This window comes from Cibotium barometz, chromosome 7, assembly GCF_041138505.1.
Source record: "Cibotium barometz isolate CiBa-2024 chromosome 7, ASM4113850v1, whole genome shotgun sequence".
Taxonomy (NCBI): domain Eukaryota; kingdom Viridiplantae; phylum Streptophyta; class Polypodiopsida; order Cyatheales; family Cibotiaceae; genus Cibotium; species Cibotium barometz.
This window is the reverse complement of record NC_141052.1, coordinates 28,662,191-28,734,279: the sequence shown is the minus strand read 5'-3', so window position 1 is coordinate 28,734,279 and position 72,089 is coordinate 28,662,191. Positions and strand designations below refer to the sequence as shown.

The 72,089-nt window shown below is 42.4% G+C and overlaps 1 protein-coding gene across 4 annotated transcripts; it reads right to left on the bottom strand.

Moving 5' to 3' along the window:
- Positions 1-28,974: 28,974 nt before the first annotated feature.
- Positions 28,975-61,723, bottom strand: LOC147636857 (uncharacterized). 4 transcript variants are annotated; one of them, XR_015266272.1, is made up of 16 exons: positions 61,506-61,723; positions 61,185-61,263; positions 54,625-54,746; positions 54,439-54,489; positions 54,067-54,180; positions 52,733-52,852; positions 50,559-50,700; positions 49,786-49,956; positions 47,725-47,877; positions 39,279-39,385; positions 36,937-37,027; positions 36,654-36,795; positions 33,434-33,590; positions 32,991-33,063; positions 30,714-30,840; positions 28,975-29,355 (listed from the first exon to the last, which is right to left on the bottom strand). XR_015266272.1 is itself a non-coding variant. In XM_086800418.1 (16 exons), the coding sequence occupies exons 1-16, from the start codon at positions 61,511-61,513 to the stop codon at positions 29,119-29,121; spliced, it is 1,938 nt and encodes a 645-aa protein (XP_086656544.1). In that variant the 5' UTR covers positions 61,514-61,723; the 3' UTR covers positions 28,975-29,118. The 4 variants fall into 4 exon arrangements, 3 of the variants coding, with proteins under 3 accessions (XP_086656544.1, XP_086656545.1, XP_086656546.1); XM_086800418.1 differs by having other exon boundaries at positions 32,947-33,063; XM_086800419.1 differs by lacking the exon at positions 33,434-33,590.
- Between the last annotated feature and the right edge of the window lie 10,366 nt (positions 61,724-72,089).

Genomic DNA, 72,089 nt, shown 5'->3' with positions numbered 1-72,089 from the left:
ACTTGGATTCTTATAAACCTACTTACAAAACATATGGCATAATGCATTCTACAAAGTTAACACACATACAACATACATGCCTTTCAAATCACAACAAACATTTCAAATAACCATGTCACTAAGCATCTGCATCCATGTGTCATCTATGTGCTCTACATGTTTCAACATATGTGAATCAAATGTGCCTGTGTGTGGGAAAACATATAAATATGTTTCAACATATGTGAGTCAAATGTGCCTATCTCTCTCTCTCTCTCTCTCTCTCTCTCTCTCTCTCTCTCTCTCTCAAACAAACACAAAATTAATGCATGCCAATAATGCCAAAGTATATTCAATCATTTATCACACTTTAAAGGAAACAAACATGCAAAGGGCACACACAAACACACACATATGGGTATATTTATCTCTCTCTCTCTCTCTCTCTCTCTCTCTCTCTCTCTCTCTCTCTCTCTCTCTCTCTCTTAAACAAACACACAAAGTTAATGCATGTACAGTATATTACCAATGGTAGCCACCACATCATTGTTATTATAGGTAAGATACCTATACCTACTATGCATCATTGTCTAATAGAGAAAAACAAAATCCACATGTCTACCATATAACTCAATAATCAACAAATCTTTATAATCATCCTTTCTCTAGTGAAAAGTATAGTTAAGCGACCACATGATCTTTCACCTTCAAAAAGAAGACTTTTGACACCCACTCAAGCAAAATGCTTTCATAATTACAAATTAGGTCGTAAAGACATAAATTGAATGGGTAATATGATTATTAGGTCATAAAGACGTAAATTGAATGGATAATATGAACATTAATTATTACAAAAATTAAAGTATCGATGTATTTATAGAAAATCACTTTCTGTATTATATGTGCCTAATCAATCTTACTAAGGTCAACATGTTAAAGAGTTAGATAAAATGTTCAATGTTATTGTGTGTGTGAATCGATTGCTCTACAATATTCTACACTTACATTTTATACATCATGTATTTTCACATTTGTGCATGCTAAATGAGTTTATTTAAATTTTAATCATTAATCTCAATAATATACAAAATAAATTTCATAGCATAAGGTATTCTCTCTCTCTCTCTCTCTCTCTCTCTCTCTCTCTCTCTCTCTCTCTCTCTCACACACACACACACACACACACACACACACACACACACACACACACACACACACACACACACACACACACATGGCTTTTTTGCGCACTATAATCATATATCCCTATCTTCTATTTAAAAAAAACCACACTATATATATAATATATGTGTAGACTACACCTTTGACTCCATTGAAGATCAATACTCAACTTTAGGTCCAAGGAGGGGAGGCCGATATGGGCAGTCACCAAACTAATGTGTTAGCATGCAAGGGGCCAAACTATAGCATTAGCATATAGGGGTGGTCGCCCAAGTCGTGCAGATTGCGTAGCAATAAAAGAGAAAGAAAGAACACCACGCAACCACCTTGCGTGGGAGGAAACAGAAGCAACCACCACCTTTCGCAAAAAGAAGATGGGAATCTGGCCACCATTGATTTCCAAGGTCTTTTTAATTGCTCTTAATCTTTTCTCGTTTTAATTAAAATGAAACACATTTGTCAAATTTATACGAATGTGCCTACCGAGTGCGGTTACTAAGAATCATGTGTGCTACTGTTGATAATGCTCATTACAATTGGCTTTTGTTTCTCTGTTAATTGTAATGCTTTGTTTCCTCAATGAAAGCAACATGTGTGAGACGAACTTACCTGAGAGAATGCGATACCATTAATTACAGAAAGCAAACAACCTACAAAAATAAAAAGAGAGAGTGAGTAAGAATGAGAGAGAGAGAGAGAGAGAGAGAGAGAGAGAGAGAGAGAGAGAGAGAGAGAGAGAGAGAGAGAGAGAGAGAGAGAGAGAGAGAGAGAGAGAGAGAGAGAGAGAAGATATGGGCGAGCAATCAGCACCAACATATAAGAGGGCCAATCAGAAGTAGACCGAGGAGGGGAGGCCAGGGCCACAGACCGAGGAGAGGAGGCGAGGGCAACCAAAAGCAGATCGAGGAGGGGAGGCCGTAAGGGAGCACATATGCAAACCTGCACAAAAAACAAACCAGACAAACCATCATGAGAATAGGAATGAAGAGAGATAATGAGAGAGAGAGAGAGAGAGATGGATGGCTCACCAACCGGACATGACACACATTTCTCAATATGAATAGAAATGAAGTGCAATAGGGAATAGGAATGAAGATGGAGAAGAAAAGGTCGCTCAAATAGGAAAGCTTGCTTGAATTCAAATTTAGTTGCCCACATCGAAGGAGGCGGCTTTGCATGGCCCTACACCCTGCGAGATGAAAGGAGGCGGCTTTGCATGGCCCTGCAACCTGCGAGATTGAAGGGAGCCGAGTCTACGTGGAGTGGTGGTAGACATGCAACCTACGAGAGATTGAAGGAGACGGCAGCTATGAGCTTTGCATGAAGGGGTGGCCTTCATTGTATTCCATAACTTAGACGAGCATCCAGTATATTCCCCACGTAAATTTGCTTCCACGTAAACTGTGTTTTCTTGATAGGGGAGAGACATCGTTGCACCAGCTCAAGGAGCTTTTTATTAAATTCGTAAGAGAAAAAGAGGTGGGGTATTGTCTCCTCTTCTTGTCTGCATCTGGGGCAAAGCCCATCTCCAATTCCAAATTTTTTAGCTCTAGAATTTGTCCAAAGTCCTTTATGCATTAGCCATAACAAGATTGACTTCTTAGGGGGAATTATAAAAGACCATATTTTGGAGAATCTGAATTCCCATTGCTTCCTGTCCCAAAGTAAGTTCCATTTGGCATTCAACCTAACATGCTCCAGAATTGCTTTGAATGGCAAGGGGGGGATGGGCAGAAGAGTACTAGAATGAGACGTGAAGGCACCCATAGTAAAAGCACTCCTACATTGAATGAGTGAGGATTTGTCAGAGTCTCACTTGGTTAAGCTGGACTGGAGGAAAAGTATATCTTCCCTATTCCTTTCTTTGACATTTTGTGAGCTCTCTTCAAATTGTATTCATCCACACAGTCACCTAGGCAAAGTGAGAACCATAAGAACCTGCTTCTGAAGTCAACTCTTTGTTTTCTATCTGCAATCTGCTCTTAAGAATCCCAAGATGTCCTATCCATACTCCCGAGTCCTTCCTGATGGTCTTGTGGTGACCTCCTTCTGATTGCCTTCTGACCTTCCTCCTACAGCCTCTGCTTTCGAATTCTGCTATACAGAACTGTTCTACCTTTGAAGTCAACAACAATGCTGACCCTTCTTAAAAATGTCCTCTGGCAGCTATAACCTTTAGATATTCCCCAAGATATCACGTGACAAGCTGTCTGTTGACTATTACTAACTCACAACTGCCTCCTAAATGGGCAGAACCTGCTATGGGAATATATTTTAAGCCCTTTTAAAAATATTATTCTACCCTCTTAGATAATTTGAGGACACTTGGATTATCTTTGCGTCAAGCCAAATCATATTAATATCATAGGTGATGCTATTATAAATATTAATACGTTTGGTGGATATTGACATATTTTTGGGGCCTCTAATGTTTGTTTTTCAGTTGGTTTGTATGGAAGGGTGATTCCTGAGTTACGCTTGGCAAACATGCATGTGGTTATGGTTTGTATACTTATGGAATATTTGTTTCACCAATTTATTTTTGGTTATTTTATAGGTGAAGAGGATTTCTAAGATTGAGGAGAATTCACACATATTTATTACTTGGCACATCATTTTTGTAAACAAGCTTTGTATATACATGTGTTAGCTTGTGCACATTTTGATTTATTTGGAAAGCCTTAGTTTATCAAGCATAGTTTATTTGGAAAGCCCTAGTTTATCAAGCATAGACTTGAACTTTAATATTTTGTAAAGTGTGATATGCTTTAAACCCTAGCCTCAATTTATGGGCACTCTATTTTTAGCATAAGAGAGTGTCGTGCAAGAAAAGCACCTTTTTGTATTTTTGGAGACTATGGCCTAATTTGGAATAAAGTATCTTGTAAATACTCATGTGAGGGGAGAGGCCACACACATGAGGGGGGATGATTTTACCCAATCTTGGAGTCATGCTTTGTGAGCTAACTATTATTTGTTTTTCACTCAAATATTGAATATGTTGAACATGTAGCATTTGATGAGTTATTTAGTTTAATCAAATTCTTGCAAGTTTCTTTTAATTCTATTTTCCTAGAAATTTAGATCCGTGACAGTGGTATCAAAGCAAGGATCTAGGAAGATGGAGGCAAGAATTGAAAGCTTAAAATCTTAATTCAAAGGTTTTTGAAGAGTTGCACTCTATTATCCAAGGGGAAAAGACCAAAGGATAAAGGGGGGTGGCAAACCACTATGTAGAAAACCATAAAACCATCTTCTTCTTCAAAAAGTGGTTTAACCCAATCCAAACACTCTCAGTGATCCAACCGTATGGATTGAATGAGATTCTCAAGGAGGTTTGAGTTCCACAATTCAATTGCTAAACCACTGATGGAGAGAAATTTCTATAATGGAGGGTGTTTGTGTCTTTACAAATCCATTTATGAGGATACGCTTGCAAGCTGAAATCTTTAGAAATTGAAGCTTAATTAAACTTCTATTTTCCTCTCTCCATAATGCTTCTTTCCACGTGGACAGCACAAGAGAGTCCATAAATTTTCTCTCTCTCTCTCTCTCTTCCTTCTCCACTGTGTGCTACACAGCGAATTCCAGAGAGAAGGCGTTATTTATTTATTTATACTTCAAAGCTTATAAGATTTATTAAAATATTAATAGTATAAACTTTGAGATAAAAGCTTTATAAGCTTTACACAAGCTTAATAATAAAGCTTAAAAATTTACTCTCTCTCCTCCCCAATCGGCGAGACGGCACTGGGGGGTTTTAGGGGCTTTGTAAGCTTTGCTCACAAGCTTAATATTATAAGTTTTAAAGAGAGTAAAGCTTAATAAAATAAGCTTGAAACAAAATCTTATAGAAACCATAAGCTTACAAAGTTTGCTCTCAAAGTTTTCAAAGAAGAAAAACAGCTCAAATCTTAGAAAAAAATCAAATTTTCAAGATTGTAGGAAAATTTACAGAAAAATTTCAAAAAATATTCCCTCTTTTTCAAAAGTAAAATAAAATTGAGAGCCTCTTGCAATAGAATTTTTGGATGTCCAAGAGCTTCAAATAAATATCGGCATTCAGCAATTCTTGGAGGACGGTGGTGACTAGGCCAACCATTCAACGACGAATTCAACAATTCAAGAGCTAAGTCTTCCGTCTTCATTTATTTATTTGCATTATTAAATTGCATTGCTTTTATCCATTTAATTGCAATGGCCACTCTACCTACACAACCCACTGTGCAAGAGGAAATCTTAGTACTACAAGAGCAAATTGCGAGTGAGCAAGAACTCCGACGCAAATTAGAGCATTAAAGTGAAGCATTCCAAACACAAACGTGACTCTTTTGACTCTAATGAGGAGGAAAGTGATCATGTTAAATGCACTGTTAAAGCTACCTTGCATGCTCAGAGTTCTCAAAAAGACTCACGAATCAGTCCGTGACTCTTTTGACTCTAATGAGGAGGAAAGTGATCATGTTAAACGCACTGCTAAAGCTACCTTGCATGCTCAGAGTTCTCAAAAAGACTCACGAATCAGCCGCGAAAGGAGTTCACTTTCCAAAATTATGATGGCAAGAAGGATGCATGAGTTCTTATTGCATGAATTAGCCAACTTGATGACTATTTCTATGGCGAGAAGGTCTTAGAAAAGGATAAAATTAAATGTGCTTGTAATCACTTGATCGAAAGTGCTGCTTTATGGTGGAATGTTATCAAGCTGGGTAAACAACGACCTTCAAGACAGAAAAGTTCCAAAAACTCTTAAAGAAGTATTTTCTATCATCTCAATACAAGGCTAAAGCATGTCAACGATGGGACACTCTACGCCAGATAGAGGCAGAAAATGTGCAAGCCTACATCGATAAATTTTGGGACATTCTTTTATAGGTTCAAGTAATTGAAAAAGTCAAGGAAAAAGAGCAATGAAGGAAATTCATTGATGGACTTAAATCTACCATTAGGATTGACGTTAATATGTTTCATCCTTATGATCTTAGTTCTGCTATGGATCTCACTTTAAACCCTAAATGGAAAACATCTAGTTCTAGAGATTTTAGGATGCAGGATGTCTTTTACAAAGTCTAATAAACCTTCTTTCCCTTCTAATACTTTTGATAAATCTAGTATGCACTAGGGTAAAGATGTGATTAAAGGAGCTACTCAGAAGGACAACAACAACAAACCCTCGAATGGTCAACTAAAGAATCGAGTCTTCAAATGTTACAAATGTTACAAGGAAGGACACCTCTCGCGCAAGACTGTCCTGAGAAGAAGAAGAATTCCACATCGATGGCTCAACTCAACATTATTGAAGATGACGATGATTCTTTCAAGCAAGAGGGTAACTGTGATCCTAATTATTCGGATGAAGGTAAGTTTTCAATTCATGCTTTATTTAAAATTCAAGGAAAAATAAAAGAAAAATCAAATTCTATATTGCATGATAATGGTAGCTCACATGATTTCATTTCTGAAACAGCATTGAAAGCACTTAACTTAGATGTATCATGCTCTGGTTATCTCAGGGAAAATACAATAGCTACCATCACTAACTCTACTTCAATTTAAGCTCTTTCTCCATCTGTCTTGGTCTTGCTAACAAAATATATTAGCCTTATGTAGGAATTCTTTTTGCCTTATTGTAAGTACTGCTCCAATGGCATCTTCTCCCACACTAGGATTTACAAAGAATTCTTTGCTCCAGTCTGGGGATATGACAACTAGAAATGTGCTCAAAATCTCCGTTACCCACAGAAAAGCTTCTTCTTCCTTGACTTGCCACATAAATGGATCCCTTTGGGTAGCTTGCTGCAATGGGTACAAGGCTTGAGATAATAAATGAATAAATCTTGCGAGATACCTGACTTTGTGTGTAAATGTCATCAGTTATTTCATAGTCTGCCAATAAGAGCAAAGCCTCCACCTTAACAACATTTCCAAGTAGAGTGATTTTGTCCTGAGCCTCATATGGCACTTGTCAAGGTTCAGTTGACCTTTCAAATCATCCAATCTCTTTAGAGCTATCCTGAGCTTCTCACAACAGTGGAACAATATGCTACTGTAAATACAGAAATCATCTATGAATACCCTAATAAAAGATCCCAAATAAGGCTAAAAAACAAGGCTCATAAATCTTTGGAAGGTAGCAAAGGACATTAGTGAGCCCAAAGGGCATCACTCTATAGGGAAAACATCCCCATAGTGTGATAAAGCTAATCTTCTTTTAATCCTCTGGGGCTATTGAAATCTGGAAATAACTAGAGTACCCACCATCGTAAACACTATACCTTTCGTGCCCAGCCACACTATCTAAGATTTCATCCTAAAATGGTGATGGATAGTGGTCCCTTTTAGTGACAACATTTAAAGTTTTAAATCCACACACACTCTCCACTTTCCATTCTTTTTAGGTGTTATCACTACTGGGGAGGATTATCCACTGGAAAAATGAAACATTCAATAGCTTGCTCACTTCTTCTCTTAATACCTATTGCTGCACTACCCCTAATCACCTCAATCTCTATACTGTTGGTTTAGCTTCAGGCTTTAACTGTATCTCATAGTGCACAGCTAACACCCCCCTCACTTGAGTATAGGAAGAAATGAATAAATCTAGGATTTGCTGCAACATAGACATATATTCTTTCCTTTCAGTCACTACTAGGTCCTTAGCACACATTTTTTGCAACATCTCTTCTTTGTCTAACTATTTTGCGCAGCTACCCTCTATCTTTATGCGTACCCCTACTTTACCCAATATTTTCATGCAGTGAGCTAATTATAGCTTATTACAGCTTGCGTAGATATCCAGGCTCCTAACCATATCTTATTGATTTATTTTCCTCATGGGGTTGTGGTGAGCATCTTTATGAGCTTATTCTTTTAGCCCCAAAAAATTCCTATCATCGTCTACAAAGAGAAGAGCTACAGATACAATTGACCTTTGTTATTCGGTAGGTCAATGCCTTTAAGCCCCCTTTCTGTAGGGCATCCTAAACCAGCCAACCAAGTGCATCGACAGCTGTGGAAAACAGTAAAGGAGCAAGTGGGCATCCCTATCTGATAGATCTATTAAGTTCAAAGGGTTCTGAGAGTCTCTCGTTGATCACCACTCTGGCCCTGACATTCCCAAATAGAGTAGCTACTTTTCTGATAAATAAAGGTCCTAGCCCCATATCCTTGAGATATCGGAGAATGAAATCCTATTCTAACTTGTCATATGCTTTGTCAAAATCAATCTTGAAGAACACAAAATCTTGATTAGTTTCTTGACATAAAAAACACGATGTACTATGGAGAGCTCTCCGGTAACTCAAGTTTGTACGCTACACTACCAATCTTCTTAAGGATTTTAAACGGACTGCAATATCTAGAAGAAAGCTTTTGACACTTTCCCATCTTGAGAGTCTTCGACTTCGTTTTAAGACTCTCAAGAAAGTAAAGTCACTATTTTCAAAGGTAGCTTCTCTGTGGCTCTTGTCACAGCATATGTTTTTGCACAACCTTGTGCACTAAGAATGCTATCTCTTACTGCTTTTAGCATATCTTGTATGTCCTCAAGGAAATCCTTAACAAACTGAATTTTCTCCTTCTCTAGCCCTACGGCGGCTACAAGAGATCTCACCTGGAAACCATTCATCAACATGAATGGGCTTAATCCAGTCACCGAATGTTTTTAACTATTATAGGAAAATTACAAAAGTGGCACGTACTTCTCCCAATTTGATTGCTTTTTACTGACATATGCTCGAAGCATGTCTTTTAGCACTTGGTTGACTCGTTCTATCTAACCATTAGATTGCGGATGGTCAGCCATACTCATACTCATAATAGTATCCAACTTTTTGAAGACTTCTCTCCAAAAGTGGCTATCAAAATTTCTATCTTTATTAAAAACTAGCTGTGTGCAAGCCATATAGCTTGTAGAGCTCTTCAAGAGTGTTTACCTCCTTTATAGTAGGAATAAACTTGGCCATTTTAGTCAACCTATCTACCACCACCACCCAAACCAAATTATATCCTCAACTCATTTTAGGTGACTTGATGATAAAATCCATGGAAATACTCTCCCATTTTCCTTTGGGAATATTCAATGGATGGATCAAGCCTCCTACTTTAAGATGCTCATGCTTATTGACCTGGCACTTCTTGCATTTCAGCACGAATTCTTAGACTTCATAAAATAAACAAGCCAATATAATTGTCTTTTAACTAGTGCATAGGTCTTTTGTACCCCAGGGTGACTAGCACTTGAACTATCGTGACTTTCAATAAGAACTTGACACTAAAAGTCACCAATAGATGGTACACAAATGCTACCTTTGTAAAGCGAGTACCCATCATCGATAAAGAAGTTTCTAAACCTTTACCCTCAACAAACTTTACTACCCCCATTCGAAGCAATGTCGAATGGTTTTGTGAAGGGTTCACCTCTGAGCTCTTCATCTCCATATATACCCCAAGAGACTTGTCTAGTCTCTCCGAACTACAACTCTCTGGTCTTCTTGCAAAAACCTCAACTAATCGCTCCGGATCGACACTCCTTTTTAACAAGGAAGGCAATGGCTGTTGTTGGCAAGTGCGCACAACAAGCCAAACCTCTGAATAAGATGGATCATACTGACATAAACCACGCAGTGAATCCAAGAACTTGTTCTTGAATATGGTGAAGCTCAGCTCATTCACCATTGGCCTATAACTCAGTGCATCTGCTACTACAGTAAATTTACCTCTTTGGTAAAGAAGTTGAGGGTTAAACTCTTGTAGGCTTTTCGCCCACCTAGCTTTCCTACCTTTTAACTCATTTTGACATCATGAAATCCATTTCAAGCTTTCATGGTCTATATGGACCTTAAAAATAGCACCATATAAGTAATGTCACCACTTTTTAAGAGCATGAACAATTGTAAGTAACTCTTGCTCATAGGTCGAGTAGTTACGATGGGCACGGTCAAGCTTCTTGCTTTTAAATTCAATTGGGTGTCCCCCTTGCATTAAAACCACCCCAATGGCTTTCCTCTACTAGCATATGTTTCTACGATGAATGGCTCATTAAGGTCCACTATACTCAAGGTAGGTGCAGTTCTACGATTGTAACCTTGAGTTTCTCAAAACTACTTCATTGTGGATCCTCCCAAATGGATAGTTTTGCCTTTAGTTCTCAGTTGATCTATGAATGGGACTGCGATCTTCATGTAGTTTCTCAAAACTATTTCGTTTTGTGGATCCTCCCAAACGGATATTTTTGCCTTTAGTTCTCAGTTGATCTATAAATGGGACTGCGATCTTCATGTAGTCCTTTACATACTATCGGTAAAACCTCAATAAACCTATTAAAAATTATAATTCTTCTATATTTTTTAGCTCAGGCCATTTGAGAATAGCATCCACTTTCTCAAGATCCATTTGTGTTTCCTCAATGCAGGCGACGCGGATATAATATGGTCTAGATAATAAATTTCCTTAGCAAAGAATTCTCATTTGCTTTCCTTCATAAATAACCTATTCTTTTTAAGTAATTTGAACATTAAGCATAAATGCTCTACGTATTCCTTTCTCGACTTATTGTAAACAAGTATGTCATCTAGGAAAACTACTACGAATTTTCCTAAGTATGAACTTAAAATGTTGTCCACCATCAACATCATAAATGTCGCTGCACGTTTGTTAAACCAAATGGGACGACCAAAAACTCATAATGCTCAAATCTAGTTGTTCTAAACGTGGCCTTGGGAACATCCTGTTCCCTGATTCTAACCTAGTGGTAGCTCAACCTAAGGTCAATTTTAGAAAAATAACGTGCACCATTGAGTTGGTCAAACAACTCATTGATGCAGGGCATTGGATAATCATTGTCGGTGTCGAGACCCAACACTTAAGTAGTTCCAATCCACCTAGTCAACTCTGATGGAGGCACGACTAATGCACTGTGCCTAACACGATAAGCCAATGCTAGCGTATTATACCATCGATTTACCTAAGCTAAGGGAGTTGGTCACTACAGCACAGAGGTTAGTTCTTGCATCTAATAAGATTCCTAATGTGGCTTCTAACTATGTTTCCAGATGTGTCACGTCCGAACAGGAATGACACTAGACCCAAGTTCTTGCTAAAAGACATATCCAGGCAGAAAGCACTAACATAAACTAGGAATCAAACATACTTGCACAGTACAGAGAATGGAGAATCACACCAACAATCATTGTACTTGTGGGTAGTAAACTCTTGACTTCTTGTGTATTATCATGTGCTGCTCCGTCAGTTTCCTGATTACCTCATTGATGAAGTGAGTCCCTTGATCACTGATTATCTCTATAGGGCATCCGAATCTTATCATTATGGTTTCATAAAGAAACTTTGCTACACGGATGACGCCTTGCAGTCTCTAAGGGCTTTCGCCTCTACCCATTTTGTGCAATAATCAGTGGGCCACCAAGATGTATTTGTTTCCCATCCTTTGAGCAGCTGGTTTAAATGGGCCGACAAAGTCTAGACCCCACTTCTGAAATCGCTCGAGTGGCAGGACTAGATTATGGGGTATTTTGTCTGCATTGCTTGGTTGCCCCATCCTCTGGCACATGTCACACTCTTTTGAGAACTTCTCTGCATCTTTTAATGTAGTTGGCCACCACAGACCTACCTGGAACACCTTCTATCCTGTGACTTCTCCAAAAACATGCTCTAACACAGCCTATTGCTAGTGCGGGGACACATCTCCTAAGAATATGGTCGATGCCCATCTTGTAGAGATGCCTAACCACTACCATGAATGACTTGCTCTGGAGAGTCAGCTTCTTTCTCTGATCTCTGGACATGTACTGTAGAAAAGATAAGTTAGACAGGAATTGCATCATTTCGTCGTACCAATTGGGTCTTTCTCCTTCTGGGAGAAAAAGTTGCGCATTTGGGAAATTGTCCTCCACCCCTTTTGGTTCTTCTCATGTTTCCAGTCTTGAGACATGAAGTATGCCCACTGTACGCTTGTTCTCGGGGGTGTGCATTATGTTGAACTCAAATTCCTGCAAAATAAGAGTATCCATCTTGCCAACTTCCCCACTAGATCTAGTTTGTTTATTAAGTACAAGAGAGCTTTATGATCTACATGAAACTCAAACATCTTACCCATCAAGTAGTGCCTGAACTTCTTGATGGAGTAGACCATTCCTAGTGACTCCTTCTTTGTGGTGTAGTTCTTTTTCGGTCTGGACAGCCTCTTGCTTTCATAGTACACTGGTCTGTACCATCCCTCCTATGCTTTCTACATCAGAGCACTGCCAATGGCTACATCAGAGGTGTCGACGAACACATGGAACACCAGATCATAGTTGGGGCTGCTGGAGGATGAGAGCTGCCTACTAACAGTATCTTTTTAAGATTTTAGAATGTTTCCAGACCAGACATATTATGCATCCTTCACCGTCAGGCTGTACAAGGGCACTGCCACATTAGCTAGGAACCTCATGAATCTACTATGCCACTTGATTTAGCCCCATGAATCTTGCAAGCTCTTTGGCATTATTAGGGGGCTCTAGCTTCATAATGATTGCAACCTTGGCCGGATCCACCAAAAGCCCTTCTACAGTGGATCCTCATGAATCTACTGTGCCATTAGCCCCAAGAATCTTGCAAGCTCTTTGGAATTCTTGGGGGGCATCAGCTTCACAATGATTGCAACCTTGGCCGGATCCATCGCAAGCCCTTCTGCAGACACTATATGTCCCAAGAGAGATCCACTCGTTATTACAACGAAGGCACACTTGGTTGGATTTAGGCTCAGTTTGGTCCTCCTGCACTTTTCCAGACACATTTCTTCCCGAACACACTAAAGTCATCCACAAACACCCTCATGAATGTGGTCAGATATTCATAGAATATTTCTTGAACCATTCTCTAGAATGTAGTAGGAGCATTTTTCAGCTTGAATGTCATTACATTGGAGGGCAAATGCTCCCCATTCTGTCACAAGATCAATCTTTTCTTTATCTTCCTGAGCCATTCACACTGGATTGTATCCACTAAATCCATCCAGATAAGAATACGTTTCATGCCCTACTTCTGCATCGAGCAAGGAATCGATGAAAGGCAATGTGAACGGGTCGGATATAGTGGAAGCATTCATCTTGTGGTAGTCGATGCACACCCTAAGCTTCCCATTCTTTTTTGGAACAATGACTATCGGTGAGATAGCCATTCCGCCCAATCCACGGGATAGATGAACCCTACCTTCAATAATTTGTCAATCTCTTTCTTCGCTTGTTTGGCATAGTTTGGGTTCATCCTGTATTTGCTCTACCTAATTGGGGTTGCATCTTCTTTTAGGTTAATTTTAAGCTAGTAGAAATTGGGATCAATCCCCTTCATGTCGGAATAGTTCCAAGAAAAAACATCCTTGTAGGAATTAAGCAATTCTAGGAGCCTCCCTCTGAATTCCTTATCTAGTTTAGCACTAATCTTGGCCATCTTGATCCCCTAGGTTCACCTCCTCAAGCTCGTCTTCTTGAACTCTGATATTCCTTTTCCTGAGCTCGGCTTCCTCTTATTTTAGAGCCACCAAGGTGTTTTCCTGTTGTGCCTGTAGCTCTTCCACATTATCCTCCTGAGTGTCCTCTTCCTCTTTACAAGTGCTTTCCTCATTCACTACACTTCAGGATGAGCCATCAGGACCTCTAGATCATACCTCTGCACAATTCTCTCTATGTAAACAAGGATAGTAGATCTGGATTCTCCTTCAAGATCTGCTCTTCATCATCATCTTCTACCCCTTCAGGCCTTCTGCATGCATTGGTCGGCTTACTTGTTTTAGCCTGTCCTTTTGTTATATGTACATTATGTGTGCTATGTTATATGCACATTATGTGTGCATATACTAGGAGGCTAACCCACATTAGGCTTGTGAGCATGGGAGCATGGGAAAAACAAGCTCTAGTGAAGCTTGGGTTAGGACTAACCTTAAGGGTTAAGGTTAGGGTCAGGCATCCAAGGGTCACACATGGGAAATGGAGAGTCAAGAGTCACTTGAGGGCCCTCCTATATAATAGGGGCATGGGGCACACTCAAGGGGGGCTTAGAGGCTTGGAGGCTTAGGCTATGGTCTCTTGTGTAGAGGTTGACCTAGGCATCAAAATCCAAGTGCCATTCCGTTTAATAGCATCCAGCTCTGCCTGCATAGCACGACGCTAAGGCTCATGTGAAAGACCCTCATCCATAGAAGTGAGATCAGAAGGACCATGAATAATGGAGGACATAAGAGCATAGTTAACAAACATGTTGCCCTCATGGATTTGTTTCCATGAAACTCTAAAAGATTGTATGGGAGAATGAGGCAGAGGAGCAAAAGGAAGCTCATGTAACCCAGAATAACGAATTGTCTGAAAATATCATCCAAGAGCAAATCTGATCGAACTCGTTGGAGGAGGAGCAGAGTCATCATCATCTGACTGAGAATCCACAGCTGGAGGTGTAATAAAAGCAGAGGGAGGAGGAGGAGGAGGTGGAGGAAGAAGAAGCTCACCACCCCCCTCTGAAGATGTAGGAGTCTCATCGAACACCACATCACAGCTCTTAACAACTTTGTCGGCTTGCTAATCATATAGACGATATGCCTTGGACACAGAACTGTATCCGAGAAAAGTCATGTGCTGAGACTTCGAGCGATGCTCCTTAGGCACATGTACATATGCCGAACAACCAAATACCCGCAAATGAACAATAGAGGGCTTCTCACCATGGAAAGCCTCATATGGAGTTTTATCTGGAAGAGCAGCAGTAGGAGACTTGTCCTGAATATAGACATCAGTAGAAGCCTCAGCCCAGAAACGTCAAGGTAATGAAGAATGCTCAAGCATAGCACGGGCCATCTCCATGATGGTCCTATTCTTCCTCTCTGCAACTCCATTCTGTGAAGGTGTATATGTTGTAGTAAGTTGTCTCTGAATGCCATGATCCTTGGAATATTGCTGAAACTCTTGGGATGTAAACTCACCCCCTCTGTCGGTCCTAAGAGAGAATTGACCGAAGAACCGGTCGTTTTTCCACCTCAACCCTCCAATCATAAAAGTGTTGAAAAGCCTCATCCTTGGACTTCAAAAAGAAGATCCAAGTATATCTAGAGAAGTCATCCACCATCATGAGCATGTAGAATGCATTACTCAAAGACATTGTACTCAATAGGACCACATAAGTCTACATGAACAAGAGCAAGTGATGTCGAAGATCTGTGTGTTGCCTCCTTCGGAAAGGCGGCTCAGTGTTGCTTCCCTTGTAAACAAGAAGAAAAAACAGAAGAGGGAGCCTTGATGGTCGGTAAACCCTCAACCAACCCATCCTTCGAAGCTCGCTGTAGAAGCTGATAGCTCAAATGAACAAACCGAGCATGCCAAAGAGTTGAAGAAGAACCAGAAGAAAGCAAAGTCTACTTGTACAAACCACTATCTTGGACTCCCTGAGCCAAGATGCTACTAGTCTCCTTATCACACGAATGGTAATCTCATAACAAGAGAAGATCACCTCCGCACGTGAGCTGTAAGAGCACTCGCTGACAAAAGGCTAAATGCCAAATCTGGAATGTACAGAATGTCAGAGAAGTACCTCTTGTTCTCGAAGGAGCAGAAGATGGGGATGGTGCCATGTCCATGCATTGGCACTAAAGAAGAATCACCCAAAGTGACCTCACCTGTCTTGGTAGTGAAGTCCTCGAACCAATCTCGATGGGGTGTCATGTGAGCAGTAGCACTGCTATCCACAATCCACGACCGCGAGACTGAGAAGTCACAAGAGCAAGTACACGAAGAGTACCTCTGCTAAAAGAAGAATACCAACATTCTTCTTGGTCTGAGACACCACTGTAGAGGAAGAGTTCTTTGCTTCTTGATCCCGCTTCTTCTTGTGACATTGGGGCGAACCTTTCTTGCCACAATAATGACACTCAATGTCCTTGTTTTTAGAAGATCTATTTTTGTCTTTGTCTTTATCCTTGTCTTTATTCCTTGGAGTTCTTGTCAGAACCCCCTTTCCCTTTCTTCTATTGATTCTTCCTTTTATCTCGTGTAGCCAAAGCTCTATAAAAACCACCAAAGGTGCAAGTTTTCTCCTCAAAGCGAGACTCAATCTGCATAATGGAGGGGAGAACTTTCTCCCAAAGTAACTAGAACAAGACTCTGGAAGCTTGGAGAGAAGCCGAATAGCCATATCCTCTGTAGAGATATCCTTGCCACAAATAGCAAGCTCATCCTGGAGATCTTTCATCTTCGAGATGAAAGATGATAAAGATGGAAAGGCAGAAACTGACAAGTTCATAAGTTGCTTTTCCAAAGACAAAATCCGTCCCGGAGACTTAATCTCGTAAAGATCTACAAATGCCTTCCAAACTTCATGTGCAGCATCTGCTATACGCACATGAGAGAGAACGGAAGCTTGACATTCAACATCAGAAAAGAGAAAACACGATGATTATTTGCCTGCCAAATATCAATCTGTGCGTGAGTCACACCACCGGAAGCAAGGGTGGGAGGGGTGGCATTGGCAGGTGAAACAAGCTAATCCCAGAGATCCACGCCACGCAAGGCTGATTTCACCTTCACCTTCCACAAAGTGTAGTTGGAGCCATCTAACTTTGTAGACTTAGAGAGAACATATGAAGTGTATTTGCGGTAGCCATCACAAGAGCTTGGGCTCAATGTTAGAAGGAAAAATGCACAATCTCAGAACGAGTGTCCACCACACAGGTACCAGAAGCCACCAATCCTCAACTCATAACACCAACAACTGCAAGAACCACCTGTAGGGAAGAAAACGCAGCAAAACACATGCTACATCCTTGAAAAGGAGTAGCCGACAGGTGAGAAGGGGGTTCTCATAGATCAAACTAGTGAAGGAAGACCTAAATCTGTAATGGAGAGGCATCGGAAGAAGCTAGCCGACCAACAGTAGATCTGAGAAGAAAACGCAGATGTGAAGGTGCTGAAAACTGAGGCAAATCTAGGGCATAAAAGTTAACGTTGACTGGGGCAGTAGATTAATGCTAAACTGGGAGTGATGATACCATGAAAGAGTGCACAGAGCGGAAGCATACAAGCACTATAGTGTGTTGAGAGAAAGTGCAAGAGAGAGAGAGAAATATGAAGCAACTATGCTGAATATACTGAAGTGATACAGTCCCAAGCAAGAGACATGAATAGTCTCATAAGTGAGGGAAGCAAAAGGAAGACTAGACTATGGGAAAAGAGGGAGGCAAGCCCACCTATTTATAGGTAAGTAGGGTTGGCCGATTGGACACCTGAAACTGGTCGATTAGACATGAGGAAGTTGGCCAACTGGGCATGAAGTACCCGACCTAAGAAAAATGCCAGAAAAATATATAAATATAGGGTGGCCAGGCCACAAGCAAGGGCCATGAAAAGGGACCAAAAGGAAATCCAAATATGAGCAAGAACTAGGGATGAATGTGCTAACAAAATTGGCCATACTTGATAAGTTAGGGCTTATCTTTGGCATTTTATTGATTTTCCCTAATTGCTTTAATTTGGGCCGTTTTCTTGCAAACCCTAGCATTCTTGAGGAAAAAACGATGCTTAGAGGCTTTATTGATACTTTTACGTAAGCATTTATGAGCATTTTTAGCCTCTCTAAGCAAGTGTTGGTGATCATTATCTCTTCCAAATCTCCATATAAGGTCGCAGAAATTTCCCTACAAGCCTAGAGTGGTTTTTTGTATATTGCTCACAATGACAATGGCCAAAGGAGTGCACTTAATACTTAGAAATGGTGGGAATGATTCTCCAAAATCTTCAATCAAGTGATCTTCCTCCACTTCCAAAGCTTGGGACACATTGTTGAGTCTCTTGGTCGCCTATGGGCTGAAATTATAAGTATTTCCATTGATTTACATCAAGAAACCAAGAAAATGGCATTGTCTTTGGTTAGAACCTTGATTTTACATGATAAGGACAAGCTTGGCCACATTTTTGAACCCTATTGATCAAGAAATCACTCCATTGAAGCTTCATCCATAGCTTCTTAATCCTTGAGGGTTTCTTGCAACTTTTCATATAGCCATGGAAGCTATATGTTTACATATGTGCTATTAATTGATTGTCGTTGAATCAATATGCATAGAATGGTTAATTGATGCATAACGGATGCACAGTGGTTACTTTAGAATAGCACATGATGTGTATGGTTTGGTTTCTTGTCATTTTGGCCTATGAATAAGAGGCTTTGAATTGGAATTGCTTGTTGGAAACAAAGTGTTATGCCTAATGAGATGGGAATGATGAAATAAGCATGAGTACATGCTATCTTTGTCAGTGAAATCTCTCACTTTCTTAGATTACAAGCTTTAATTACATTTAAATTTTAATTCCAAAATACTTGTAGAATCTAGTATGGTGAGAGGGTACCCTTGGCACTAGGTGGAGTGACCAAAGGGGAGTGCGTCTTAAACATTTTGTATCGTGAGTGCCTTGGTAATGTGGTACAAAAGGGGATTACGTACATGGTATGAAGACATGGCCTCAACCCTTGTCATCTCACTCTAAACTTTGGTAGGCGGGTGAGAAGACTTAGCCAAGAGATCAACAAGCAAGAGCACTATTCGACATATCACAAGTGATAAATGGGCAAATGCATTAGATGGAAGATTGGTGCATGTATTGATAATTGATATTGGATGCACCTTTTCATTTGAGATTGATGCCAAAACAAAGGAGGTTATGCCAAAATTTTTACAAAATACACATGCATGACACCTAGAATTGATCTTGGATATTCATAAGGATACCCATTGGTGTTACACATGCTTTTGGATGGCTCCAATACATCGCCAATGCACTTGGGAGGGTTGGATAGCAGTTCGGGTACTTTTGACTATTTTTGGTGAAGCACAAAACCTTAATTCAATCTAGGACGGTTGGGGATAATTTCAAGGTGTTTGCATGGTCTTATAATACTCTCCAAGGGCTACATTTGTGGCCCTCAAGGTTTGATTCTAATACCGTTTGCTTCTCCAACTGCCAAGGTTCACTGCAAGGACAAAAGTGGGCCCAGTATGCTTTCCAACAAACCCAAGATCACTTGATCTGTGGTGGTGGGCACCATTGACTTGGTCAAAGGGAATAGTTGACTTTTTATAAAAGTCAAAACAGAGTGTAGCTAAACTTTGACTTTAGTGAAATCTTTTTGCTTCCCAACAACAAGCCAAACAAACCAAGATTTGGACTAATATTTGAGATTTTAAGGCCAAAATTTGATTTTCAGCAGTCACATAAACCCTAAAATAGAGAATATTAGGACATCTCATAATTTTATTGTTTTTATATACACATGGCAGTCCCAGGAAAGACCGTACGTTAGGGCGATCGGTCTTTGCTCCGTGTGCAGTCATTTTACATGGGCTCCCTGGTATGTGTATAGTCTTGGGTAATGTCTTTTGGTGCATGCCTCCCAAGGAGGCGTTGATGACACGGAAGCGGTATAGTTGTATATGCCTTTATAGAGTGTCACACTTCCACACACTGATACAAACACACCTAGAACACCAAACCCAAGATTATGAACAAAACTTTATTTCAATACAAGTCTTCGTCTTTACAAAGTTGGACATCCATTACATCCTCAGAACCATCTTCATCTAGCACCCATTCACAAGCAGCCCACTCCCCTTCATCGATGTGAACTATGACTGACCAATACCCTGCATCACTCTCAGAATAAACAACCTCAAACATAGAACCATCTTCAAAGTACAGCTCTTCAATATCTGGACCAAACTCCAGGACAAGATACATATCTGAGGTGGGCTATCCTCAAAAATTTTCTTTAGGACTGTATTTTCAGGATAGCAACTATTACAAGCATGCATACAAGAGCTCAGTTCCAACTTAGACCCTTTATACAAATCTTCCCAGAACACCCATCCAATATGCTTTCACATAGGAGATTATATTCATGTATACAATTCAGCTCCAAAACAGCCCAACAGTGAGCTACAAATCAGCCTTCAATCCTCTTCAAACCTCAGTCTTCAAATTTTCAAAACGGGCCACAACTGATGCCCCTAAATCCCCCACTAATGCCAGGTTTTCTTCCCAAGAGAGGTCTGCACAGGGTCGGCCTCCTTCAAGCTTTGAAAACAATACCCTGTTCACTTGAAAGTTGCTTGCACACTACCACACAACTGCCACCAGCTCTCGGCTTTGCAAGGTAATGAATCTCAACAGCCCCAATTACCACCCAAGCAACACCACAGTACACCAACAACAAACTAAAACTCAACAACAGAGTACTGTCACCGTACACTCACATCAATGGCCAAGAGGCCTTTGCTTTCTCTCTCAGTGGTCTGCAGGTTGATTTCTGAAGCGCCCAGGCTGCAGCTCCCCGTAACAGTCCCCATATACCTCACCTTAAAGTTGTTGGCTCTGCCAACTAAACCCACACCACAAACTTCTATCGATGAGCCAAGCTCACCTTCCATAGCCTTCCTGTTCATCGAGCACCCGCATCTGCCATGGCCTCTTCTTGTTCGCGTATTTTTCCCGCTTCCCTCCAGAACCATGCAGTCTCGTGATCCTCATAGTCTTCATCAACTGCTCTCAGAAACTCCCACACCTGTCACTTCCAGTCCACCCCAGCTCGTGGTCGCTTCTCCTATGAATCTCCCAACTTGCAGTAGCGACCGAGAGCTCTCCAAAAGCAACAGTCAATCTTCTCTCTCTCTCCTGGCCTATAGTCGACGTCACCTTCTATCCTCCTCTAGTTCTCTACAGTGGACGCCACCGTTTCTCCTTCACTGTTTTTTTGCAGTCGACGCTCTCTCCCCTCCTCTACTGTCGATGCGCTCTCCCTTGGCGACTCTCTTTCGGCTCCTCTCAGGGATTCCCTACTCCCCATACAGCAAGCTCACCTCCTCTTGCCATGTGGCCCTTTCCATCCTTTTGCGCACGCGGTGAAGGTCAATCTGCTTTTTCCAAGATTCCGTTTTGGTGGCAGTCGCCATCCTCACTTTCTGGAAGCTTGAAGCTTCTATTTTTCTTATTAGTTTTTTATTGTTTAAGGCTGTTCATACTGTGTAGCCCCTTAAACCACATCCCCATACCCCTTAAGCCTTCCCATCCTTTGCTCACATGCCATTAGCACCACCCTTTTTTGTCTCCTCATTGGCCTTAGGTCACATGCCACCTACATCCATGCTATATATTTACAAAGGGCATGCCCAAATGCAAATGGCCAGCACTCATGCAGGCACTGACACACACACACACACACACACCTGAAGGCTCGCCAACAAAAGCAACAAGATCACCACATCATGAGGATGTAAGGCCTGATGGTTATGCCTCTACTCCTCCTGTTCAGCAGATTTAATCTCAACCAAAACTCAAAACTGACCCAAACTGATCACATATTTCCTGAAACTCTTAGTACCCTGCACAGTATGTACACATCATCAGTCTCTGTTTTTGTCCACACATATTTAGCAACCCCCTATTTCTGCTGAGACATTCATGTCCAGCACAGCTGTACAAACAGAGACTATTTATCCTCCTGGATCAAACAAAAATCTCGGTGCATACACCTTCCAATTCTTCAAGAATTTTCCTCTATCAAATAACCATTGATACATCCTGTCATGATCTTCCATTTTCAGCAACCCCCTGGGTTCTTTATATATGGCATCATCAATATACACTATTGCATTTCCTCCTCCATACCAGCTCACATAGTCTTGTGATGGAAACAACCATTCCTCACCTCTACTCCTCTCTAACACATCTGAATCCCACTCATAATCATATACTGAATTAACAAACATCTGATCATCAACTTCCATCTCATGGTCATCCAATTTGCAACCTACATCATTGGTTTCCAACTCTTCCTCTGGACAAACTGCCAAACTAAGACTATAGCCAAACCACTCATCCATATGTTGAGCATCAACATGAGGTGTATCTACCATAAACTCATTTCCCTTCAGCCCATTAACATCAAACATAGAAACTTCATGCACTGTAAACTCATCATTCCCACTTCCCTGTAGTTTCTCCAGCTTCAGGTGATCCTTCAAGATTCTCCACATCTTGCATAGGCATCTCTACCAAGTCTAAGCTTCCTAAATTGCCAGGCAAAGCATCTTGGTCCCCTTGACCAACAACAATAACCTCACATGCATTCTCACTACTGACACAACTGACTCATTCTCTTGGGCATGACAAGAAACACACACCTTATGATCAGCAACCGCACATGCAAAATCTATCATGTCATCATCCAAAATAGCATCTAACTCATCATCAGTCACACCATCACTCCCTTCCTGCACAACTGGTATGCAAGCATTTGTTATCTTCTCCAAGGAAGCCAATTCCAACAGATCATCCAATGCATTATCAAGAATACAGTTCAGCTCATCATCCAAATTCTCACAAGCTACAATATCCAACTCATCACCCGGATCATCAATGTGTACTTCATCCATAGTATCTTCATTAGTAACATTTTGGCCATCACATTCTACCTTGACTGGCTGAAGTCTTCCTCCAGCATTAACATCACTTTCACAATCTACAGCATCATCAATAATCTTAAACAACATATCAGGATTTCTCTGCCAAGAGTCAGAAGTACAATCAACAAGCTCATAATCAGTTTTAGCCTGTTTAATAGTATGATGTTCACATGGTAGATAGCACACTGGAGTCTTCATCACTTCCCTAATCATAGGCTGAATCATTAACTGGCTGCACATCATCAATACTTCCATCCTCCCCCTCCTCATATTCTGAAAACTCTTCAGGGCTGATTCCAAAAACCTTACCCTTCTCCATTTCCAACAGGTTAATCTATCCCATATCCTGCTCTGCAAATGTGACCTTACAGACTTCATGAACATTGGGCTGAATTGCATCCTTCATCCGCATACTAGGGTCAATCACCGTATCATTCATTCCTATAGATAGTTGATACATACCACCATTAGCTTTGGCTGGTTTCTCACATTGCGGACTGATATGACCCCACTCACCACAATTCCAGCATTGCATATCACTCGAATACCCTCTCCCTCTTCCAATATCTGCTGAATTTCCTTCAGAACCAGATGATGCATCAGTCTTCCTTCCCATAACACCTATGCCTCTTCCTCTTCCTGCAGACTCTATCCAATTCAAGCTTAAAGACTTGATGAGCTTCACTGCTTCATGAACATCTCTCTTCAAAGTATCCCCCCTGTTCAAGAACAACAACAGCTTCTCTTTCAGGATGTATACTCTCAATCTTTAGCATCTTCACAAACTTCTTCGGCTCTTCCTGTATTCCCAACTGCCTCAGACGCTTCACCTTCCACTCCTTCTCTCGAGCAACTCTGACAGCCTCCTCAAAGCTATCCAGATTCTTCAGCTCCACCTTCAAACGGAGGGTTGGCTCCAGACCACCGGTCTCCCTTAATCATCTGCGGGGGTACTTCAGGAATCAAAGCCTCACACCATAGACTCCACAGTCTACCAAACTCTATCAGATACTGATCCACATCTTGTTCATCCTTCTGTTGAATTTTACACAACTCTTTCCACACTTCATTCGGACTCCTCACATGGACAAACTATGTCAAAAATGCAGCTCTGGCTACACGGTACTCAGGGTCTTGTTGATGAGCCTTCCTGTGTGTAGTCACAAACATCTGTAGCCATGCTTTTGCATCACCCTGCAAGCAATAAAATCAAAATCTGAGAGAGGATTTCTGGGGTTGCCCTGTCTTTCATCAAAGCTGTAAATTTCATCTTTTCCAGAAACCTGATTGCACTCTCCTGTGGCAATCCCCAATCCCCAATACTCTGGAAAATCTTGAGCCATCTCTTCAATCTTTCTTCACACAAACCCTTGTCTTCTTTCACAAACCGAAGGAAATTTCTTCCTCTGTGGAGGCACCAAAAGGTGATAACACGGACACGGTATAGCTGTATATTCCTTTATAGAGTGACACACTTCCACACACTGATACAAACACACCCAGAACACCAGACCTAAGATTATGAACAAAACTTTATTTCAATACAAGTCTTCGTCTTTACAAAGTTGGACATCCATTACATCCTCAAAACCATCTTCATCTAGCACCCATTCACAACAATCACAGTCCACCCCAGCTCCTGGTCGCTTCTCCTATGAATCTCCCAACTTGCAGTAGCGACCAAGAGCTCTCCACCAAAAGCAACAGTCAACCTTCTCTCTCTCTCCTGGCCTGCAATCGACGTCACCTTCTATCCTCCTCTGCTTCTCTGCAGTGGACGCCACCGTTTCTCCTTCATTGTTTTTCTGCAGTCGACGCTCTCTCCCCTCCTCTACTATCGACGTGCTCTCCCTTGGGGATTCCCTACTCCCCATACAGCAAGCTCACCTCCTCTTGCCATGTGGCCCTTTCCATCCTTTTGCGCACGCGGTGAAGGTCAATCTGCCAAGATTCCGTTGTTGGCAGCCGCCATCCTCACTTTCTGGAAGCTTGAAGCTTCTATTTTTCTTATTAGTTTTTTATTGTTTAAGGCTGTTCATACTGCGCAGCCCCTTAAACCACATCCCCATACCCCTTAAGCCTTCCCATCCTTTGCTCACATGCCATTAGCACCACCCTTTTTTGCCTCCTCATTGGCCTTAGGTCACACGCCACCTACATCCCGTCCATAGGATGGTCCCGTATAGCGATCTACCCTCTCACTTTGCACCCAACTCACCCGTCATTTTTGTTTTCTAATTAATCCTACCACACTGTGTGACATATATAGACAAGTTCATTAATTAGGGGTCTTACATGATGTTCATTAGAACAGCCACTTAACTTGAAACAATGATACAACAATAAAACAAGGGACTTAATTAAAAATAATTACAAAGGTTCAAATCCACAGATCCAAGCTCTCTTATTGCACGTTTTATTCCGTCGATGATATAGAATTAGGCCTTCCAATCTCCATAGACTAGGCAATCCCTATGGGGCCATACACCTCGTTGTTGGTAGTCGGCGAGGACTCAAGCCGGCATGTCGCCCTCTCAGACTCCATCGCTTGATCCTCCCATTCCGCGGAGGGATGTCTATATGCTAAGGTGGGCTTATTCACCGCACTAGCCTGGGCCTACAAAACTAGGCAACATCCATAACTCTCGCTAAATCGACGAGTTCCAATTTTCCAATAGTAGAAGGGATGACTTGGGCTGACTCCAAGCCTTGCTAACGTCTCCACCTGGCTACACAAGCACAAGAACAAGGTTAGCATCCAGGCAGGGAGAAGATGTACCTGTACTTTAATTTAAGCAAGATAACAACATAATAGTTCAACCCAATCTCATAAGATACGAGAAACCACATTATCTTTTCTTAAATCAAAGGAACGAGAATACAACAATTCTATAAGAAATTAGATTTTTACGTTTAGATAAATATGGAAGCATATATTCTCAAAACAAGGAAAAGTAACATCTTTTATTTTTCTTAACTAATGCTAAGATGAAAGATTTACCTAACTCCTAATCCAAAAAAACTTTTTTTTTCTTGAATCACAGGAATGAGAATACAACAATTCTATAAGAAATTAGATTCTTACATTTAGATAAATATGAAAGCATATATACTCAAAACAAGAAAAAGCAATATCTTTTATCTTTCTTAATTAATGCTAAGATTAAAGATTTACCTAACTCCTAATCCAAAAAACCTCTTTTTAGATGATTTTCAAGCTAACGTGACCATTGCCTCCCAAGGGAAGAACTAGGGCCGCATTTGGAGCATCCCCTCATGTTATTATTGAGCATGCTTCTCAAGATAATATTTTGGCATCTTCAAGGTGGGGCCATACTATCTACTCTCACGTAGCTTGCACAATCACGACTCAACGATCCAGACGGTTCGCAATTTGGAGTCCGTTTACTCACTTTATGAGCACAAGACTCACTTGTGGAAACCACCTCTTAGGGCTAGAGTATGCTTGTTTAAGTCTCTTTCTACGAAAGGGGGGGAAAAAGTAGAGTATCCTTAAGTGAAGAACAAGGTTGGTTGGAAACATGACCAGAGGATTGACCACAATTCAGGAGGAGGAGGAGGGTTCTCCCCTTAAGTCTAGTCACACCGAAGGGGGGAGGCTGTGGGAGCTCGACTGGAGAAGGTTGATGGGAGGTTGGCTATAGAGGGCTGCTGGGAGCTTGTCTGCAGAGGGCTGTCAGGGAGAGCTTCCAGCCAGAGAGGGGATGTCGGCCATAGAGGGGGGTCCTGGGGTTGGGGGGTTTATATAGGTTGTGGTACGGGTATGGGTAAGGAGAGAGCAAAGAGGTGGAAAGGCCAGTGTACGTGCAAGTCCGTAGGTCTGTGGTTGCATGAACGTGTGGAGAGGGTGGTGCCGGCAAGCAATTCGCATGGGCCTTCCAAGGTAGTGGTCGCATGGGTGTCCACGTGGCGGGGCCAAGGAAGACCTTATGTTGGGGCGACCGCCTTTGTTCGTGTGCGGTCGTTTTGTATAGAGTCGTCTTTGGTCCGTGTCCGGTCGTTTTGTATGAGCACCCTTGTATGTGTACGGTCCAAAGTAAAATCTTTTGATGCACGCTTTCCAAGGAGGAATCTTTTGAGATGATCCCTTTTTGGGATGTGGACCTTGATATGTGTGCCAACTCGTCCGACAACTACCGAAATATTTTTTTCAATGAAATTGTTCGGGGTGTTTTCCTGGTCACAAGAGTATAATCCGTTCGTCAATCGGACACCCAAACAAGTATTTATTAAGGCTGGAAGATTACTGTAATTTAGCTAAAATTTTACAACGTAGAAGTTTATTCCGGTGTCCGTTTTGAGCGCTATAAAGTTCTATATTAAGGTAAAATCGCACACAAATTTCAAATTTAGATTTGGAATTTTAAGATTCTAAGTAGAAATAGCTCAATTATTAAAATGATGATTATTACACTATTAAAAAAACCATAATTTCATCTTATTAAATGGACATATATTATTATTGAAGATGGGCATGTTACAGTATCATAAAAGTTATGACACATTCCTATCCAAAGAAACAAACTCCAAATAAGTGGTAGTGTATTAAGCTATCTATTATGGACCATTATTGGCTACCTTAGAGACAAATAATCTTTGAAACTCTCAACCAAGTGGGTGTACCTTTCAAACAACTAGATAACAAGATGAATGAATTGAGTTATATTCACAAGCTATAAATGCACATGGGAGAGGAGAGATCATGAGAAGAAGGAGAATTGAGTTCACGGGAATCTTGCATGCCTAAATTTGAGCATAAGAAAATAATGGAGCTTGTAATTTACTGAATTGTTTCGGATTAATGATCCTAGCAATAACGAGGGAAAACCCCTATATTGCATATGAGACTTTTCATGTCATAAAATAGCCTCTACCACATTCGATCAATATGAGGGCCTTAAAGTGTAGGAAATGGAGTTGAACCCGTTAGCATTCCACACACAACACACCGAGAGAGAGAGAGAGAGAGAGAGAGAGAGAGAGAGAGAGAGAGATTGCAAAAGACCAAAATGGTATGTAAGATCAAAAGTAGTACATATCACGCATGGAAGAAGAAAAGCTTAACTAAAGAACATGCTCTTAAGGTGGACAAAATATGTACAAAAGAATTCAAAAACATCCTGATGGTGATCATGTGTCTTCATAATATACATAATAATACTACCAATGTGCACATCGTGTGTACTCATGTAATGCTAAAGGATGTTCATGATCATGATTTAAAGATGTCAAGAGATTGTCCGTGTGGACATGGACACGTGGCTCGTTGAAATTGCTATGTTGTCTATTGTGACCCCTCGACTGCACTATTCTTGATGCTTACGATACTGAGATCTGTGTGTTGATCTTGATCCTCGAGATCCCTGTGACACCATCATGAATGGATCTCTCTCTCTCTCACACACACACATTGGACAACCTTAGAGCCCTCTTTCTGGTTGGCGAAAATCCCTTTGACACCATCATGAATGGATCTCTCTCTCTCTCTCTCTCTCTCTCTCTCTCACACACACACAAACACACACACACATTGGTCAACCTGAGAGCCCTCTTTCTGGTTGTAAACACACCTGAGTTCAAAACCTACTAAAGATCTGATACACTCAATAACAGTTGGGATGTTTAAAGAGCTCGTCAACGAACACCGTTTTACCACCCACCGTGGGGCAAATTGATTAGCTCGAGAGTCCTCTTTCTGATTGTGTACCCACTTGAGTTCAAAACTTGTTGAACCTTTGGTATCATGCCCATTTTTGGGCATTAATACATCCACTTATTTTAAGTGACCGTCACAAAATAAGGTAAAATGTGAAAAAACACTACTAACCCGTCATTTTGAAGGGTGACCCAGCCCGTCAAAAATCATCCTTGGTCGGTATTACCCCAAACATTAAAACAATCTACTCAAGTGGCTCAGTAGCAATTGGGATTATTCCTCAAACGTTAAAAGAGGGCTCAATGCTCATCAAACAACCTTTATGCAACCCAATGTGAGACAAATTGGTAAGCCCGAGATTCCTCTTTCAAGTTGGACACCTGCCTGAGTTGCAAGTTGACACTCTGTGTGGGCTTTAACAAGAGCGATATGCTGTGGCCAAGATGGCACTTGCTGCCACTGGCAACAAGTAGACAGTCTCGTACACTCAATAGCAATTGGGATTATTATTCCCTAGACATTAAAAGAAAGTGTGTGTGTGTGTGTGTGTGTGTGTGTGAGAGAGAGAGAGAGAGAGAGAGAGAGAGAGTGTGTTTTTATAGGCATGAACTATCACTCGTTGGGTATTAACAATTAGACATCATTTCTTTATTGTCATTAAACAAATCAATTAAACTTCATTTCTTCATCAAATAGGTACAGCCAATAATTTAAGGCCAATTCCACTAAGAAATTTTCCAATATAATTATTTTACTAAATAAAAAAGTAAGCAGGTAATCCTGTAACTTAGAAAGCAGGTTCTTCCAAGCGCAAGTAATCATACATAACTCCTGCAAAATAGTTTGGTGTCTTTCTTTGTGTGAGGTAAAGGATATTCTCCCCCTCTTGCAACCACTTGGGGGAAACATCAATGTCAAATGAGTAATACAATCCATGAATGCCATGCCTTGCAATTGCATTATCTTTTCCAAGTTGCATGGTGTCAAAGTGTGGCACATGAATGTTCGGATCATTGAACCTGACCTGCAGAATAACATGGACAAACGAACTCACAAATATTTCAATGTATAAACAATTAGTACATTTGAGGATGAAGGTGTCTGCTTTAGCTCATGAATGGAGGTTAGGGTATACTTGTGATGGGGGGTTAACAATGGGGGGGGGGGGGGGGGGGGGGGGGGGGGGGGGGGTAGATGGAATTTTGACTTCATGAGAGTGCTCTCAAGGAAGAAAAGGAACCAAAACAAGGAGGAAGGACGAGTATACCGCCAACTCCATACTCACTTTGACCCATAGTGACAGGGGGACGGAGGGATGCCCACGTGGGACGTGGGAACGCCGTCCCGAGCAGAGAGACCTGCACACCGGGCTGGGGACGGCCAGGGGGACGGGACGGAGGGGACGTGACCAGGGGACGGGCGTTCCCCCCTGTGGGAACGGGGGGATGTTGTCTGCAGGGGACGGGGACGGCTGCAACAGCTAAATCTTCAGGCATTTTTTTTCAAATAAACGGCTACTAGCCGTTAACACTGGCCATTTGAGAGAGAGAGAGAGAGAGCAAGACAACTATATAATGGGCTTGGAGCCACTCCTCTTCTACTCAAGCCTTCCAAGACTTGAGTTCCTCTCCACGATCTCCCTCTCCTACTCAAGCTTTCCTCTCCACTATCTCCCTCTCCTACTCCACAGTCCATCACCTTCCTCTCCACCCTCTCCTACTCACTACACCGTCCCCACCCCCCCGTCCCCGTTCCCTACCTTTAGCCGTCCCCGTCCCCGTCCCCGTTCCTGTCCCCCGTCTCCGTCCCCGTCCCTTGGTAACTATGCTTTGACCTCATCACCCCCTAGCAATTTATGGGTCTCTTAGGCATTTCTTGTCCTAAGACTTCCCTCCATGGATATGGAATACCTCATGTCTCTTTGCAAGTGCCACCCAATCCTCACTACTCTACCAAGCTCCATGGTTAATCCAAGAAAATGTTACTCTTTCCTTTGCAAACAAAGTGTTAGTGGCATATCAGTTCAAAGATGTGGTACACTGGGCCATAGTTGTTTCTATATGGATGCACCTCTTTAGGTGCGTAGAGGTGTGGTTCGTACGCGATATGTGCAATCCGTTATTGATGGATTCTTTATATTGCGTTATCTTTCCATGGCAAACTAATTTTTGAAAGTTTTGCAATTAAAATTAATTTACTTTAGATCAGGTAGACCCTCTGCCCTTCCAACCGCATATTGTTGATTCTAGCATCATACCCAGGCAGTCTGTGTATAATTTGGTACAACCTTGTCTGGGAGTAGGATGCAGCGCAGATCAGTTTTTTTTTTAATGTGCCCACATTCCAATAGACAAACTTTTCATGACATGGGAAAAGAGATACCTGGATAGCAGCAAAATTAGCTGCTGCAAAAGCTAATCGCAGCTTGTAGGGTCCAGATTGGACTACAGTTTCAAGCTGGAAGTGAACTTGCCATGTTGTAGGCTCCACAGACCCATCCTCTTTGATTCTGTTCAATGTAAGAAAAGCTTGGTCAAGCCAATATCAATGATGCAACTTCTTTACATCTAAAAAATTTTACTTCAAATTTCACAGCATTCTTAATTCAACCAGTTTTCTGTCTGTATTGGGCTGTCCTAGAAGTTCCTTGAATCCTACTTCACATAGATGGAAGGGTATGCATGAAGTCGGATGGAGCATCATTCAGGGCCCAGTTCAATAATACCAGACATGCATTTATTGTAGGAAAGCTGACTTCCAAGACAAAGCACTAGCCTCTGACCAGATAGCAGATACAGTCTTGAGTGTGGAAAGGCCTCTGTACAGCGCAATTTCAAGGCCTGCCATGCAGTCAAGCTTCCAATAATCTCCCAATTAGTGTCTACTGCAGAGTGAAATGTCCTTAAGGGTGCCTGCAGATCCAACAAGCCCAAAGGGATGACCTGCACTGTACCTCTGACTGCATAGATGGCATGACCAGTCAGTGTCCCCTCGTAAAAGAGACCTCAGGCCTAACCTCCATGAGCCCAGCAAGTAGGCCCCAGCATCCATTCATCCTCACTCTCCTAGGTCCCACAATAGATATCTGAGATCCACCAAACAGCCATAGTCTCCAATGCAAAACAGGGATTGGGATCTACAAACATATGCTTCCCACTGAGAGCAAGCTCAACCTCCAGATCTTCAACATGCATAGATCCACTCTCTCCAAGCTGATGTTCACACATATCCCAAAAAATTTCATTCCACAAGATAGGCTGTCTATTTATCTTGACGTTCACACTCATCCCTAAGAGTTTTATTCCACATAATAGCTCCAATCTCGTCCTCAGTGCTTGGAAGAGATTGTCTAAGACCACATATCATTGTGGTCCATTCCTTTAAAATTGAGGCTAGATAGTCAGATGTATCTACATCTGTAAAATCCAGAGTCTTCCAAGGCTGGTTCCCTTGAAGAAGACCCCACACTATTGATCTGGTCAATATAGAGATCTACTCTGCATATCAGGATCAATGATTCCCAGGCAGGTTTTGGAAGAATAATGGTCTCCCAAGCCACCCTAGCTCTGGAGTCATAAGAGCCATCATAACCAGACCATAAATCATTCTGAAACAGTTTCTTCGATCCCTCAACACAAGATCATGAAAAATACCACCAAGATGTAATTCACCAAGGAGGACGACAACTACTTAAGAAGCTAACTGTAACTTGCAATACAGAAATTTCGTTCTAATACTTCTTAGTGTGATAATGGTTTTGAGCTCGCATGGAGTATACTGGTAAATGTTCAGACCTGTATCTAGTCTCCTTTTTTGCAAATTTGAATAACGATTGAAACAATCACTCCAAATAGGAGCATCCTTTAGATTTAGATTCCTTCCACCAGCAGGAAGGCTCACTGTTTTGGTGGTGATAATCTTTTCAGAAAAATCACCATATACTAGCTAACCAACCTCTGTGGAATCCAATATGGTCGTGGCATGAGTAGAAGCTATTTGACAGAACTGCTATAGATGTCATCATGAACGTGTATTCAATTTGAGTGAAAATGGTCTCCCTTGAACTTCAAATGGAAGAAAGACTGGAGAAATCTGATGTGGTAAATTTGGTATATCCCGTTGTTGTTCCCCACCTCATTCTGCTCCTCCATGGGAGAGTTCTAATGGTCTAATATGAAAAAAACGGTTATGGATCAGCAAAAGACCTTGTTGGTGCTTTGCTCAGTCATGTGACGGCAACTCCATAGACTAACTCACAAATGGTATTGGTCTGGATAAGACAGCACATTCGAGGACACAGTGCTGCTTGGGAGATTTTTTTTACTTCTAAAAGCATCAAAGTGGGCATATTGATCTGGATATGCAAAGCAGAATGCTACTAGAAAAATTCAGCAGTCTTGGTCTTCTTTTTTTAAGACACGCCTTATTTATGAGCAAACAAAAAGAATAAAAAATAGAGTAAAGTATATGAAATGACATGATAATAAGCTAAACAATAGAGTCAGAAGGTTCAAACAAAGGCCTGGGTGAGTTTACAACCCAGAAGAGATTGCACCTGGGCTGGAAAGCAATTGAAAAAGTTCTTCTAAGGGGTTCATGGGAAAAGAACCAGCACCTTCCTACGTGAGCAAAAAACCAGTCTTTGGTCCAGTCACTCACTCCAACGTTGTAAACCAGGTCTTTATCAGGAAAAATTTCTGAATATCGCAGCCAAAGCCCATATTGCCGATACCTGAGGTCATACAGAACCATGTTTATTGTGCCATGTGTTAGCAATCATAATTTCGAGACCAAGCTTAAAGCTGCTACTTTAAGGGCGGGGGGGGGGGGGGGGGGGGGGGGGGCGCGTGCGCGTGCGCACGCATGCACGCACACAGTTAAGCTATCTACAACCTCATAAGCTGAGTCATAAATCAAAATCCATTCAACTTAGCCTTATCAAAACTCTCAACAATACAAGCTAGTATGAAAAAGTACTTATTTGAGTATACATTTTTTGAATAAGAGTTTTAAAAAATGCATTTCAGTGCCATTTACTGTTTATAAAAACTTTTCTTGTTATACAGGAATATAAATCTCCATCAATATCAAACAGTGTTCACCTTTCAGGATGATTAAGAAAGAGCCTGTTCACGTATTTTGGGTCAGGATCTGGGATGAAGAACTCAGCTGCACTTCGATCAGGTATCCCTATCTCCCACACTGTTTTCCCATCTCTTGGTGCCTCAAAAAGTAGGTCACCAAGATCAACAGATGAACCTAATAGCATGCACCATTCACAGAAGCCAGCAAAGGTTGAAAGGTTTGAGGAGACCAGACAATAATGAACATGCATGATCATCATATTGACATACAAGCAGCTTTTAAATTGATGAAAATGTGGCAGAAGTGTGGAACTGAAAAAATTCATGGTAACATCAAATCGTATTACATGCTGCACTACTCGAGCAGTTATTAAAAGTAAACAAACTACTTATACAGTCAAGCTATGAGGAATCAAAAACCATCTCTAAATGCAGTTTCATAGCCTAAGTAAGAGTGATTATAAGAAGACTGACTCCAAATCACTGTTCAATCATTCCACCAGTTGCTCCTCAATGATCCTCAAAACAAGTGGAGCAAAGTGAAACAATGCATATAAATAGAGTGCAATGAGATGACAGATTTTCCTCGAAACCTGAAGTTGCCCAAGTGCACTGCACATGCCACTTCTACATTTTTTACAACAGAGACAATGATATGTTGTTCATCCAGCATGTTTTTTAACTCACTGGAAATTAGGTTTTGAATGATGACACTGACGGCTAGAATTTTAAAAATGCATGGGGTGTGGTCAAATGGTGCAGCCTTACGGTTCCAACCCTATTGTGGGTTTAAGGAAGGTCAAAGTCCCTCACTGGTTTGCATATGATGTGGAATTTTTCAGTTCAAACGATGGCAAGGGGAAACAGGATGGGTGCAGAGCAATAATCAAACTTTCCCTGTACACTCATCACCAGTTAACATGCCCAGCACAATGTCAAAGATGGAGGAGCATATTGTCTCTCTAAAATCCATCTTAGTTGAAATCCCCACTCCCAACACTTGCCTGCATCCGTTGCACAAGCTGATAAGTGAGAGGATGATCTCTTCAAAGAAGATCATGCACAATGAGTTTTGATGACCATGCCCTGGTCTGAATATCTTAATCAATAATCCCCACAATCTCTTGATGTTTTGAGAGTGCAATAACATGAGTCCTAAACTTAGAGGTACCATCAGGCCATTAACAAAGGTAGTTCTCAATCCATAATTGGGGTTTCCTTGCACATGATTGAACTGAGCACCAACAATAACACAAAAGCAGGGTGCAACACATGGGCCAAAGATGAAGAAAATCAATATACCATAAATAGCATGAATAAACCACATGCAGCTGAAACCACCAAGATAAGCCAAAAAAAAGAATCAACTGGTGGCAATCCTGTTACGTACTTGGATTGTCACATGGGTATCAATATTTCCTCTGATAAGCAGTTTGAGCTTTGCGAGGTTGGGTTTAGCCTCCAGGGTGGCAGGTGTTGCTGGCCATACCACCTAGTTTGCATCTTGCTAGTGTTATTCTCATGGATGCATAGGACAACCCAGGAGATTAGTTAGGAATTCCCCATGGTCCAGGATTGATGGCACTGTAGATACTAGGGCTAGTGTTGCTTGGGAAATATGATGAGGGGGGCCTCAACAAAGGCCATGTACAGAACTCAGATCCTAACTTCTGTATTCTCAGGATTTATGTCGATGAGTGGATCCTTGATAGCCACAATAAAAGTGAGAGTCACATAGCAGTTTTCTCCTGATGAGGCTGGCTTGTGCTATATATCAGCAATTTTGCCTTCCTTGGACTGCAGCGCATGTAGAAAAGGCCATCTCGACATCCTTGCAGATATTGGTTGAGCATGTCACCCTGTGGCAGAGGCAGAAAAACAGGAAGTCATGCAACAGAGACTTGCCACACTTGGATAAGCAATACATGGGAAACCCTCGGTGAGAGACTTATCCTTGCTAGAGAGGAGCATGAGCAGCTGTTTGGAGTGCAAGTGCCAAGGATACCATACTAGAGCATCTTTCCACGCTCAAAATGCAGGGTGGATGAAAAGGCAGTTCTTATCAATTTTGGGTCAGTGCTAGGACAGAGAGGGTGTGAGACCACAAAGAATGCACATAGTACTTCATTGTGATCCAACCACTGTGAGACAGCTTGCATGTAGCCTATTCACGGTGGAAACCCATTCAGATGCTTTTTGGTCTTGAAGCAAGACAGAAGATGCCCAGGGAAAACACACACACACACCAATGGATATTTCCCAAACAAAAGCCAAAGTGTGATCTTGACTTCATCGAAAATCTACTCACAAAGGTTCAAATCATCAACTCCATTATGCATAGCATAGACTACATGCTATGACATCCCCACTCACATCATCATCGCATGAGTGTACATGCAGGTTCATGCATAAAGATATGTCACCACAGTAGACAAATCTTTATCAAACTGAGTCTCTATCACTTCTCCGGAGGTCAAGGGAAGACTCAACCATGTAATCCTTCGGATTAAAAGAATCAATATAAATTAGCTGGCCACAACTTGGACGAAGACTTCAAAAGCATGCCCGCTTTTACGGCAGAAATATATACCGATGGAAAGTTCAAGTTGTTTCCCAAACCCAACAAAAACCAAAGTGTGATCTTCACTTCATGAGTGTCTACTGACAAAGCTTCAAATCATCAAATCCATCATGCACAGCATAGACTATGTGCTATGGCATCCCTACTCAATGCCCAAGAGTAGGTGCACATTCATGCAAAAAGATGTTACCATAGCTGAGTTTCCATCACTTCTCTGCAGGTGAAGGGCAGACTCAGCCATTATGAAGGCTAGCACTCAAAAGAATACACACATAAAAAGGATAGCTGGTTGGCCCAACGTAAATCCAAAATGGTGACGATTCCTGTGTGGCCTGCAAGAAGGATGAAATTTCATGGGGCTCCTGCTCACACCCAATAGGAAGAAGCTACACCAGCACTCTCGAGAAGTAACACATAGTTTCACCACAACTAGAATGATTTTGCAATAAGTATAATTGATTGTGGGCTGACCTTGTTAAGTGGTGACTTGCTTTTACAGGTTTTGTCTTTTCTTTTTTCAGAGCGTTTTTAGTATTTACAACCATTCTCTTTTTACACCATGTTTTATGCTTCCACTGCAACCAAATGCTTGGGGCGACCCCTGGCAAAAAGGAGGGGTTTCAGGGGGGATACATAGGGGGATGGCTAAGAACATACCAGCTTGAATTGTCACAACTCCTTCCTTTTTGTAGTCACCGAGTACGCCAGGTACCCAACCATAGAGTTCATAATCCCCAGATCGGATGTTAGGAATCCTGAACAACCCATCTTCATCTGCTTGTGTCCAAAACTGATAACCCTATAGAAAACCACCCTTGAAAACTATCAGAAAATTTTTTCAATGCCTATTTGTACAAAAATAGTTACCTCTCCTTTCTTAGTTACAATAGTCTGAACCCTCATAAAAACAAGTACAGAGTACAGTTTATGAACGAACTACCTTGCTTTCTGTTTGCCAAGATCCCTTTTGCCCAGGCAAAGCCAGCCCTAGAAAAGCTGATCGAGCAGGGGTGATGGGCGGAAATGCAAACCTGAAATTATGCATTACAACTATGATGCACATTATAATTTATAAACATGCTAAAGAAAAAATGAAACCATTATGGTGTAACCAGTACTGGAGCAGGCAAATATAAAATATTTGTACTTAAAAGGAGCACAAATATTTTAAATATAAAGAAAAACCATATAAATCGATTAGGGAAGTATCTTTTAGATAGTTGAAAAGTAAAGGAGAAAAAGAAGACATATCTGAGGTGGTGGGAGGGAAAGCCACAATTGGGGGTAGTAACACCATCTGGGCTAAGTGGGGGCTCCCATCAAGAAGAGGCCTAGGCTCTGAACGCAAATAAAAACTGCCCTGTGCTCCTATACAACAAAGGATTTATACTAAAAATGCTCCCATTTGCTACACAGAGTGTGGATGAGATCTTTCCACACGGCACTGAAGATCTAATAGCACTCCCTTTTCTGGTCTAGGCATGCCAGATATACTAAGCAGTGAAGCTACTGATCATCTCCCACCTATGAGAAGCAATGAAGCTACCGCTCATCTCCCACTTGTATTCTTCCAGGTGATGATGAGATGAGGGTCCAGGAGTAACACCAAACCCCTGCTATCTTCATCATATCAAAGAGCAGACTTGTCTCCATCACCCAGGCAATCAGGTGATCAAGCTGGTGGCAAGACGACCCTAAGCAATCTGTGTGCCTCACCTGTTCCGTGACGGCCCAAAGTAACGAATTAGAAAATCTTACATTGCACCTGTTGTCAAGAAGGCTTCAAGGTGATGACCAGACAACCTTACCCAAGCAACTCTGCAATCCTGTGTCAAAAGCCTCATTTGTGTGCTGTTCAAAATTCCTAGAGGCAGAGCCCGCAGTGCTCCCCTGCTATCCTGGGGCTAAGAAATGTCTCCCAAGTCTCCCCTCCTGGTAGCTAGCACATAACAAATTCTACAAACGTGTTTGAAAGAAAAAGCCCAAAAATCATGATCTACAATGCCAAGGCCCTCTGAGTGAGAGAGGAATGAGGGTGTTCAACAAGAGTTTGGTCTGCTGCCGCTCTTCCCAGACCAGAGATAAGTACGCCATGGTAGTGTGGCACATCTTTGACCACAAAACACTACATGATTTCCTCCAAATAATCTACAAAACTATGTGCTGACAGGTTAGAGCTGAAACACCACAGAATCTCAGCCACAAATAGGTAAATGATAAGGTGAAAAAAGGACAGCCCTATTGGATGGCCTGAGAGTAAGCAAAACACTCGCCCCAGATCCAAGATGGAAAGCAGCCCATTCTCAGCATGGTGGTCTCCAAGAAGACCGGATCCAGCCTGATGGGATCACCTAGTGGGAACCCAAGTGGAAGCGCTAACATGCCTCCATCAACCACTCTCCATCTACCAACGGCACCTGCATTCTCCATCTTCTCTCCATGGAGTAAAGTGACGTATATTTATCACCAATTTAATGGCCTGCCCAGTGTGGGGTAGACTAGTGTGCAAATTACTCCCTGCCAAAAGGCAGGATAGTCTACTCCTGCCCCTCTAAAGGTCAAAAGGGAAGAAAGGGGGGTGTTCAATTCTCCCATGCAGCCTTTCTGTCAACCTATCCCTCCCTATCTATGGGAGGCCTTTAAAGGCTCTATGCACCAATGTCGTCTCATCCATTATGTCACCCTTTGCCCACATTTACATGAAGTCATTTTCTCATCTTTCCAAAAGTATTGCTATCAAACACTAAAACTCGTGTCATCTTTTGCCCACGTTACGCCATGCCGCTTCTCACCGTTCCAAAGTAAAAGGGCATTTTTATTATACACAAGCCTTTCACCAAGGCAATATTATTCAATGATGCCTTGATAAGCCAACAAGAGTAGCAATCTTGCTAGGAATAGATTATAAAAACCTAGCCACCTGCATCACTACAAAGTGTGGCCACTACATTGAAATCTAGTCAACGTCACAATGAAATGTGCCCAATGAACTATGAAAAGTGATTCACAACACTAAATCACGATTCGTTTACACACAAGAATGCCTTCTTGTTCAATGGGGCAGTTGAATGGCCCAAAGGCCAAAATGACCTATGAGACAAAAACGTTACATCATGTCCATGGAATACATCATCACAGTACTGAAAGTAAAACTAAAAGAAAATATCCATAAAAAAACAGAGAGAGAGAGAGAGAGAGAGAGAGAGAGAGAATGAAACTGCAAGGTAAGAGACTATTTTAAAAAGTAAATATGAGATGAAATAGGTTATTATTACAACTGACCAATCTTGCACAAATAACCTTCCACTGACTTCTCCTCTTTTATCCGCTTTCAAGTAATCTTGAGAACTTGGCCAGTCATAAGGCCATGATTGCACTTCATAGAACATCTACAAAGACACAAGCCAAGCTTAGGATTATTCCATTCTAAACAGTAGAAGTAGTAAATGTATTGGAAATAAATCACAATCTGAACCATATCACAATGCACATGAAGAGCAGATTTTTTACACATGCCCTCTGCTCTGTGCAATTGAACCCTATGTAATACTGAAAAGCCAGTAATTAGGCCTGATTGCATCTGCACAACCCATCGTACGTATGATGGTGCATTCCACCTAAAGATGGGCACCAGTTTGATGTCCACAGATTTACTAAAAGGCCACCTTGCTAAATCAAACATAGAAAGAGTGGCAATTCCATTACCTTATCCACCGGATCAGACCTTCAGCCAGAGGCAGACCTCCATACGACAACTTTAGATCCAGGAAATTCTACAGCCACAGAGAGATGCCCCCCCACCACGCGGCGGGCAGCCGATATAGGAATCTTCTTTGAGGTCCTACATTCACCCATTTTGAACATTCTTGATGGATGATGACGATGTCTCCCTATTGTTATCTTCTTTGTACCCACATGATCCCATAATGCTCTCTCATTGTACCAACATGAGCCATGATATCTATAATCTGTATCTTGTATTCATATGTTATCAATTCAAAGATAGTTTTCTTTTCAATTTTCCATGATTCAGTATTCTCATGGATTGCTTTTGGTCTCATAGACCCATTGGGTCTTTTGAAGATGTTAATATTGCTACTCTATCACCTTGTGGCACCATGCCCAAAATGGTTGGTATGATGATGAATGCCTATTTCCCCAGAAACGAGAGTTCTACACTCGGAAAGAGAATGAATAATCGACTCTTCCTAGAACCTAATTGCAAGGACGCTTGGAGAAAACTCCGTGAGCACCGCCCCCCCACACCCATCACATGCTCAGACACTTGGTACTCATATACACACTCTCTCCACCACATCCCCGACTAGCCACCTCTACCCCCCCACCCCGCCCCGCCACCTCCGCTTTCTTCACACCGGGCATGGTACTCACAGGCATCGTAAGCTACATAATGGGCAAGCACCAGATCATGAGGGACTCACCACCAAGTACATGTCCCATGCCGATGGCAAACTGGCACCCTTACTAGCCCACATTCAATAGAGCCATGTGTGACACATTCCCACCTTCCTGGTCCACTAACACCATCACCCCCATCCATCACCCCCATCCTCAAAGCCGTAGATCCAGTTGACCCCAATAACTACATGGCGATCATAATTGGCCACACATTGGCCGAGCTATATGGATCGGTGCTAGAGACAGAGCTCAGTTCTTTTGCAGAGATACAGGGATGTAGGGCAAGCTTCTAGAGGAGCTACTCTACCCTTGACCACATCTTCACCCTTCGAGCCACCATGGAGGAGGGCACAGAACGCCATCAGAGGATCTATTGTTAACTTTCACAAACCTTTTGGTACTGTTCCCTGGGCCCAACTACTTGTTCCCTAGGCCCAACTAGGGCAGTGCCTACAGGACATCGGGGCTCTATCCAACATGATTTGGAGCATTATCACTCTTTATGAGTCAGTCACATGATGGGTGAGAGCCCCAGAAGGTATGTCACAAGAAATCTCTAATACTATTGGTGTGAAACAGGGCTGCCCTTAATCACCCACTCTCTTTGGCCTCACATTGATAAAATCTCAAGCTTCATTGACAGAATAGGCAAGCCACGCACTCCACTTGCAGGCATACTCATTTCCCCCCTACTCTACGCAGATGACATTGTGCTCATATCAGATTCAACGGACGGGCTTCAGAGACACCTCTACAGGTATTATGTACATAGTGAGATGTCACAGTTAACCTTGTTAAAACCAAGGTCATGGTTTTCAACACCTCCCGCCCCTACACATCCGGATTTAGCTGCACATGTAGGGGAACCCAGTGAAGATTGTCACATCATATGTGTACCTCAGAGCTACTTCTAGTGGCCCCCGCTTTACCATGACCATAGCAGCACACACTAGGGAGACACGGGGCTATGCAGCTTTGGCCCTACTTGAGCGACAGTGCTTGCAGGTCCATTTCCATGAGCCTAGGATGAAGGGTTGGCTCTTCGACACCTTCGTCACACCAGCCTTTATGTATGGAGCACCATTCTAGGGACCAGATCTATCAAAGTAGGATTGACAACGTGTGGAGAGGCCCCAGGTCATCATGTTCTCTCGCATGATTCGCAGCAAACCATTGGTCCCACATGCAATCGTTCAGGTATAGTTCGCTACAACCCCGATGATGGTGGTGCACTTTTCAGACAGTTGCCTACCTTCACCGCATCAGCACGATGAGCCCCCTTAGATACTGGAGGCTTGCCCTACAATCCTCACAATAGCTTGCACTTGAGGGTGCCACCGAAGCATGCTACGCCGAGTTTCCACTAGATGAAGGACCCTGCCACACAAAGTCTCACACCAGTTTCATGAGTCTTTAGCAATCCACTTTATCACTTCAAACTTTAAGAGATCAGAGAGGGAGAGAGAGAGAGAGAGAGAGAGGGAGGGAGAGATCTATACACCTTATTGGGTCTATACACCTTATTGGGTCTATACACCTTATTGGGTCCCAAATTACCCACTGAAGGGCCCCCTCCTATTGCTAGGAGTATTTGTCAGAATACGCAGCGGAGATGATGACCTAGGAACACGAGCAAAACGCATGCAGAAAAAATACAGCACAAGAGAGAGGGAGATGTAGGCGTGTAACTCTGCTCTATATACACAAGAAGATCCCGGGTATGATACACAAATGGTATGGGGGCTGGGGGCCTATTTATATGCCCCCATATGAGCAGTCAGCCTGCTGAAAAAGGCACTCCACGACTGCATCAAGTCGGCCAGCAGCATGCAGCCAGTCGGCCAGCACTGAGGGTCCACGACTGGTCAAGTACAGTCGGCCAGCAAATGGATCCTCCTGCCAACTCAGGGCTGCCTCCCAAGCCACAGAAAAAATGGGAAAAATAGGGGAAAAATGCGGAGAGTGGGGAAAAATGATAAAATGATAAAACACCTCATAAGGGCGGGCACACCCACAACAAAGGCCCTGGTGTATAAAACTAGACAGGAGATGACTTCTAACACCCCCTCTCAGCTCCTGGCTGTGAAACCAACCACAGGGAGCTAGGGTGCCGCCTGAGCAAATCCTGAGAGAGCGACTTCGTGAAGAGGTCCACCGTACTGTCCTCCGTCGAACAGAACTCTAGCAAGATGTCATCAGCAACGATCTGTTCACGAACAAAGTGCCTCTGGATGACCATGGGTTCCTCCGGTGGAAGCCCAAACCTGCAATGCAACCTCTGCATCCTCACCACCTCACAAGCAGCATCACAAGCAACCCGGTACTCTGCCTGTGTCCTCGACAAGGCAAAAGATGACTGCCTCTTACTGCTTCGTAAAACTGCTCCTGGGCCTAAAGTAGATCTCCTCGTGTCCGGATCTCCTCCCCAAACTAAGTCACTCCAACCATGGAGTCGGACTCCATCCAACAATCCCCCTCCTGTGTACAAGAGTCCATGATCCTTCGCATGCCGCAGAAACCACAAGAAACGCAATCCTGTCACCCAAAGAGTCATCCGCAAACAATGAGCTCAACTGCCTCATCAGGAAGCTCCCGTCCAATCTGGTGTCCATCAACCAGATCAATGAACCATTCTGCTTCTGAGTCAAAGAGGCATCACACTGCTCACAAGGATCAACACCTGTTACGGTGCAAAAACAAGTCCCGGAAACCTGATGAAGACCACGCAAGGCCTTCTGAAACCTGTCAACCACCCCCTCTGAATTCAGAACCACAAAGCCTGGAGTATGCACCTCCTTCTGCATGTAATCAACTGCCATCTGCCTGGCTTTCCGAAAGGTCCCCGTGGAAAGAACATCCTCATCTACTGGAGGTTCTTTGTCCTGAATACGACGAGACATCAGAGCATAAGTGACCTGTTCAGTTTCCTCTGACTGACAAACGCAAGAACCACCACCATCAGTACTGGAGAGTTCCTGCCAACTGCTGCCATCTACTGGCAAGCTATCCACCATCTGGTCCCGGAAAGCATGTACCTGCAGCGTATCCACACTTAAGTAGCCATTACCAGACTGCCACTCATCACAAACCTGAGGACCTGGAAGAGAGAGTGCTGAAAGCTTGTAAACTCCATTCTCCACTCCGCCTTCCCAAACCACTTGGCCTGTTGTTTTGTCCCGGAGAGCAACAAAATGCTCATCAAACTCCACCCGTACGCCAGTCTTGCAAACCTGATGCACTGACAACAGATGAAAACCAAGTGCCGGAACATACAACACCTGGGAGGAATGCTTCCCCCCTCTGCCATCGGGAACTATCTCCATCCTGCCCTCACTGTGAACTGGGATAGTGGACGTATCCCCAGTAAGAATATGACTAGAAAGCCTGCAAAGATCCTGTAAACCGGAACGGGAAGGAGTCATGTGCCTGGAAGCACCACTATCTAGAATCCACTCACGAGTATCCGTTGTGGAGAGTCCTCCAATCTCCTCCCTGCCAGAAGAAAATGAAACATCGGTGTCCACCACCTCCAGGTGCACAAAAGCCGGAGTCTTCATGATTGCTGCTGAGGAATCTTCACCCTTCTCGGTCTTCCGCTTGGGACACTGCCTCCAATAGTGGCCTTTCTCGCCACAATCATTACAGGTCCTCTCTGCCTTTAGTTTCTCGCGGTGAGTAACGGACTTCTTCTCTGAAGACTGCTCCGACGAAGCCTTCCCTTTGCTCGTGTTACGGCCTTTCGACCGTTGGCCAGTTAAGGCCTCCGAACCTCCACCCTGAGGAGGGTTCGTGAATCGTTCCTCCTGGTCCAGGACCATGGGCACAAGCTCCTCCCACGTGATGGTGTTGAGCCTGCCCACTGGTAATCAAAGACGAGTAAAATGCTGAGTACGAAGAGGGCAAATGTGACAGCAACGTTATGGCAAGGTCCTCGGACGATATCTCCTTCCCAGCCTGAAGAACTTCCTGCTGAAGAGCCTACAGCTTGTTAATATGCTCCCGCATCGTCGACGACTTTGCAGGGTTCATAACCCGCATTTGTACTTCCAAGGAAATCCTCTTCATGGGCGATACCCTGTTGTAAAGAGAAGCCAAATGCTGCCATATACCTCTGGCCAGCGTCATATGCTTTACATGATTGATTACCTGTGGTGTGCAGTTAAGAAAGATAAACGAACAGACCCTGGCGTTGACACGATCCCACATCTGTGTTTGAGCCTCCCGGTCCTTTCGGATTGACGGTAACTCCCCTTCCTCTACTTCCGGCCGTGGAACACCAACGACGACGAAATCAGCGAGGTCGTAAGACTCCATAACAGATTCCATCATAACCTTCCATATGCCGTAGTTGCTCCCGTCCAACTGACGGTCCACCGGGAACGTGGGGAGTGTCGGGATCTTCACATGCCTCTCAACCATCTCAAACAGATCTGCCATTGCGGGGATGTACTCTGAAAAGGGTGGGTGGGTGGGAACAAAGAAGAACCAATACCTGCAAGTGGCTGTCCAGCAAATCAGCCCGCCGTCCTCTTGCTTCTCCTCTTCCCGAACAGTCCAAAACAGTCCACCAATCAGCCACACAACAGTCCCCCTCTTGCTCACACAAATCCCAAGAACTATCTAGAGCCTAGGCTCTGATACCATGTCAGAATACGCAGCGGAGATGATGACCAGATCTAGGAACACAAGAGCAAAACGCATGCAGAAAAAATACAGCACAAGAGAGAGAGAGATGTAGGCGTGTAACTCTGCTCTATATACACAAGAAGATCCTGGGTATGATACACAAATGGTATGGGGGCTGGGGGCCTATTTATATGCCCCCATATGAGTAGTCGGCCTGCTGAAAAAGGCACTCCACGACTGCATCAAGTCGGCCAGCAGCATGCAGCCAGTCGGCCAACACTGAGGGTCCACGACTAGTCAAGTACAGTCGGCTAGCACCAGTACACACATCCTGATGTAGTCGGCCAGCAAATGGATCCTCCTGCCAACTCAGGGCTGCCTCCCAAGCCACAGAAAAAATGGGAAAAATAGGGGAAAAATGCGGAGAGTGGGGAAAAATGATAAAACACCTCATAAGGGCGGGCACACCCACAACAAAGGCCCTGGTGTATAAAACTAGACAGGAGATGACTTCTAACAGAATTTGCTTTATTTCTATGAAGAGAATGATTGTAGGACTGACTTTGGGGCTGTAGATAAGCCAAACGCAAGACCTTCGGAAGACCAAGAGTCGGACTGACTGGACACTGCTGTAGAAGCGCCAATGATGGCCAATCTTGACGCCAATGCACTCTTCCAAGGGGCTGTAGGAAGGCTGCAAGACTGAGGCTGAGAGAAGGCTGAATTGGGACTGGTCTATGGCTGTGAATATGCAACGATGATGGCTGGCATGCAAGCTGAGATGATGCGTTTTTCTGCAAGAGGGTGAACAGTGAAGAAGCTGCATTTTCTGCCAACAATGAGCAGAGGAGTATGCGCTTCGACCTGTAGATGCTTATTGGATGCTTGAATGCTGAATGAATGCAATCGCTTGCTATTTATATGCATGGACTGGGCTGGTCGGCTGGCTGCTACAGGTGGGCTGCTACATGACTTGCTAAATATATATACCTAGATGAATCCTGGAACATGCCCAAATCCACCTTTTACGAACGTGCATGTTATATACTCATGGTAGTCAACCCACAAGACTATATAACTATCAACTCCATTATGCATAGTATGGACTAGATACTACGACATCCCCACTAACATCATATATATCATATATGCTGAATATAATGGTTTTAATGCTGGTCGACTAGCTAATAATGCTGCCAACTGGATATTAAGCTTGGATAAAAAGGTCTAAGGCTTATGCAATGGATTATATGCTTATGCAATGGTTCATATGCACATGAGATGAATGCTATGCAATGCAGACCATGACCTAATGCAAACCCTGAGACTTCTATTGACTTCTACATGCATGAATGATTCTCTTCAAGTGGGTTAAGGGACTTGACTGACTGACTGACACCATGTGGCTAAGGAAAGACCTATGTAGCTCGTGCCTAACATATCCCGGAGACTAGGGCTTACAATGGGGCCACGGCATACAACAAAATCATATCCTAAAGGGTCTTACTGTTGTACAATGATGGACTAATGATGAGCCATCTTGTCACCATGCACTACAGTGCAGAGTGCATGTGACAAGGACGTCAACTGGACTATTTGGTTTGACCTCCTTAGCCTCCACATACATGTAACACAGCACGTGGATTGCACCTTCGGAGCTCCCACCGAAGATGCACTTCTACACAAATCATTTCCTCAAGCTCACAGAGGATGTCTTCATCCAGCAGCCAAGCTACTTGGGTATTCGCATGTCACATGCCATGCAGATTGTGATTGGCCAGCTATGAGTATCTTCCCACCACCTACGCATGGAGACAAGGCAGGCAAAACGCATATTTAGAGATGGAGAGCTCATACAGAGACCTCAGGAGGAGAGGATCTATAGATTATGCTACACATGGATCGAGACAGAGAAGCACTATGAGATCCGCGGGAGGTACCACTATCTCCGTTGTGAGGGTTTTGGCCCATTATCTAAGCTCGTGGACTTCCCAAACCAGCACTGCCTAGGACTCTTCCTACTACAGCTTCGCAGAGAGTGTCGGCCACAACCACCAGCACCCCTCCTTCCCCAGTAGCCAACCATCACCGGTTTCTTCCCGGTCGTGTGAGGGGATATCGGCGTAGTGGACCCCACAGGTCCACACCACAGGATACCTCAGCTACACCCTGTCCCCACGAGTCACTTCAGAACAGGCTTGCGCGCTCCACAGCCCACGGGACACCAACCAAAATTCTCCCATCAGCTCCAGATCTAGGACATGCTCCGCCGCCATCACGCCACCTTCCCACGTACTGTGACAGAAGGAGACCTCTCGGCCAGATTCAATAACCCCATGCGCAACATACTTGAGAGAGGTGTACCCTGTACTGGAGGATGATGTGTCCCACATGCTTCAGATTCTCATGTACTCCATGATGAGAGTCTCTTGTAATAGTCTTTATACCCTATGTACTTCCCCATGATGGTCATTGTATCAACCTCGACTTTCACAGAGCTGTGTTATTTGTACTTGTTTTATTTTTCTTTTCTATAATGAGACGTACCATGGATATCACTTTGGTCTCATAGACCCTTGGGTCTTCAGGAGGCGGTTAATATAACTTTCTTTCTTTCTCGCGTGCACGTGCACATGCTGGTTGTAAACAAGGTGTACATTGCCTGACTTTGTAACAACATTACCTGTTCTTTTGCATCTTCCCACAAAGACATGGGAGTTCCAAGTGTTGCAGAGTTCAAATAGATGAGAACTGGACCAAAGACTTTTTTCCAAGGCTCACCATTTCTGAACATTGAGAAAAGTGGATCACCCGCATAATGACCACTATGAAACATCTGCATTCAAGAAACAAATTGATATGGTTATTAAGAAATTTTTAAATTACCCAAAAAAAACTGATATCAAAGTAATAAGACACATTAAACAAAAAAATAGTTCTCATTAGAGTTTGGTCAAGAGGACATAGGGAACTTGCACATCATGACTCAAAAAAAACAAGCAAAGATTTACTAGCAGTATTGTGTCTCATTGGCATTCTTTACCCCAGATACTTAGGCCCTAACACAAAGAGAGAGGTTCCCCAATTTACTCTGCACAAAGAGCTACGGATCCTTAGTGAGAGCAATACTAGACTCCTAGCATTCAGTTAAAAAGTGTGGTTATGCACAATGCCCAAGAACCCCAATATGGAGTAGAGCCCATAATTTTTCATATATTGCAGCACGAGAAACGTTGGCATGTGAGAGGAACATTACATAAGCTTTTCATCACGCAACAATCACTACAAGAACATCAAGGCCTATTTATATAGTTGAAATGCACATACTAAGGTCTAAAGTGTTGGCAATCATTATACATGAGAACATTTTTTTTGCATGATAGGCCTGGACGCCTGCTTACCTTTGTAAATATGGAACATTAGAACACAATAGGATAATTGCAGGTTTCTCTCACACCTTGTGTTTCATCTCTTCTACCAAATTTCATGTTTTGCTATGGCACACTAAGTAAATTTTTAGCACTCGTAAAGAAAGGTACATATAGATCACCTATATCTCCTTGCTGTAGAGCCTTGTTGCAGTCTGTTACTCTTATCCATACATTGGCAAGTTTATGAACGACAACTGAATTCTTCATGTTTTGGATGGATTTGTAAACTTTTCAATCAAGAGTAAGTGTCAAGTAGATTCAGATGTTATGGCACCCACTGGGCATTGTAGTTTAAAGGCATGTGCCTCCATTGGTCACTCAGTAAATGCTGGTGCCCCACCCACAATTGAAGAGTCGGAGAAAGGTATTGCATGCCATGTGACATGGAAAGGGTGTCCATGCAATGATGAATAGACAAACACCTTCTTTACTACAATCTGGTCACTGGTGTGACTTTGGTAGTGTCAAGTAGATTCAGATGTTATGGCACCCACTGGGCATTGTAGTTTAAAGGCATGTGCCTCCATTGGTCACTCAGTAAATGCTGGTGCCCCACCCACAATTGAAGAGTGGGGGAAAGGTATTGCATGCCATGCGACATGGAAAGGGTGTCCATGCAATGATGAATAGACAAACACCTTCTTTACTACAATCTGGTCACTGGTGTGACTTTGGTAGTGGCATGTTATGTCCCCAAAGGTCACAACTCGTCTGTTATTCAATGGTGAGTTTACAGGCATGTCTAAGAGTGGCCAGCATAGGGACACTTGGGCTAATTGTGTCTTGAAATTTATTGATTATATGCATGTAAAGTTACCCGATATTAAGGACTCTCTCACCTAAAGTCTATATAAATGAAACATTGGCTCATTGTTGGGAGTTTCCATTAGCTGGAGGTCAAAGGAATCAGAACCCAAGTAAGGCCTTAGCTTAGCTCAAGCCTCAATCCTTACATGCTACCCTGGATGAGCCTAAGTGTTGAACAAACCTCAATATCAGTCTAGCCCAGGCTTGTGAGTGCTCCAAATGAGCTATGTCTACGTGGTGAGGTAGCCAACTCTCGCAACATGGTCCAATAGACGCTATGGCAGTTTTTAATAAGTGGGGCCTATGGAATCTAGATGTCAGCTTTGAGCTTGAAATTCAGTTTTATGAGAACTCGCTGTCTCTTTCAAACTCCTCTTTGTTTTGTCAGACCTGTTTATGTTTGATAAAATCCTATCACAACAACTGTTGAGACATGAGAGAAACTACCTTGCTAAAAATGCAATCACTCTTAACATATCTAATTTCCAGGGCTAAATGACACTTACAGATAAGCTAGTGGGGCCAACATGTGATGTCAAATTTTGCTTCAAGATTCCTCCATTGCGGAACTCGTCACTTGGAGTGATTACCCAAAAACCCATCATTGGATCAAAACTTATCCATCCATGCACTCTATTCTCTTGGTTTTCGCACGAGTATTGATACTTGTCATCAACCTGAAAATTAGCTTTCCAAATCAAATACTCTCCAAAAACAATAAACACCAAAAACAAATTGCAGCACCTTGTTAACTACCTTGCACAAGCAAGTAATACCTAACCCCTTTCAAGATTCATGTAAATTATGAGAACAATCAAGATTTTGATTTTGGATGCACACAAAATGCTCTCAAGTCTTATTCCTACTACTTTTGTTTTTCGATTATATTATCACTCTGCTCACAGATCCATGAGATCATCACTGACTAACACACAACCTTGCTTGCACCTGAACCAGGTTTGGAGGTTCAGGACTGAGTCCAACAGCAATTTTGGCAGTACACACGACTGGTGGTCAAGCTTCACTAGAGGCCCCTAGCAGCTAGCTAGCATCATTGACTTGTATTTTCAATAATCTTGCATTTTTTGTAAAACGTTGATATCCATATGTTTGATGCATGGAATAGTCTTCCTCTCATGTTTTGTAATCCCCACTAATGTGAATGAGGTAAGTCCCTCACTGTGTAGCCAAGTGGTTATAACCAGTGGTGGAAAACCCTCCCAAACAAAAGAAATCTGAGTACGGTAAATAATTATCATTGAACCAGCAGAAAACTCACCTCTCCTTGGAGTGCTGGGTCCTTGGGATGCGTGAGTATGACAGCTTCAGGGTATGCAAGTTCTTGGGAATTATTTGGTTCCCGATCTTCTGGAGAAGGCATCGTTCTTTGCTTATTATCAGCTATTGCCATGTAATGAAATCTGGAACCAAGAAAAAAAATAGCTGACATTGAAACTTGAAATCACCTTGCTAGTGCTATCATCTATGTTGCATAATATTCCAACTGACACCTTGGCAGGCACTATTCTTTTCAATAAGAAGATCTTAACAAGTGGACTGTTTTGGGCCTGAAGGCACTCATGACTCTAGTGCTTTTGGCATGCATAGGTTGGATTTGGAACCATCTTTGTTTTGTGCCTGAAGGCACTTACGACTCTAGAGCTAGAGATTCTCCCTGGTCTTGGGATTATTAACCAGCCTTTGAAGAACCCTCTCACACATCAGATCATGCAATGCACAACAGAAAGGCATAGGGAGAGGAGACCACACTGGTGACAATTTACAGGGGCAAATGTGAAGATGCCATCTCTCATGTTTTCGACTCATTATATAGGGGCCTTGAGCAGGTTGACAGGTGGTCAGAGACAGTTTCTGCTCAGCACTTAAGGAAGAGATTGACAGACAGCCCATCACTCTATTTGTGATGAGAATGCGCAGCATCTGAGTGCCCATGAGTACATAAAGTAACCAAGATGGGCCTCCTCCATTGGTGTGAAAGACCTTCAAAGGCCTCCCGAAGGGAGATCAACAAAAACTTGCCACAAATACTTACTGCAGGATCCTTCGCAACTCAGAGGAGGATCATACAGATTGATACAAATATTTCTCCGATCTTTGTGGGATCTAATTCTGAGATTGGTTGGGCATGTTCTCTCAGAAAGGCGTACCTCTACAGGTGATTGGTATGCATTGGAATGCCTCCTCATCCTTGCTATTCTCTATTGAGAGAGGTTGCAGGATGAGGAGGATGATCACTGATGTGCCAATAATTGAGAGAGGTTGCAGGATGAGGAGGATGAGCACTCATGTGCCAATCATTGATGCACAGCTTCTCCTGGTTAGAATTTGAGCAACAGAAGTATGATATGCCAACTCTCCCCCACACATGGTATAAATTTTGTCTTTAAGACTGACTGTATGGAAACTGATCTATCAGAGACTTGCAGTGGGACTCGAATGAGTGGGGTTGGATCGACGTTTAGCATAAAGGGGGATTGTGTCCATTCATTCTAAGATGATATATTATATACAACTGGCCCTTATTCACCCATATATTGTCTACAAGGTCAGGCCTTTTCCTTCCACGTGGGTTCCCTCTGGGCATCGGAAGAACCATATCACTAGAACTATAAGAAGTTTCTATTGCAAGAGACTGTGGAGTTTTGGCAGAAGCTCTTTTCTTTTTGCTAATAGCACATGATGGACTACAAATCATGGCAATCGGTCCCAGGTGGATTCCCGGCTTTGCCAGTTCTGGCAGAAGCTGGAAGGTCACTCTTTTCTTTTTGCTAATAGCACACATGATGGGCTACAAGTCATGGCAATCGGTCCCAGGTGAAGCCCCAGCTTTGCCCCCGGTGCACCAAATCGACAGTTTCTTCTGGCTGATAGCACATGGTGGGCTAGCAGTAATCTAATGGCAAGCGGTCACAAGTGGAGCTCCAGCATTGCTGGAGGTGCATCATACATACAGAGTTGATCTGGCATTGCATATAGCAATACTGAAACAGGGTACAATTGTGTTGCATATCCTTGTTTAAGGGAGTACTCCTTTCAAATTGTTTGGAGACCCAATATGCTGCATGCTGTGATATTACGAAGGATACACAGTTCACTCTGCATTACCTAAAGTACATTAGGTGTACCCAATATATAATGTTACAGTCATACTAAAAGTTGGTAGTAGAATAACATAATGCAGAGGCACTTACCTTTTCAAGGGACTATGCTAGGAAACTGCATCATCTTGAGGTTTCAATGAATAGAATAGATGTACCCAATATATAATGTTACAGTCATACTAAAGGTTGGGAGTAGAATAACATTATGCGGAGGCACTTACCTTTTCAAGGTACTATGCTAGGAAACTGCATCATCTTTAGGTTTCAATGAATAGACTAGATGTAGGTCTTGTCAATTATTTGTTACGTAATTAAACAAGGCTTCCTGCACCTGTCTTTTCGAAGCTTGAATGCAATACGAGTTTGAATCAAATCAAAGTCTGCCCATCCAGCCATATGTTCATAGATGGCATAACTATAGAATCCATAATTGCCACGAACAAGAACAAACCTGGAAAAATATGAGATCAAAAAATTCACAAAGTCAATCAATGAGAATCTTTGCAGCTGTTTTACTTCTTTTTTTAAAGTCGTAAAATGCTTGATGATCCTACCATGATAGCAAGAGCAACTTTCTATAGCATAGAAGTGTAGGCCAGCTAAGGAATGCAAGAAAAACTTCTTTTTACATTCAAGAGCTGAGTCAAAAGCTCAGAGACCTCAGTGATCAGAAACAATCGGAAGTAATGAGGTGGGGAGGCTTTACCATGTACAAGGGCGATTCCTCCCTTCTACAGTCACTACGGTGAGCAAATGTAGGCAGTAAAAATCCTTTCTACAAAGGGCCTTCAAGTTGTTTGAGATATGTGTCTTGAATGTTCCTGTTTGTTGTGCCCCATGAACATTTTAACTTCAATGTTCACAGGAAAAATGTTTAAACTTATATATGAGGTGTGTGAAGGGCTCCAAAAAATCACTACCAACCACACTAGGCTAGGGGGATGGAGGACTGGAGATGGATGCTTAGTAACCCCATCTTAAACAGCTCAACTAAGGTCTCTTTCATGCAGTCTCACCTAGGGTAGAGGAGAGATGCCTAAATAAATGCTGGATTTGAAAGACACTTGGAAGAACCAGGGAAACTAAGGTTGCATCTGGGGTGCCACTTCAGCTTCACAGGCACAGCCACCACACCCCCCCCCCCCTCCAGGCAGCTCCACAAAGGCATGACAGAACAAATTCCTACCCACAAGGTTGCCCTCAATTCTGTAGCAGCTACCAGTCAACATCCTTGGTTGACAGCCCACCCGTTTCTTGCAGTTTGCATGTCGCTGGCTACCATGTGCCAACCTGCCTCTTGTCAGAAGTTGCAAGCTTTATTCCCCATGGCCACCCTGGCACCTTCTTGCTTCAATGCAAGGTCACAAAATAAGAAGCTTGCCAGTTGCCCCACCCCTTGGGACCTCTCTACACCCTAGGACTTCAGGTGGGAAATGATCAGCAGCCTGTAGCTACATATGGTGTGCCCAGTTCACAGAGTCCATTGACAGGATTCCCCCCTGCAGCGAAGACATTCCAATCTCATCCACACACTTCACGTCCCCTGAAGAGGGCATTACAATGGAAAAAATAAATACATTGAGATGAGAACTTGCATATTTCTCAAGTTGACTGAAAAGAGAACTTGTAACATCTGTTTAATGGGGTGGTACTTTTTTTGTTTACCTTTTGTCAATGTTTAATGGTACCATTTCTCTGCTCGAGGCATACATTCTCAAAAAAGAAACCTCCACTTTATCTGTGCTGCGATCCACAACGTGATATTCGACTCCTTCCACACTGCAAAGCACTTTTCCTTTTTTGTGAGAATGAATAGGTATGTGGTAGTTTTAAAATCCATGCGGTTTTTCCAATGAGGTGATAGCCCAACTGGGGAAGGTGTTTGCCTAGGACCAAGAGGTTCTGGGTTCCAAACCCTACAAGGTGCTTCCTTGGCGGCATCGCCTACGAGCGATGAAAAATGGTATCTACGGAAGAATCTAGGGCCCTAAGGCTGGGGGGGATCCTTGTTTTTGGGGGGGTGGTTTTGACACTCACACATCATAATTGTCCCTTCCTCCTGGTGTGCTCCAATTGAGATCCCAATATCTGATTCAATTCAACAATAAAAAGAAAAGTTAAGATATATAACCCAACAAAACAAAACAACCTAATAAGGTTAAAAATGAGCGAAGGAATGCATGTGAACACTTCTCATAACAAGTGAATAATGCATCCTTTCACCCTCTATTTTTCTCCTTATTTGATGTTTCAAGAAGGTTGTCGAGTCCTCCATATTGAATGCCAGTTATAATCCCCCCTGGTTTGGATATTGTGACTTGCAGAATTCCATTATCCAGTATGATCTGAATCATGCCAAAAGAAGGACTTTATAAATACTAATCAAACTCTGAAATGAGACACATCATTTCAAGACAACAAAGACAAACAATTGTGTATCCAGAAAAACTGCATATGCTATATAAAACTTGACCTTTCTCTACTCTTTCTACCCAAGAAATCCTGAAAGGTGCTGCCACAAAATCTAACAAGATGTTTTATTTCCTCCCGAAGTTCAAACCCTCGCAGAAACTTTCTAATATCTAATCTCTGGCAAAGAACGAAAGTCACCGCTAGCATCACTAGATTGGAGACTTTGGGACACCAACAGCTGCAAAATTCATCACTTACTGGAGGCTTCCTGGTGTCCTTTACCTTTTACTGGTTTTCATAACTCAAAATGGAGTTCTTACCTTCTCTATGTGTCCCTAAGAGATCCGTTGAACTAGTGAGCTAGCCTAGATGCAACCACCTCTTCCATCCATAAAACCATCATGGATCAAATCCTTACCGAAGAGGCTAAAGTCTCAAGCTGATGGCCTTGGTTAAGGCTCTGTATGCACTTCAAGCGAGATAAGCAGCCTCCACAGAGTGACCCTGTCTCAACCTTTGAGAATGAGGTGAAAAAGAAAGGCATGTCTGCTGAACCCAAGATCTCAGCAGGACTGCTGTCCAAAGGAGGACAGAAACAACAAGAATAGCACTGGTATCAAACTATCGCCATCTTCCCAAGGCATGAATACATCTCTGCAGCTCTGTCAAAGTAAAGAGTCCAAGTAAACAGCACACCCACAGCTGAACCATGTTCCATCCCCACAGTGATGCATGCAACCCTTGATACACCCATACACTCTAATGGAGCTCAGAAGAGCTCCTCGTGGCTTGCCAAAGGGTGATTCTGACTCCTCTCCTATATTCAACCATTTGGTCATCTTTTGGAGGAGACAAAACATGCACTTTGGAAGAACAAGAGGAATACCTTATATCTCCCAAAGAAGAAAGGGGATAGAACTTTGGTTGCCTTGTGGAGGCGAATCACCTTACTTGCTTACTTGGACTTGCTTATTGTCACATGCGGAAGCCTTTTACCTAGATTAATAAGTCAACTTTGCAATTACTATGGTGCATTGACTTGAGAGAAGAGAGGAGAGAGAGGATTCAAAGACACCCGATTTAAGAAGCCCCCACCAAGGATATACATCCATCCAGCCACTACTAACTTACTCGTAAGGAAATAATCCTTTGCTTTTATTTTTTTCCCTCATCATCTCGATTATCCTTGAGTGTTAACTCTCAATTGAGGAGTGTCATAGAAAGAATGGTTCCCAACCGATTCCTTTTTTGAACCCTGAGCCCTTCCAACGTGCCATACGTGGCCCATGAAGAAAAAGAATCCTAGAGCAAAATGAGAAGTGACCAACCAGCTCTAGGGAGATACATAGTTCATGGCGTTGATCTCAGTAGCTACTCCACCCAAACTGACCAATAACCAGTCTTGCTGCTCCAAACGGTTCCTTACTGAAGCAACCTATTTACTACAATCTTGGGAATACGAAATGAAGTCCTAATGTCTTGGTCCCTGATGCTCTTGGATGCTGTTGTTATGCTTGTGACCTGCCCACTCAAATTCCCAAATGAGGGCGGCTGCCCTACCTACCGCACTGTCTGGCCAGCTTAGATGGGTCCAAACCTACCCACAACACCTACTTCTTGCCTTCTACCCGATCTGCCATGATCTTGTTTAATAGTCACTCCCAAATAACTTCCTGGACCTACCCAAGCTTAGATGGGTCCAAACCTACCCAGAACACCTACTTCTTGCCTTCTACCCGATCTACCATGATCTTGTTTGATATTCACCCCCAATAACTGTAAAAGTGGTACTAGAATCTGTATCACTGGTGTCTTTGCCTTTTCTCTGAGATGAAACCTTGCCCTTGGTCTTGTCCTTTTTCTTGGACAGACAATCTTTGGACAGATGGCCTCTTTTTCCGCAAGAGAAACGACTCCAAAAGTAGGGAGCTAAGATCATCAAAATCCAACTCAATGGATGTGACCTGGCACCACAAAGATCGAGAAATAACATCATAGTCCGGAGGAAGCTTGGTGAGGATAAGAGCAGCCAACTGAGAAGAGGACAAAGCAGCACCCATAGCCAGTAACTAGTCATGGATAACCTTGGCCTTCATGAGAAAAGACTGCATTGAATTGCCTTCAAGAAATAACAAGCTGTAGAGCTGCCCCTGCAAGGTAACTACCCTCATCGATGAATCTCGTGCAAAGAGATCCTCCAATCTTGACCATACTTGATGAGCACTAGAGAGAGTTTGCACTGCCCATGAGACCTCCTCGGTGATGGTCCGCACAAGCACAGAATGCGCCTTCGAGTCCCGATTCTCCCAGTCTTGTAATTCCACAGCAAATTCATCCTCCGGATCCTGAGTCCACCTCCTAGAGTTTTGAGGACGCTCGGGCTTCCTTTCAGTGCCCTGAACAATGTCCCACAAACCCTTGTGGATGAACCAAACCCGCATCTGAAGCTTCCAATGAGCGTAGTTGGGTCCTTTCAACTTGTCATCTTTGTTCGTAAGGGGGAAGCCATATCCACAGCAGCAAAGAACAAATCTCAACTCTCAAACACTTCTCTCAAGTGCTTTCCAACGAAGCGAGGCACCGGGAACAATCAGCCCCCTCTCAAACCGTAGAGAGAAAGAGGCGGGACATCAGCAAAACAGTCCAACATCCACCGGGAACCTCCTACTGGAAGGGCAGGGACTGCAAGAGAACTCACCAAATCTGATGTTGGTGCAGAAAACACAGCCACAACTCCACCGTTTGCCTCTGTAGAAGAAAACATAGCCACCAAAACTGGGCAGATAGCCTCTGTAGGAGAAAACGCAGCCAAAACACTTCAAGATCTGCTTCTGAAGAGCAAAACACAGCCTGTAGGGCTGGCCGACAAAAACCAGAAGAGGGCTAGACCAGAAACGCAGCAAGGTACTGAAAACGCAGCAATTGTATGGACTGATCTGCAGCCGGAGAAGTGATAAGGCAAAACGCACAGCAAAAGTGGGCAGATTTGCAGGGATTGGAGCAGCCTCGACCTAAGCGTATGATACCATGAAGGAGAGAGCACAAGCGGAAGCATAAACAGTAAACATATGAGAGAGTGCAAAGTAGAATGAGAGACTTGGACAAGATCACCTTTTATAATAGCAGTAAAGCTTTACAATGGCAATGGCCAGCAACAACTGGATGTTGCAACTTGCACTATGTGCAAGTGAATTGGATGAAGGAGTGAATAATGGGGAACTCCTTATATAGTGCATCAGTAAGCTGGCCGACTGCCTCTAGGGCTGGCCAACTGCTCACAAGACAAATAAATAGGAGAAATACAATAAAATGCCCAGATAAATGGTAAAGCCCCAAAACACTGAGATGGACAATTCTAACAAAAACTACATCATTTGCATCAAAACTTGCATCATCTGGCCTCTACACCATTCCTCTTCATCTCTAGCAACCCGGATCTCAGTGATGTAATATGTCGACCCTGTCTATCCTTTTGGTAGCAAGTCCTTTTGCTTTTTTCATGTTGTCTTGACATACATTTTACTCATGGATCATATGTAACAGCTTTTAGGTCTCATAGACCCTTCAGATCTTTTGTAGCTATTAATAACATCTTTCTTTTTGCATCTTATTGCACACCACTCCATGATATCCTTTGCTCTTGAACTGCACATTGACCATCGCTCCCAAGAGATACCACTGGCCCCACTGTTCCTTGTGGTCCTAACAGCTCTATCCCCCAATGTTTCTTGTGGGCATGCCAACATCCTCAGCCTTGGCCTACCTCGATACCTTGCTCTAATACCAATATCATATAGAAAAGCCTCACTTAGAAACTATGCTATTACTACCGTGCATTGACTTGAGAGAGAGCATAGAGAATGCACACACCCGATTGGGTCCAAACAAAACACTTAAGAGTGCCCCCCCCTCCCCCCTCCTTCTATCCTGAATCCTTGAAGTTCTCACCAAAGTGGTCAGCTTGGAGCTCCAGCCTCTCTTGCAAGATACATGACATTCTTTTTGCAAGGCTATGGAATGGGTGAAAAAGAGCACTCGGCCTTGGCTATAATTTCGAGAAAGCATATGATCAGATAGATTGGAATTTCTTTCAAAGCAATCTCAAAAGTTTTAAATTTCTTTCAAAGCAATCTCAAAAGTTTTGAATTTTTTGAGTGGTCCATCAAAGAAGTTATTCTTTAACCCTACAAACCAGGAGCAAGAGCTTTCTGGTGTCTACATGAGTGAGAGAAGGCTTCCCCCTTGCCCCATTTGTGTCTATGCGGCCGGTGCCGGCATTACTAGCCTCCGTCTTCCTTACAAAAGTAATAAGGAACTCATGGGCGAAGAGTTTGCAGATGACACCACAGCCTTTGTTTAGGCTTCCATGCTTACATGTGGGAAACTTGACAAACTGACAGAGCCATAAAAGTAATTCTCAATTTGGATGGATCTCAGAAGCTCAGGAGCTCCTTTGGAGAGGCTTCACTTGGTTTTCTAGTGGGACATTGAGGCAAACATTGGTTTGCAGAACTTGCTTCACTCCCTCTAATACTCTCAATATGCAATATACCTTAAAGACTTGTAATGTTTGGGGGAGGTCATGCCACAGATTTGCAATTTGGGAGATAAAACACACAAGTAGACCTTTTCATACGGACCGAAGGATGGAATTTTGTGCTTCCACTTGGGTCCTCATTACGAGATTCCAGTGGAGGATGCACCATGTTGCTGGAGCCATGCTTTCCTTCTTTGTATCTACAGAGGCATGGTGGAGGTAAAAGGGAGGCACAGACACCAATTTAAGAACATAATTTGCATTCTTTCTATCAAGGCCTAAATGATATGTCTAGATGTGGCTTCGCAATACACAATTAACTGCCCATAAGAGCTCCATCTTGATCACTTCCTTCTCTCATCTTGAACCTTTGTGTTTTGGCGTACACAATGTGGGTTGAATCTGTCCGACATCCATGATGGCCAGGAATGGCCTGCTGGTTCCCTATTCCGTGTAAGATTAGAAACCTCAAAATTTATCCTCAGGGCTTCCCCAGCTTTAGTGTCCATTGAATGCACCCATCATCCAGATTGTGGGATGATTGACAAAGACATCAAAACCTTTGATTGTGCATCTATGTTTCCCAAGCTTCAAGGTCAGACTGTGCATTCCCTACTGGTTTTTAGTTTTTTTTTTCTTGACAAAGGATCGAAGTCCCCTTTGAGATATTATAGTTAGTAACTCAACAAGGATCTTAAACATATTAATTCGAGAACATTATGATATGCATGAACAACAATGGCTTGCCTTCTTCCACCTTGCATCCGGCCCCTTTTGGCTATGTGCCTTGACATGATGGGCCTACGGTCGCCCTTCCATTGGTTATGGATGTCACCGTAGCTGGCACTTAACCTGAGAGACATGATCAGGGTATGCTACAAAATGGCATAGTAAGAGCATGATACCACTTTGTTTTCCATGGACAGAAAAACATAGAATAGAACCCATCTGATGTAATCAGAAGCACCGTAGTCCTGCGAAACTTCGAGGATGACAATTTAGATTCATCCAGGAAAGCTCGAGAGACAAAAAAAAAAAAGATAGTGAGAGGATCGATGCGAGTGCGCCAGAGAGGAACATAGATGGCGCTCGCGCGAGAGCAGAGTGCAGGCGCGTGAACTATGGATGCGTAGGGGCTTTAACACACTCCGTGTGTGGAAACGAGGAAAGGTCGGACAACCACTACTGCTTTTCACACACCATGTTGTTGTCCGGGATTTCCATTCACTATAGGTTGAGCACCTCGTTTCTATTGATGTTCAATGAACACTCTAAGTTGTGCCATTTATTTCTGTTGATGTTCAGTGAACATTGTAAGTTGTGCCATTGATGTCACTATCAGCTCCAACGGATTCCATGGCAGGGGGGGTTTGTTGTTCGGGGTATGACGGCACGGCACAAGGGAGGCGGGGGTGTGAGGCACGGCTCGACCAAGGGGTGGAGTAGAGTGTGCGAGAGCAATGACACGGCATTGCGTTGAATCTACCCCCTATGGTTGTTGACTTCTTCCAACCATGGGTTGAAACTCTCTCTCTATACCGAAGTCTATCTCTTTTCCATGCCGCTTGGGCACCTAGCATTTTCCCCCTAGTAGATGTGTAAACCCCCTTAATTGGAGCATGCTTGAGAACTTGCCAAAAAAAATCAAACTTATACTCGCTACATACACTAAAATCTATCTTATACAAACACCATTATTATTTGAAGGGGATTGATTATATGCAAATGAAGGGGATTGATTGTATGCAAATGAAGGGGATTGATTGTATGCAAATGAAGGGGATTGATTATATGCAAATGAAGGGGATTGATTGTATGCAAATGACGGGCATACATAGTGCTGACTCTCGATCAATTTGACATCGGGGCCTTCAATGTCATCACTAATAATGGCATCCATTGCTCTAGATTTCCTGCAAGAGGTCAATGAGCTTTATTAACAACACACATTCTTTTAAATTGCCTATCAATAAAAATGGAAAACAGCCCTTGTAGTTCTTTCCAGTCCTAGTCTTATAGGATGTTTTGATAAACGAAAAACAATCCTTTAAGTCCTAGTCTTATAATGTATAGCATTTAAAGCATGGTAGAACCATTCGAAGACAAGCTTCTTATATACAAACTTGGTTTGAGAAATGTTGAGCGATGAGCTCACCTGCTCATCTTATCCTTAACAATGTCTTCAATCTGACACACCACAAAGCTAGTTATTATACAAACAAAAAGAAATACAAAGCCTTTTGTTGAATCGTGTGAATCAGACAATGGCTTATTACAAAAATCGTAGACTAGACATATAGTGAAGAACTTGTGTAAGGCTCCCTAGACCTAAAGAACACACAATGAGAAATGTTTTATTTAACACACATACCCACAACGAAGAGTCCTTACATAGCATTCAAGTAGCCCACATGGAGCTTTCACTACAATGAGTAGAGTAGAAGGTGGAGAACATGATGCGGACTCGAGTAGGATGACATGTTGATTTTTTCACAACTCTTACCAAGGAGGGCATTCATGGAAATAACACAATCATGACTTGCACAATGACCAAGTATGCTTACAAGTGTTTCATTGCACACATTACGTTACTTATTTCAATGGGCTAATCGTGTCTTCAAAGAAGGCTTTGCAATCACATAAATATATTTAGCTTTAAATTTTCATATCACTTAATATATAAGGCTCAACCATGTTTTATTAAAAAATATTGATGTCAAAGTTCATGTGCATGTTAAGATTTAATTTTCCACTACCTATGCTTATAACTTTTAGAAAATTTTGACAAACTCAACTTAAGGTGTCTATAATTATATGGTTAGTATTAAAAAAATTTGACAAACTCAACTTAAAGTGTCTATAATTATATTCTTAGTATTTAAAAAATACCTTTGAGATAGCAAGAAACATTCAATATCACTTAACTACAGTTATAATGTGAAATGACTCATTACTTTTAAAAAATTAGTTAGTTTATAAACAAAAAAATGAGCATTTTAAAATGGTGTATGAGACACACACACAGAGAGAGAGAGAGAGAGAGAGAGAGAGAGAGAGAGAGAGAGAGTCTTTAGGGACATACGCACAAGTACATGTCCCTAAAGACTCGCGTCTGATTTTCACATGATTGTGGGCTCACGACTCCCAACCCAAGAGGTGGTTTGGTTTGGTTTAAAAGTTATTTAACTTGATTGGGGGTGATTAAGGTTTGGCTTGGTTTGAAAAATATTGGACTTGGTTGGGGTGATTAAGGTTCCTAATCCTAATTAATGGTTTTTATGCAAGTGATGGAGTGTTTTTTTCTATTTGACTTTGGTTGATTTTACATTCTCTATGCTACCAATTTCAAAAAATACATAAACAAAATTTATGAAATGCCATGAATAAACTTTTTGTTTCAAGTATTAGGCTTGGATAATTGCATACAATAGGATGTGGGTGATTTAGCAAACATAAATTTACAACATCCCACATAGAGCTTTCATGGCATTGAGTAGAGTAACAATTAAGAACACAACTACCAAATTTGCAATTGAGTTGGTTGTTGTGTTAGTTTTTCGACCCTTAATTGTCTATGGGTTGCCTAGGGAGAAACCCATAAACATACTCATGGCTTTAATATCTATTGTCTAGAATTGGCTCATGCAAATGTAAATTACTTCCTTTTTGTAAACCCATAAACAATGACTTGAAAGGCTACATATCCAAGTGATCATAATCCCAAAAATGTAGTTACACAGACATTATAAAATAAGTTCCTCATTTTGTTGGAATAACATTAATATGATTTACCTCTTGCCTCACTTTTCAAGTTTCATTCTAATTATATCTTCCTTATGTGTGGCAAATATTTTTAATCGTTACCATTTTTTTACATTAGTGGGTTGGAAAGTCACTTGTTGTGTATAAGTTGATGTTTTCTATGCTTCTCATCGTGTTTAAAGTTACTATTTTTGTTTTGACTTCCAAGCAAACATCAAAATATATATCTATGTGGGGTCTTAGCTTTTGTTTTGAATTCCAAGCAAACATAAAAATATATAACTATGTGGGGTCTTAGCTAATATGCTTTTGGAGTAAATGAGTAATGGAATATAAAAAATAGATAATAAATCTAATTAAATTATTACAAGTTAAATAAGGGTCAAAAGTAGAATGGAGATGAGAAGGGTGTCTTTGCTTTGATGTGTGGAGAGAGAGAGAGAGAGAGAGAGAGAGAGAGAGAGAGAGAGAGAGAGAATGGTATCATATTAGTCTTTTAAAATAACCACAAAGCCAACAAACCATGTATGATCCATGGAATAGCATCAAATTACACCCAAATGGGGCATGAACTTGATATTTCTTTATTAGGAGCAAGATTGTGTGTGTGTATAAACACACTTTTTTGGTGAAGTCTTTATATTTATGCTACAGTAAGCAATCCCTAGAAAGAGGACATGCAGCTACAACATCAAAAGATAGCAATGTATGACAAGTATGCAGGGTAATCCAAATCACGGGCACGCAGACAGTCAAAGAACGATTATCGTCGCAGAGACACCCGGAAGAAGTGGTATTTATCTAGAGGCGGATCACCAAATACTATATGGTTTCTGTCTTTCCATAGAGTTTAAAGAGCCTAGTAGGGAATCTAAGTGAAAAAAAGATCATACCCCTATCTAGCAAGGAGAACTCCAAATAGCTAGTAAAGCTTGCCAAAGGAAGCATCGGGGAAGGGTGCTTGTAGAAGCTGTTGAAGAAAATGTAGGAAATCATGAGTCTGAGAGCAATGCCATAAGAGATGGCCCATGGACTCTCGCGAGGCCATGCATTTGTGACAAGTTGATGGACCAATGTGTCTGCGTGCCAAAACCTGTCCAACTGGGAAAACCCCAAGCATGATCTGCCATAAGAAAACTCATTGGCGAAGTGGCAGTTTGCAAGCCCAGGGATGTCACAATCTTCTTTGCCACCAACATGCATCACGAGTCATAGACCAAATGTGATTTACATGATCTTAAATCCAAGGGGGTGGCAACAAAACCTTATACAACTTGGCTACTATAACATCCACCAACAGCAACAACGGACGGCATCCCGGATCATCACAGTAGAGGGCCCAGTCCTTGAGTCAATGCATAAGCTCAAGACGAGGTATTAGTTGAAAGTTCTGGAGCATCTGTGAAAGTGCATGCCAAAGGGAGCGATAGTGCAGGCCCAATCCAAACTGTCTGATTGGAAAAGATAATGCATTTCTTGCATCATCAAGCACATCATCCACAGTAGAGATCCCTTTTGATTGAATAAAATATGAATGTTTAGGCTCTTGCAAAGCTAGTGGAAGTGCAAACACCTTCAACCAATGTAAGCTTTCAGCACGTTGAGAGTTCCCATCAAGAGTGTCCCGCGTCCAATCCATTTAAGATGAGAAAGGATGTGTTTCCAGTTAGAAAGCATACGGATCACAAAAGGGCATCCCTTAACTCTGCCATCAATGTGTCCAGAAGGAAATCCCACTAAGTTAGCCGCTAGTGGCCAAAGGCATCAACAGTCAAATGTGAGAGCAAATGGTGCATCATGACAGCCTAGGGCTGATCACCTTGCAGGAACTCAAGCATCATTTTCCCCTTGTGTGCCAGAATGTGAATGTGGATATTGAGAATATTAAGTCCCCCATGCATATTCGATGAACAGAGGTGCTCCATGGAAAGTAACCTAAGGCCCTTTATGGCCATGCTGCCCGCCAAAAAGTCTCTGTAATAGTAGACATGAAGCGGGCTATGTCTTGCTTTCCGAACATCATCAAAGGCAAAAATAACTGTATATATGCAACCAAGATTGATTGGACTATGCGCAATCAGACATGTAATGACCAAGTGGCTAACTTCCAATATTCCAATTTCTTTTGCAGCTTGGTGAGCACCCATTCCGTTTGCTGACGTCTAGTGACTGACCACCCCAAACCAAGATGTGGCACAAGTTCCATAGGTGGAACAATCTCCCCAGGCCAGAGAATGTTATGCCAATCTTTCACATGCAATGGTAGAAGCCTAAATTTTTGAAAATTCACTTGCAGACCAACTGCCATACCATACAATGATAAAGAATTCATGAGTTGTGAAAGATCCTCTTCTGTGTTCTTGGGTGTGAAGAAAGAGTCATCAACATACGCTTGTGCAATCATAATCTTTCTTGCATGCATCTCTATGTCATGTAAGCTACATGTAGCAATAAGGTGATCAATGTATTGAAGCATTGGCAATTGTATATAACAACGCACTGAGAGGACAGCCTTGACGTACTGACCGACGGAGAGTCCGTTCTTCAGATAGATCTCTAGACAGAATGCATGCTGCTTTACTACTATCACGATACATTCAATATATGATGTGTTGCATTTTTTTGCCAAACCCCAACAATTTCATAGTCTGCGAGATAAAATCCCATTGTACTGTGTCAAATGCTTTGGCAATGTCCACTTGGAGTAAGAGAATATCCTGCTGAGTATACTTAGCATATTCTATCCCCACATAAGCATTAGGAATATTATCCATGATATGTCTACGGGGAATGAACCCCATATTGAGCAGGATGCATGCTATTATGCAAAAAACCTTTAATGTGATTAATCACCATCTTAGTAACCAACTTATAGATAACAGGCATCAGCATAATGGGTCTCCAATCAGCAAATGATTCACACAAGTTCTTGTTGGGGAACAATTTGACTGAACCTTTTTTCCAAGTTACTGGCATTTTCTAAGTTTCCCAAGCATAATTAATCATATGTAATAATGCAGGCAAAAGGGCATCCCAATACATAAGGAAGAACTCTACAGTGAGACCATCCCAATCCTGAGACTTCCATTTACCACATGACTTTATTGCATCTCCTAGTGCCTCTTCCATGAAGGGTGTCTCAACCTGCAATGCCTATTCTAGGGACACAATTAGACGCACATGCTGAAGAAGCTCATGTCTTGCCGACAGAACATCATACGATGGAAATGTAACTTGCCTAAATTATCTAGCATAGTGACTCACGCAAGCGTGCGCCAATTGTGCCCATGAGGTAGTCCAATAACCATCAGCATCCTTAACTCGACAAATGTTTTCACATTGTCTCATATAGTGTAATCCTTTGAAAAATTCCTTAGAAGAACAACCCTTGTCAAAGAAAGCTCTTTGCCTTGCCTTAGTTTCCTATTTGTCAACTTTCATGTGATCATTGTATCGTAAGAATTGCCTAGCCTGACAAAGGCGTGCACCCTCGGTCGGAGACAAATCCCGCATGTGACTAATTTATGTCAACTCCTGGCAAGTGTTTTTGGCCCTGAACAACAGCCTCTCTAAGATGGCGCATGTAATTTGTCCCGTACTCAGGAATCACATATTTCATGCGAGTAGTAAAGGCAGTCCAGGCATAATCAACATCAATCAGGCTCTACGTCCAAAGAGCTGCTATGGCATCACGGCCCACGTCTTTGTAAGTCGCATTGCAAATAACTGTTTTATTGACAATGAGAAGCCTTTTGGCAGCAGGTAGCCTGTCATTTTGCATCTCAAGAAAAGACAACCTCAACCAAAGGGGAGCATGATCCGAGTGCGGGAAGGCATAATCCACTCACATGTGACAAGTATAGGCATCATATTGGTGTGCAGTAAACGATATACCACCGATCCAAGTGTGCCTAATAATTGGATTGTGCATTATGTTGATAGGTATAGCCAGAATGCAATGGCCTAGATTTTGTCCAAAGGTCAACAAGACGCATTTGAAGCACTAGTAGCTGAGACCAAAGGTGACGTTCAGAAGCCAGCATATGTGTATGGACAGATGTATTATCCCCTGGTTGTGGAGCATTATTGAAGTCCCCACATATAAAAGCATGTTGCCTCTAAGGATACTGCAACAAAGCCTACCAAATCAAGGCTCTCTAATGTGAAGATTGAGGAGCATATACCGAGGCAAACTCAGGAATCTCCACCTGCATGAGGCATTACATGACGATCCATTTGCCATCCTGGTCATTAAGAGCCACAGAGGGCTGAAACGCATGTTTCACAAGAACCACCACACCAAAAAACGAATGCTCACCTGCATAAAAAATATCATAACTGGAAAAATGCCATGTTCAGCTTGCATAAACATGTTGATTGTGCTCTTGCAAAGCAACTATATCTGGCTGCAATTTATTAACATAAGCCCATACTAGCTTCCATTTTTGTTGGTCACACAACCCTTGCACATTGTAGGTTAAGCATTTTATTTGTTCCAGCATATTTACAAGTATGTACATATTGTGCCGCACAAGAAAATATTCAAGATTGCATTTCCACCTTGGGATCCATGTGATGATCCTGATAAGGCGCCGACTGTTGTTGCCCAGGCACTATAAGTGCTATTCTTCCGAAAATAAAATTCGATGCTCAATCACTATTGTAGCCCAAGTAATGTCTAGTCCTGAGTTCTCTACTAGAGTTTGTCCATTGGACGAAGCACCTGTCCAAGTACGGGATGGAAAAGTCTTTTGAATAGGGGCTGGTTTTTTTGGGAGTTGCCATCCATCAAATGACATTCTTTCCTTTCCATTGGGCTGATGAGCAGTAGACACAAGTACATTAGCATTACTAGTAGGAGCAACTTTGGCTTTTCCTTTGTCCAGCACAATAGGGGCTGATTAAGAGGTCTTACTTTTAGTCCCAGAGAAGTCCTAAGAACATCGTTATTAGGCACGGATACACATATTGCCTCAGGTGGCATCTTGTGCATATAGCAGGGGACATTGCGAGGCCATGTGCCTAAATTTACAACATTCAAAACATGCGCCACAAAGAGACCCCATTTGAGTTTATAATAGGCACTGCCCATTGCAACATTGTTGACATTTACATAGTATGATTGTGGCGTGGCTATATCCATGTCCCATAAAATGCAAAAATGATTTGAATTACCATTCTGCCGAGACAAGCACACAACTTTTCCCAATGAGCCTACAATTTTGGGTAATAGGTTTTCCAAACACTAGGGGAAGTCCACTACTTCAACCCAGACCAGGCATCGATGCTTAATCAGTAGATTAATAATTGCGTGTAGGAGACCAGGATAGTACATGCACCATCTGCTGACCATAGTACAATGGAGACTGTTCCAATAGCATTTGTTTATATTTTTCTACTGTGCCGGAATAACCTTAAAAAATCCCCTTCGCTGCATAATGCACTTTGTGAACAAAACAACCAACTAAAGTCCTTGTCAGCCAATTTCCTACATTCGCAAAACAATAGGCATGCGACTTGGAAAGAAAATAATAACTGCATGTTTTGCATACATCCGAACCAAGTCGACAATCTCATCAACATCAACAGATATGCTAAGCGAAGGGGGAGACTCTGTCCAAAATTTCCCGATGTCCTCAAAACCTTGTTAATCCCATTTTGGATTAACAAATATGCTCCTCCATTTGAGGACATTAATAATTGTTATGCAAAGGCACTATAAAAGTTATACATTATGAGATATTGGCCACCCAAGGCCTTAGTTAAGTTTTGGGCTCCCAAGTGTGAATAAGGGCCAATTGTTTATAAGGCATTTTCTCATAATAATGAATAGACACAATCCCCCTTTGTGCTATGAGAGTTCTTGCTTTTGTCTTTATAGAGAGATTGAGAGAGAGTACTCTAGCACATGTGCCTTCTCTATAATTGTATGGAACTTCTCACATCATGAATTGTTATCTACATTCTCATGGCCTCAGAAAATAAATCGACAGTATCTTACCAGAATTTAATTCGAGTATCAAATTAGCTTATCAAATCATATTCACATGCACTTGAGGTCTGGAAAACTCATTGGAGAAGACCTCACTCCCGACGACGATAGTGCATCAAATCACCTAGGATTTTCCTATCAAAAGAGTGTTGGTTCAAGCCACTCAGTGGAGCACTTAATTGATTGTCTTAAGGAATCTAACCACATTCGAGACTAGTAGTAGAATCCATGGAAGAAGGGCTATGATTCTCTAGGTTTGGGGGAGAGGAGAAACCACCCTTCCTACCAGATCCAGTGGTATCATTGATTGATATAGCTTTAGGATTTTTTAGTCTCCAAACTAGCAACAGCAAGTCTGCAAGCACACGGGTCTGTCAACTAGCACTGGACTTGGTCCAAGGTAAGAATTATCAATCCAACCTTCAAATTCTAGGTTTTCTAACACTGGTACCCCTCGAATGAGAAGAGACTTGGAAAGTGCAGCCAGGACAGGTTAAGTATTTTTCCCAACCTTAGAGGAAGTAAAATTAGATCTGAAAAGGATTAAAGTAAAACGATAGCTGTGTGAGAATTAAGCTCAAGGAAACAAGAGCTCGATACTCGAAGGGCTCTAGCTAGAGCCGAACAAAAGGAGATGGGAAATGTGAACCTATTTCAATCACGTGTGGCAAAGAGCCGGAAATGTTCATGGGCAGGAGTGAGGGAGAAATGCCCATTAATGAAGAGCCAAGAGCGGAGGAAGGGTTTGTAACCCAAGATGAAGGGGATAATCTACCGAGGGAAACATGTGAAGTAAAAGACCGCCTGTACACCAAGAAAGATATCGAGCAAATGATCAATCATCCCTTTTTCTTATAGAAAGAACATGGAGCTCTTAATTCTACAAAGGCGTACGGAGGCTGCTAAAATGATGAGCCAATCCAGAATGAAGTGGTTGGACCGTCCTATAGACCAGAAATGCCTAGAAGAGTCAATGTTGGAAGAGGACGAGGTCTAGGTAGGGGGGGAGTAGCTCCTCAAAGACCAAGGGCAGATCCAAACATAGATCTTAATGCGGTCACAAGGACAGATTTGTTGAATATGGCTATGAAAATGGGCTGAGGAATGGTCGAGGAACTAGGCACTACTCTAGAATCTAGACCATGTCAAATGAAGCCACACATCATTTCAAAGCGCATACAAAAGTTCTTTGGGGATGGGGATCTGATTCAACATGTAGAGATCTTTGAGTCCACATGCGAAACATGTGGGCTAGTAAGTGATGTAACCATGATTCATGCCTTCTCACACTGACCCTAGAAAGAAAAGCTCATCAATGGTTTCAAACCCTCAAGCCAGAAGATAAGATTAATTTCACGTGGCTCAAGAATGCGTGTGCCAAGCTTTGCTAGAAGTGGCGACGACAGATGGAGTCCTGTGGCACAGCTGCATAACATCAAACAGAAAGAAATTGAGTCGATGATGCAAGACTATGTGTCCTGGGGTAAAGCACTTGAATTCAAGAGATGCAAACTCTACGGAAGAGGCTAATTGATGCGAGACTATGTGTCCTGGGGTAAAGCACTTGAATTCAAGAGATGCAAACTACGGAAGAGGCTAATTGATGATCAGTTATTGCCATACTTCCGGAGAGGAGTCTGAGACCACAAGATGTATGATTATCTAGTATTAGCCTCAGCTACTCTGGATGCATGTTGTAAGCTGGCAATTGAATATGAAGACAATATGCTGGAATTGCCATAGCCAAAAGATGTCAAAATATCTTCGACAGCAAAACAACGACTTCGTCGCGAGTTTCGAGTCACCAAGAGATTGGAACTCGGAGCAAGAAAGTTGGGAACATGAATGTGGACGAACTCAATAATGCCATATTGGAAAAATTCAAGGTGAAGGATGGAAGAGAAACATCTGGGCATGGGCATACCCATCTTTACTTTCATAGAGATTTGGTGTGGTGCACTCAACGTGCAGATTGAATCACCTTACCACTGAATGCCCATAGTTAAGAGCAAGGCCATTACTCTATTGTGCGCACTATGTAAAATTAGGGAATCATGATATCTCCATGTGCAGATATCCAAGGTTTCAAACCGTAGCATAGTTGCCGGTACCTAAAGCCCCAATGCCTTACTAGCACCACCTGTGCAAATCATTGCAATTGCAGAATAATCAAACCCTTCCTATTTACCTAGGGGGATGTTTTGAGTACAAGACACTTCACCTCTGCCACCACCACCTGTTCTACCACCACACAGGCTGATGAAATCAACCAAGTGTTGATTGAAGAGCCATCAAAGGATATGGATATGGTGCGTGAAGTAAAAATCAGTGATGATGAGTACTATGAGGAAGCTGCGAAGATTGCACCAAAATTTTATGTCTTATAGAATAACATGCCAGTACCTGTGTTTCAAACCATGATACAGTGGAAAGGTAAAGACATAAACGCAAATATGAGGAGAGGACCACTACAATGTTTTGGTTTGTGGTAGACCACATCGAATCGATGAATGTCCTAACAAGAATGTGGTTCATATGCATCAATCTCAACAATTGATTGCACCACCCAATGACATGCCAGTACTTATTGTACTAAATGTGGGCTTGATCATTTGATCAAAGATTGTCCATACCGCACAAGTGGTTCAACTTCTACTTCTAACCAGGCCATTGTCCGGACCATAAGTGTGTAACCTGGAAATATCACGCCACTGAATGTCTTGACATGAGCCCAAGCCCAATTAGGGGACAAAGGGAAGAACCCAGCAGATGCAACCACTTCTAGAATTGGCAGGAGAAGGAGGGTGAAAAAAGTGGGTAAAGGTGAAACCATAGTCACAATTCAAGATGAATTTGAAGAAGATACAATCAACCCCAGATCCACTCAATCAAGAGAAGAGAGGAATCAAGTGCTCAAACCAAATGAGCTTGACCAAGAAGTGCAAGGGGAAAGACCATCAACCCCTAAAGGAGTCGATGAATACC

What these genes read in the sequence shown, in the direction of transcription:
- LOC147636857 (XM_086800418.1), bottom strand. An exon ending in AGGTTATTTGTGCAAGATTG is followed by an intron (nt 37,028 to 39,278) that starts GTCAGTTGTAAT and finishes GCATAATTTCAG; the next exon opens with GTTTGCATTTCCGCCCATCA. An exon ending in CTTGGCAAACAGAAAGCAAG is followed by an intron (nt 36,796 to 36,936) that starts GTAGTTCGTTCA and finishes GGTTTTCTATAG; the next exon opens with GGTTATCAGTTTTGGACACA.